The 71,043-nt window shown below is 34.7% G+C and overlaps 8 protein-coding genes and 1 long non-coding RNA gene across 18 annotated transcripts; 3 read left to right on the top strand and 6 right to left on the bottom strand.

The window, feature by feature from the left end:
• Positions 1-10,750: 10,750 nt before the first annotated feature.
• Positions 10,751-12,465, bottom strand: LOC122588056. The gene is made up of 3 exons (XM_043760203.1): positions 11,916-12,465; positions 11,456-11,788; positions 10,751-10,821 (listed from the first exon to the last, which is right to left on the bottom strand). The coding sequence occupies exons 1-3, from the start codon at positions 12,463-12,465 to the stop codon at positions 10,751-10,753; spliced, it is 954 nt and encodes a 317-aa protein (XP_043616138.1).
• Positions 12,466-14,115: 1,650 nt separating this feature from the next.
• LOC122605753 (deSI-like protein At4g17486) lies at positions 14,116-16,340 on the top strand. 2 transcript variants are annotated; one of them, XM_043778718.1, is made up of 4 exons: positions 14,116-14,566; positions 14,860-15,121; positions 15,428-15,495; positions 15,936-16,024. In XM_043778718.1, the coding sequence occupies exons 1-4, from the start codon at positions 14,432-14,434 to the stop codon at positions 15,942-15,944; spliced, it is 474 nt and encodes a 157-aa protein (XP_043634653.1). In that variant the 5' UTR covers positions 14,116-14,431; the 3' UTR covers positions 15,945-16,024. The 2 variants fall into 2 exon arrangements, with proteins under 2 accessions (XP_043634653.1, XP_043634645.1); XM_043778710.1 differs by having other exon boundaries at positions 14,127-14,566; positions 15,931-16,340.
• A 1,326-nt stretch (positions 16,341-17,666) lies between these two features.
• Positions 17,667-20,021, top strand: LOC122588046 (probable polygalacturonase). Its single transcript, XM_043760193.1, has 6 exons — positions 17,667-17,699; positions 17,895-18,224; positions 18,450-18,570; positions 18,674-18,848; positions 18,945-19,015; positions 19,315-20,021. The coding sequence occupies exons 1-6, from the start codon at positions 17,667-17,669 to the stop codon at positions 20,019-20,021; spliced, it is 1,437 nt and encodes a 478-aa protein (XP_043616128.1).
• Positions 20,022-20,797: 776 nt separating this feature from the next.
• On the bottom strand, positions 20,798-22,518 carry LOC122588037 (40S ribosomal protein S10-1-like). Its single transcript, XM_043760185.1, has 3 exons — positions 22,265-22,518; positions 22,001-22,138; positions 20,798-20,951 (listed from the first exon to the last, which is right to left on the bottom strand). Exons 1-3 carry the CDS (start codon positions 22,516-22,518, stop codon positions 20,798-20,800), a joined length of 546 nt encoding a protein of 181 aa, XP_043616120.1.
• A 16,921-nt stretch (positions 22,519-39,439) lies between these two features.
• On the bottom strand, positions 39,440-41,668 carry LOC122588022 (glutaminyl-peptide cyclotransferase-like). The gene is made up of 11 exons (XM_043760170.1): positions 41,513-41,668; positions 41,367-41,423; positions 41,202-41,237; positions 41,042-41,106; positions 40,736-40,799; positions 40,513-40,630; positions 40,293-40,390; positions 40,106-40,176; positions 39,985-40,012; positions 39,829-39,880; positions 39,440-39,558 (listed from the first exon to the last, which is right to left on the bottom strand). The coding sequence occupies exons 1-11, from the start codon at positions 41,666-41,668 to the stop codon at positions 39,440-39,442; spliced, it is 864 nt and encodes a 287-aa protein (XP_043616105.1).
• Positions 41,669-47,830: 6,162 nt separating this feature from the next.
• On the bottom strand, positions 47,831-50,375 carry LOC122584684 (40S ribosomal protein S10-1-like). Its single transcript, XM_043756731.1, has 5 exons — positions 50,276-50,375; positions 50,140-50,188; positions 49,775-50,042; positions 49,538-49,676; positions 47,831-48,038 (listed from the first exon to the last, which is right to left on the bottom strand). Exons 1-5 carry the CDS (start codon positions 50,276-50,278, stop codon positions 47,973-47,975), a joined length of 525 nt encoding a protein of 174 aa, XP_043612666.1. The 5' UTR covers positions 50,279-50,375; the 3' UTR covers positions 47,831-47,972.
• A 552-nt stretch (positions 50,376-50,927) lies between these two features.
• On the bottom strand, positions 50,928-57,193 carry LOC122609973 (uncharacterized protein At3g49140-like). The gene is made up of 11 exons (XM_043782936.1): positions 56,984-57,193; positions 55,689-55,884; positions 54,861-54,963; positions 54,710-54,777; positions 53,927-54,079; positions 53,719-53,835; positions 52,878-53,159; positions 52,139-52,291; positions 51,875-51,970; positions 51,279-51,423; positions 50,928-51,137 (listed from the first exon to the last, which is right to left on the bottom strand). Exons 1-10 carry the CDS (start codon positions 57,088-57,090, stop codon positions 51,319-51,321), a joined length of 1,380 nt encoding a protein of 459 aa, XP_043638871.1. The 5' UTR covers positions 57,091-57,193; the 3' UTR covers positions 50,928-51,137; positions 51,279-51,318.
• Positions 57,194-58,238: 1,045 nt separating this feature from the next.
• LOC122582127 lies at positions 58,239-62,880 on the top strand. 9 transcript variants are annotated; one of them, XR_006321118.1, is made up of 10 exons: positions 58,239-58,301; positions 59,059-59,125; positions 59,240-59,348; positions 59,529-59,623; positions 59,718-59,760; positions 60,414-60,530; positions 60,654-60,734; positions 60,873-61,073; positions 62,366-62,455; positions 62,546-62,880. It is a non-coding gene; the product is annotated as an uncharacterized LOC122582127 (long non-coding RNA). The 9 variants fall into 9 exon arrangements; XR_006321107.1 differs by having other exon boundaries at positions 59,217-59,348; XR_006321103.1 differs by having other exon boundaries at positions 59,205-59,348.
• Positions 62,881-63,928: 1,048 nt separating this feature from the next.
• Positions 63,929-65,738, bottom strand: LOC122585898. Its single transcript, XM_043758016.1, has 2 exons — positions 65,325-65,738; positions 63,929-65,243 (listed from the first exon to the last, which is right to left on the bottom strand). The coding sequence occupies exon 2, from the start codon at positions 64,789-64,791 to the stop codon at positions 63,952-63,954; it is 840 nt and encodes a 279-aa protein (XP_043613951.1). The 5' UTR covers positions 64,792-65,243; positions 65,325-65,738; the 3' UTR covers positions 63,929-63,951.
• Between the last annotated feature and the right edge of the window lie 5,305 nt (positions 65,739-71,043).

Below are 71,043 nucleotides of genomic sequence, written 5' to 3'. Positions count from 1 at the left end.
AAGATAATATCACCATCTTCAAATTTTTTTTTTATCTAAATCTGTCAATATATAATATTATTGAAGAATAACATATCATTATTTATACATGTTTCGTCTTCTGATTCGAAGAAACAAGATATAAAACTAGATTTTAATTTTCCGACGTGATTTTCAATTTTCCGGCCCCTGTCATTTCATTTGACATTTCGTTTTCTGTAAAACCCGACGAATTTGGGTTTGTGTTTGAGTGTGGATGAAAAAGAAGAAATGATCATGGTGAAATGCGAATCTACCCCTCATTTAACGCACCTAATAGACGATTGTTAGTCACGGAGTGAAAAGTGAAAAAATTGACCAACTTCAGAGTAATTCTGTAATTAATTCACTTAAAGACAATAATTAAAAATCCTATTAACTTGAGAGACCAAAAATGTAATTTTTCCTAAGATAAACTTTCACATATATTTATTAATTAATAATTAATCAACTAACTGCATAAATGTTTAATAGTAACATAGAGAACTAAAATATCATATATGACATTATATTATTCGAAGATGTTTGTGTTTTTAGTAAACATCTAATTTTTAATGTTGGATATCTTAGTTCTTAACTTTAAATAATAATAAAAGTATACTTTTCAAAAATAAAAATTATTTAAACAAGGTACATTTTATTATTAATTAAATATTTCAAACATCTGTAAATTTAATAATTAGGAACCTCACGTATGGATAAATAAATATTGCAATCTTCTATTTATTTAAAAAAGTTCTCGATATGCTAATTGCATGATTGGTCTCTATCGTTTTTCTAATTTAGCAATGGGTGTCTCTTTTTTTAGTTCACTAGCAATGGGGGTCCCTCGTGTATTGTATGAAAAGAAGATATTGCCCTTGCACGTGATGGCCACATGAAGGCTTGACAGTATCCGTTAAAGATTTTGTTAAAAGGGGACCAGTCTTGCAAAAAATTCCAAAAATAAAGACCCTCATTGCAACGATACTCGAAAAGGGACACCCACTACTAAAGCATGCAAACTACAGGGATCAGTCTTGCAATTAACTCATACAAAAGTTATAAATTATGTCGTATTATCCTTCATAAGTTTTAATACTTTCTTTAATATGTTTCTCGCGTATTATGTGGGTTCATAATCTAATTTTATTTATAACAGCACTATAGTGTCAACGTTTAACATAAACCGTTTTATTTTCAATTCGCTCTCTCTTTTGACAAGGTAAATTTTTTTACATCAAGAGATTCGATAACATCCTAATCTAAATTAATAATGAAAAACAAAAAACAACATTCTGTTACGAGACACGTGATGATAAACATATATGAGCTAAACTAAATAAAAAATCCAAACGAAACTAAACTAACAAAAACGTGTCTAATTACTTACTAGAGGTTTATGTTAGTTTATACTAACACCGTATCCACACAATGCGACGCTGTTCGTGGTGGTGACGGTATGGTGGTGTGGCAACTGTTGGTGGTGAAGACGGCATTGAGTGGTGCAGATGATTGCTATAAAAGTAATTCATTTAAAGGGTTTATGAAGATATTTTAAAAGATAAACGATTGATAGTGTAATTTAATCATTTATGTTAGAGGTATATGGTATGTGAAAATATTTTAAGAGTGTTAAGTAAAACGAGAGTAAGTACCCGCGCGTTGCGGCAGTGAGATGGTGGGGTGATAGGTCATAGAGTGTGATAAGTCATAAGAGGTGATAGGTTATAAGAGGTGATAGGTCATAAGAGGTGATAGGTCATAAGAGGTGATAGGTCATAGAGTATGATAGCCAAATGTCTTAGCCCGTACGGGCTCCGCCTTGGATTTAAAAATTTGTCGAAAGTATATCGAATGACATCTCTAATGAAAGAGCATGAAATTTTTAAGAAAACCCAAACAATGTTTATGATTTATCGATGTACGGTTTTTGAGATAAAAGATTTTGAATGAATTGGAGGAATAAATGATTTATAAATGAGAGAGAAAAAATGTTTGGTTGAGATTTGAGAAGAGAGAAAATGATAATATAGTTATTTTAGGTAAATATAAAATTGATAGGGGTACATTTGAAGAAAATAAATATTGAAACTTAAAATTATTGTTTATTTTGCAATAATTCCTAAACTATAATTAGGGAAAACCTTATTTTGTGGTTGGTTAATCATGTGTCCACGTATTTGCCATGCTAACCCACAACACATGGAGAATTAGACCTTTATTGCTCAATAAAGTGGTTTGTGATTTAGACTTTTTATATGACATTTATGTTGTTTGAAAATATAATGTACTTTTTACACACTTACATGCACATAATATTTTGCAAGAAATTTGATCATCATATGAATAAGGAAAAGATCAGAACCATAAGCCTTACAAGGATTAAAACCGCAAGCCTCGCAAACTACAACTTGGGATTTTGGAGAATCATAAGCTATAACTTGCAATTTTGCAAAATCACAAGCTATTGGCAGTGAGAATTGTGATTTTGGTGACTTTTTTTATGAAAGCCTACAAAATGACGGTTAAAATGGCAAATCCTTAAGACTTTTTTACTAAAATTGACAATGACAGTGCGATGAAAAGAAAAACTATTCATTGTAGGAGATATGTCTCAATATTGCCTTTCTTACTAAAATTGACAATGACACTAAAAATATTTTTGAGTGGTACGTTTTCAACGTTGAACTTGAGCATGTACAGATGATAAGTTGTAAAAGTAGGTCGTTTCCACCAAGTTGAATTCATTAAAAGTGAAGTTGGATGTAAAATGAAAGAGCAAAAGCAACAAATGCCAGAAAAATATGGATGCACTTAGAAACATAGAATTTATCGAGAATAATTCTCAAATCATAATTAAATTTAAATATGGAAAACAAAAATAAAATTTTTTTAATACTATAATGTTAGTTTGTGTAAATTACCAAAAATTATTTAAAAAAACTTATAAAATTTAATACGAGTTTATAGATAAAATTAAAACTTTTATTAACTTGCGAATACAGTAAAACCTCTATAAACTAATAATGTCGGTACCAGGATTTTTTTATAAATTTATCAAAATATTATTATATCGATAAATTAATAAGTTATTAATTTAAAGATATTCATATATGACCTTCAAAATTTCCCTTTTTAATTTCCATTTTTAATTAATGTTGACACATTAAACTAAATGAACTTATCAAGTGCATTGTTTTGAATTAAAGATAATTCAATGTACATGATTCTAGATTTCTCACTATAAAATGCCCAAGGATAAGTTTTAAAATCACATCAACTATGACTTCTAAACTAAAAGGTGTTTAAAAAAAATCAACCATGAGTCCATGACCAATCAACAACAAAAATTGTTATACAACTATAAGAGAGATCATCAAGGGTCTACCCAACAAAATTTGGTATAGTCGGTTGACAAAACTTTTGATCGAAAAGTTAGTCAAACTACAATATAAAACACTCTCAAAAGATCATTGAACACTTCACAACTTTTTATTACAATACGAGACGATAATGCCTCAATTGTTAAATGCGATGAGAAAATTTAAAGACGACCTTAATTTAGATTACAAGTTCAAAAAAAAAATAAGTGACTATAGATTCATTATTTTATTAGACAATTGGAACCAAACAAATTATTAGTTTTATCGAGGTTATTAATTTATCAAGTATTAAATTATAAAAGTTTTAGTGTGATTATTAAATAAATTAATTATGAAAATTTATCATTTGTCTATTTTAAATTTACATTAATGATGATCCCCACACCGAATGTTGTCTTTTTTTTTTTTTTTTTTTGAATGACACCTTTGAATGTTGTACTCAAAAGGTTCCCAAAGCATTGTACTTTCCGAGTTTCCGCACTAAATGAGGAAGCAGTGCAATGCAAATGGTACAAGTTCATACTATACAAGTAATGACTGAATACTGATTGGAAATGGTTATATTCTTACTTTGTTGCAATGAGGAAAAGTGGATCTTCAATTTTAATAAAGGGGCGAGTGTTGCTGTGTTGGTGTAATGTTTTGGACCGATTGGTGAAATAATTCTACATGTGATAGATGATAACTTTTTTGCATTCGAATCTCAGTAAAAAAAGATAAATATAATAAAGTAAACTGAGATGATTTGATATTAGTGAAACATATGAAATTATATATGAATCTATCTAGAATGGATTGAAATATTGAATGCTACTTTATTATATTTTACGAAACTATATAGCTTTTGTTTTCAGTCGTAAAATTATCTATATATATGTCATGAATCTACTGATCAAGTGGTTCGGTACTAGGGTGTAAACGAGTCGAGCCGAGCTCGAATACTGCCAAGCTCGAGCTCGAACTCGAATTCGTTTTAGAAGCTCGAGCTCGATCGAACCTTATTGTTTATGCTCGAGCTCGGCTCGCAATATTTTAAAAAAGTCAAAAAAAAAAAACTTTACAAGTTCGAGCTCGGGCTCGGTAAGTTAACTAAGCTCGATTATCAAAAGTTCGTGAAAAAAGCTCATTAGTCTAATATGCATATATATTATTATATTATATAGGAAAGCTCATTTAGGCTCGCGATCGAGCTTATTCTAGTTATGTCTTCGAAGTTCGAGCTCGAGCTCGATTAGTAAACGAGTCAACAGTTAAGCTCGAATTCGACTCGAGCTCGTTTAGACTCGGCTCGAAACGAGTTTTTTCCGAATCGAATTCGAATAATTAGCGAGCAGGATTGACTCATTTACACCACAATTCGGTACCTTGTTTTTTTTCCTGTGCGGTGAGAGTTCGAGCTAGTTTTGTTAAGTATAAGTTTTGCTCCCATTAATCCCGAAATTGTTGTAGGGGAGCTGCAGAGTTTTTCTTTTAGCACCGTTGCTCGATTCGTGGTAATGGGGTCTCGTTCAGACAACCGTCTATCCTTCGTCTAATTAGCCATTTGATGACATGAAAATGTTTGAATCTATTTGAAAGTCACCTATAAATATTTTTCTAGATTAGATAATTAACTTGAATTATTTCTCGGATTATGGCTATTTAATAATTAATTAATGGTTCATTCATTATTATTTCAATTCATCATTTGTTTATCTACAATAACGTCTTGCATTAGGGGGTGTTTGTTATTGTGATAACAAAACAAATTTTGCGTTTTGAAAAAATAGATAGTTACATGCTTCTTCAAAACTGCGTTTTTGTAGCAGATAATCACTTTTTCATACAAACACTTTTTTAGATTATTCGCGTTTTACGAACGTAATATCAGATAATCTCTTTAAAACGCACTCCCAAACACCCTTTTAGTTTTGGACGAATTTTCGCAAGTGATTTCTACATTACACTTTGTATTAGAAGTTTAGGAATCTAAGGCATAACATCATCTCTAATAGAAATTAATCATGAAAGGTTATTAAATTTTACAGTTTTGTTATTGTGTGTATCTAATTCTGAACACTATTAAACTCTTATATATTCATGATGATTGATGTATGCAAATTGTAATTTTTTATTGTGTGTATTTAACTCTACTCTCCAGATCATATTCTTTCGTTTTGCTAGTGTATATTTAACGTCATCGCGGGGCATGTCCAAATGAATAGGGCTTCAACCATTGCATTTGTTTATTACGTATAGTACTACGCTTCTTTTAAGATAAATTTAATATATATGTGAAGGTTAAAATTGTTTAGGAGTTACTATTCACTTCTATCAACATTAACGAGCATGGTACTCGCGTAATGCGGCGACGAATCGGCAATGATGCTGGTGTGATGGCGGTGACGGATGGTGACGGTGGTGACGACATCAATTGGTGTAGGTAAATGTATTTGATTTAAAAGGGGTTAGTAGAGATATTTAATAATATAATGAACTAATAGTGTAATTTAATATTAAGTATTGATGGTGATTTAATTCATTAAGAGTATCTTAGTCAATTCTCATGTCCCATTTTTTCTAAACTTTCAACATGGGCTTATAATTTTATATAGTAGTATTGAAGTATAGATAGACAAATAAGAAGTTCCATACCCCGTGATGGGGGGCTCAATAGTCACGTTGATACACTTTTATTATGATATTACAATTGTGTTGAATCAACAACTTTGTCATTGATAGGTTTGCTGAAATAAAAAACTTTGGTGTACGTCCAAAATCAAAAACTAGAATTTTTTAAGTTAGGTGTTTAATTGAAAGAAATCCAAGTTTTGTGTTAGTGTCCAAACGTGAGAACAATGACTTTGATGTTTATAATGAAAAATTTTAAACTTTATTGTAAAATTGTAAAGTTTTGAAAGTTCACTATTCCTTTTTATTTGTCTTGATGTAAAAGATAATGTAATGGAATAGAATTTGTTCGATACTAATAAAGGATGTATTTTATTTTGGAGATAGTATTCATTTATATCAATGTTGATAAACAGTGATAATAGTTTCTCTTAATTAATCAACCTAATAGTGTGTTATATAATAAATGAATTTAAAATATCAATTTTTATTGTATTAATATATCAATTTAAAATATCAATTTTTAATGTATTAAAAGAATTATCAAGTTAAAATTTTAAAGTAAGAATTCTCTTAAGTTGTCTCAACTTAAATTGAGACATAATTTAAATTAAAATTAAAAGTTAAGATTTAAATAATTTAAATCTTGATAATTGATATGGAAAATGATTTGTCCTTGATGAGAACGGTACCCGCGCGTTAAAACGGTGATGGAGGTGATGACGGGGTGGTGAAGTAATGGTGGCGGCGACGGTGATGCAGTGATTTACATGAGTCCTGATGGGATCCGCCATCGAATTTAAAAATCCGTCGAAAGTATATCGAATGACTACTCTAATGAAAGAGCATGAAAGTTTTAGAAGACCCATATAACTTTTATAATTTATCGATTTACAGTTTTTGAGATAAAAGATTTTGAATGAATTTAGAATAATAAAATGATTTATGAAGCAGAGAGAAAAAAAATGATTGGTTGAGATTTGAGGAGAGAGAAAAAGGGTATTATAGTTATTTTGGGTAAATATATAATAGATAGGACGAACATTTTGGGAAGTACTTCAAATCAATATTAGAAATTTAAGTTCAGTGGTGAAAATGTAAAGGAAATCTGCTTTATATTATAGTATAGATATAGATAAACAACTTGGAAAAACGTCACTAATAATTTTATAAAGGGAAATAATTCATACACAACATTTTTTTAGCCATCTACAATACTGTATGGTATAAAGTATAATCATATAATGCATATATTATTGTGTATGTAAGTAAGTAACGCCCAATGTCGTCTTATATGGATTTTGGGTCCCAGTACCTCGACGGTGTATGAGAGAGGTTAAGATGTAGAGAACCTTACCCCTATCACGACGGTGTAGAGATAAAACCCATAATATCTGTCTCCAAAGGAAAGAGTGTTAACCAATAATTATTGTATATGGTAAAGCATTATTTTATAAGGACCACCTTTCTTTTAGAAATATCAATCATTACCTATTGATTTATCTTTTTCCTTTATTAAAACAAGGTGCACGCACAAACGAAGAAAGAATGTGATTTGAAAATATTATTTTAAATAATGTTTGGTAAATATTATAGCAGTTTCCGCCTGGTGGTAGTAGTGTGGTACCTTATAAAAAGTCGGGCGTATACCAAGTTACACAACAAAATACAAAAAGAGTGAATACGTTAATGGGTTAAACTAAATCAGAGATGGGAAAAGAAAGAACTAAAAGTAACTTTTTAACTACTTTTTGGCATTAAGAATTCGAAAGTTTTTGTTTTCCTAAAATATTTTATAACTACACATTTAAAGTAACTTTCCAAGGGAATCAGAATGCCTTTCAAACTTTTAGGTCATGTTTGGTTCGTAAATTCTAGTGGAATTGGAATTGAATTTTATTTCTTAGTTCGTTTGGTTATTTAATGATGAAGGAATATCATTCCATTGGAATGTAAATATTCTCTCATTTGATGGAATTTGCATTCCATGGGAATGACAGAAGGAATTTCATTTATTCCGTCACTTAAATCTTCAAAAATGAAAAACCTTCTGTCAAATTATATTACATCAGATTCCAATTTCTTTAACAGATTTCATTCCTTCCAAAAACATTATGTGAACCAAACGTGCCCTTATTGTATTCTTTTATTTCAGTTTTGTTAATTACAAGGGCTCGGATATTAATCATAAAATTTAAGGTTGATTTTTTAATAAAATAAAATACAACTTTTTTATGTAGGTTAACTACAACTTATAGCCTTTAAACTGTATTTAACATTTTTCTTTTTATAAACTTTTTGCGGGTTGAAACACAGTACTATAGTCTATAGGTGAATAAAAACTCTCTTGTCGAACATAGAACCTCAATTTTTGATCCTTGTGAAACTTGAACTTAGATAGAACTGGTGGAAGTGATGTTGGCTTGGAGACTTTGGATTGAAATCTTGATTCTCCGTGGTTTTGAATATTTACCTCTTAAGCGTATGAGAATACGTGTTATCACTCTTGTTCCACAGGAGTACATGAGTTCCACCTTTTAGCATACTGTTCACCTTAGATGTCACTCACAGGGTTCAAATTATTAACCTTTAACATTCACCGTTCTAAGAAAAAAATCACTTACCTTACCTCAACCACTTAAACCATGATCATTGTTCCTTTTTTTTATAGGTTCAAGTTGAATATCACAACAGACTATGTTGTATTAACCGATGTCACATTAGAGAGCTCTGTTACTAAATACCTAGTAGAAAGAAAACCCTCTAATAGTTCGCCTAAATATAAGACAACATATTAGGTGAAAACCTTGTCTAGTTAGACTCGAACCTAATTCTCCTTTAATCCAAACCTCACAACCTCACATAAACACTCCCTTACCATTGATTATTAACTCGTGGTTAGGATCATTGTTCCTAACACTGATATTTTAAGTTAATAATCAAGAAGCCACCACTCTCTAGTGATAAAAAAAAAAAAAACCAAAAACTTGTGTAGTTCATTCGGTAAAAAAGGTACAGTACACTACAATGTATTGTTATCTTTTGTTATTTAATTCATTAAGATATAAGAAATTTAAATTTTAAATACAAATAATAGTTAAATACGAGTAACCTTTTTTTTTACAAACAAATAATATTATATATGTAGTAGTTGTCTCTCATTGCAACAAACTAAAGAGATAATCTATGCATGGATATATCTTGGGTGGTTCTGTTGGAACCACGTTAGTGTGACCATCACTGATTATGTATCATTCCTGATATGATAATTGACAATAACTGAAATTCCTATGTCTAAGTAAATATTTGATGGGCGTATTTACTCTTAGAGACATAGTATAGGGTTTCCCATTAGGTGATTGTAACTAAGAGTACTAATAGTACACACATTAAACACCAAAAGAGTTGAATGTGTAAATACTAAAGAGGTTGAATGTGTAATTACTCTCATTATAAATAGAGGGTAATTAACCCTAAGTTAAGGTTAATCCCTACACACATAATACCCTAATTTTCGTGTGTGTATTCCTCTCTAATTCGTACATCATGTTCCAGCCGAATTTATCATTCCATTATTACTCAATCACCTTGTTATGGGAATCCGAAATCAATAGCAATTATGCTTTATACTCTTACAAGTTCTACAGGACAATTGAGGATGTTTTATCACTCGAATCGAATCATGTTTATTCTAACATGTTCTTCTTTAGAATGCATTTTCTTTCCCAAAATATTGTTTAAGTTAGTGGTTTGACCATTCTATCTTTTGTATAATTAAAAAAAAAGAGCAGGAAACTTTTTTGGCATAATAAATCTAATTTGAGCCAAGTTCAAGCGACATCCCGTTTTGCTGATTAGAGTATTTGCATCAATCAAAACCATTCTTAAACTACAAACAATAGTCTCTAAAAACACATCCTCAATATTGCACACTTTTAATTTGTTTCCGCGTCTTTGTATCATAATGTTCTTCAACTTGTTTTTTTAGGCTGAGCGGAGTGGGTGCAACTCCCTCCGACTCTCGCCCCTTATTGCCAACCGTCGCCCCCCACACCACCCCCGGAGCCCGACTCGCCTCTCGCCCGACCCCCTCTTCTCGCCTTCCTCTCCATTGACTTACACGTTGACCGAGGAATTTAACACCCCCTCCGGCTAGTTTGACTAAAATAAAAAATAAAAAATTCCCCCTATTTTTACCTCTTTCTATTCCTTTTCCTTTTTACATTTCACATACAACATTTCTTCATCCATCCATCTTGTTCATCATTTTTTTTCTAAAATGTTTCCCAACAACAATTTCAACAACAATGCTTTTAACCCGAATAATCGTATTCAACGTTCAAATAACCCAAATCAATAACCCGATATAATAAAATTAGTTATGTTTAAAATATATATATATATATATATATATTAGTTTTTAATTATAACAAAGATAAAAAAAGCAAAAATAAAATAAAATTAATCATTACCATTGCCACATGATACAAGTCGCCCCCTACTAAAAACTCACCCATTTCCACCTTTTTTGAGGGGCAACTCTTTTTACCCCACATGGCACAAGTCGCCCCCTCCTCCCCTTCTTCCCACTCCTCTTAGTCTTATTGCAGCTATTTTTGCGCTACGACTCGTTTGACCAGGCCCGTTACCCAACAAGTTTGACTCGCTACCACTTGAGTTCCCACCTTTGCCTTCCATTTTCCATCAAATACTTGTTTCTAGCAAAGGGCACAGCCAAAGGACGTCCACATACCAAATTACCATGCATTTTCTCCTTGGCCTGTTTCACTTCCTACATGAGTATATGGGTGATCTTCTACAGGTCTGCCTGCCAATCATTTAGCAATTAAGCAAACATCAATCCTTATTATTATTAGGGTGGGGGGAGAGCTTCCCCACTCCTCCCCTCCCCTCCCCTCCCCTTTTGCTAGGAGCACCTCGCCACCCCTCCCCTCCCCACCTTTTTCTATTTAATTTCAATTCTATTTAGTTTTAAAACTAAAACATTTTATTTAATAATTTAAAACTACTACAATATTAAAAATAAAATAAACAACAAAATAAAACATCAAACTACAATATTAAACGAAACGACAACACAATACATAAATAAACTAGCGATCGAGGCCCGGGATGAATGTGCGATGAATATGGTCAATGAGATCCATCTTAAGATCTTCGTGAACGCTTAAGTCATATATCCCTGCCAGTCGATTATCCGATGGCTGTGGCGCAACCGGGGGATCTGGAATGTAATCAGGACTTATAGCGTGATCCTCATCTTTTAAAATCATGTTGTGAAGAATACAACACGCATACATGATCTTACGGATGGGGGTTTCTTCCATTTGTCGTGCCGGTTCTCTAAGTATTTTCCATTTTTTTTTTATAATACCAAAAGCTCGCTCCACATCCTTCCTTGCAGCCTCCTGTGCCTTAGCATATCGAATCCTTTTTCTCACCGATTGGATGAGAAATCGTTTTCACAAACATCGCATATCTTAGATAGATCCCATCCACGAGAAAATACGGGTACTTATATTCGGTTCCATTTACAGTGAAAGGAACCAGCGGGGCTGTGCCGTCTTCAAAGGGATTGAACAAAGGAGATTGGTTCAATACATTAATGTCGTTGTTTGAACCGGCAACACCAAAGTATGCGTGCCAAATCCAACTATCCTGTGACGCCACTGCTTCAAGCGATATCGTTGGCCCGTTATGATCACCCCGTGTGTACTGGCCACACCAAGCCACTGGACAATTATCCCAAGTCCAGTGTGTACAATCAAGACTCCCTATAAACACATTTATTAAACCGAAACTATTAATTAAACTACATAATATATATATACACACACATTATTAACTAAACTACGTAATATATATATACATTATTAACTAAACTACGTAATATATATATACCTAACATGCCGGGGAAACCATGATAAGACGCATGATAATCAAAAATGCGTTGCGTATCAGTACGCATTGGCCTACGCAAATATTCATGCCGGTATAATCGAATGACTCCATCACAAAAAGCATTAAGGGTGTCACGTGACGATCTTTCCGACATATTTAAGTAACCATCTAAACTGTCGGGATTACTACCGTATCCTAATTGGCGAACTGCAGATGTGCATCTCTGTAAAGCCGAAAACCCCCATTTACCACGAACGTCGATCCTCCTTTGAAAAAATGGAAAATTGTTTTCCAAATCTGAAGCTATCTTCACAAACAACCGTCTACTCATCCGAAACCGTTGTCTAAAAAAACCCTCATCAAATTTCGGTTCCTCGGCAAAGTAATCTCGAAATAGACGGTTGTGCGAGTCAATACGATCGTCTCTGTGTGTATACTTTCTTGAAGAGGAGGCAGTATCACGGACATCTTGTTCAATTGCATAATGCGCCATTGTGAAAAGATTAATATACCGTTCCGTCTCGTCGGATGAACTTGATTCCGATGGCATTTTTGGGGGTGTTGGGCCGTGTTTTGAAAATATAGGATTGTTGAAGAAAGGGTTCATGGTTGTTTAGATGGTGTGTGTGATATATGTGGGTATATGATATATGTGTGTGTGATTGGTGTGTGTTCAAAGAAAAATAAAAGAAACAGAGAGTGCAACAACAAAAGAAAGAAGAAAGAAAGAAAAGAAAGAAGGAAGAGAGAGAGAGAGAGCCGTTTGATCTGGGCCCACGCTTTTTTTTTTGTAACGATCGACTACATAGGCAGAGAATCCGGCACCACGCTCCCCACTTCGCTCCCCTCCCCACCGGTACTGGGGGGTCGGCACGGTGTGCCATCCAGTACCGGTCCTCTCCCCATACGACTCCGTCTACCCTTAGAGTATTATTTGAGTATAAAATGCTAAATACTGTTTCCCAAAAATTCATTTATATATATCATCAAATATGATATTAATTTAATCCACATAAATCTCATAATAATAAGAATTGTCAAAGGAAATAATGTCCAGTAAACATGATCGAAATTGATTAATTTACCTTAGAACTAAGGTTGATCTTTCAACTTTCATCTGTTTACTGGATGGGCCAATACAACTCAAAGCCCAAATGTCGATATTTGCCATAATGGGTTTTATGTTCCATAAGACCAGTCCTTATCCGTTTTCCTTTTTTAGACAACAAATTTATAAGCGATATGGGCTTTTTATATACTCGGTTTAAATCTTAGATGACTCATGTTTAAGAAATTCAGATCTTGAAATAAATAGATAAATAAATAGAAAGTAAAGTAAAGTCACCCTCGATGCCGCCTTCCATGAATTTTGGGTTCAAATACCATATTCGATGGTGTACAAGAGAGGTTGAAATATAGATAACGTTACCTCGACCAATAGCAGATAAATTGTTTTCAGGTTCTACCAAAGATATAAAAAGATCTACAGCCTTACTAGAACTGACGATTAAACCTTGACCTCTGCTACTTTATCCAACCTAGTTGGTTTAAATATATCTATATCTATTCTACATTATAAAAAATCTAATTCCTTATATTTTTTTTCAACTAAGTTATTAACCAAACAATGCCCCTCCCTGTTTATTCATTATTTTAAAGATTTCCAGTTTTCCACTCGTATACCTATACTATCCATTTGAAACACCGATTATACCCTTAAATGAATATATTTTACAAAATCTATCATTAACTCTTAAATAACTACATTATCCCTATTACAATCATTAATTTCTTACTTTTACATTAATAATCACATTGCTATCGCTATTCGCCGCCACTCTTCACTTCCAACACCTTTGTCTTATCGCGCGAGCATATGGCTTTGAAAGCTTCTATAAGTCTTTTAGAGACTCCACCTATTGTGATCCAAACCGCTGCCTATACATTTAAGCTTTTTAGCCCGGGCAAGTCTTCTTATCACCTATCGCGCTAGCATATGGCTTAGTAGATAAATAAATAGATACATTTTAATATGAAAAAATGATCCGTACTGCAGACTTTACTTAACCTTTCTCTTTACCATGCTAAGTTGAAAGAACCAAAAGAGTTTACGCCAACCATACATCTGGTTATACGTACACAAAGTAAAAAAAAAAAAAAAAAATTTAAATAAAGGAATAGAGAAATGGGAATGGAAGCCCATATCACATACACGCCAGACCGACATCGAAAAGAAGACCCACTCCACCTGACGGAGACATTCATTCATCACACACACATACACACAAAAAAAAAAAAAAACAATTACTCACATTATTTCACACACTTCTATTTTATAGGATATAGTCATATAATATAATAATAATAATAATATAAATTCTGTTATGGATATCCCTAGATTGAAACAATTTGATCTGAAAATTTGAAACTGACTGAAAAAAGAGTTATAGGGTTTGAGAGGGGCGGATCAAAAAAATTATTATATATAGAAAAAACGAAAGAAGAGAAAGGGGTGGATGACGTCAGTGGTGGTGCATATATATGATGTAACAAATAGTGATTCAGAAAAAACAAACAATACAATTCTTCAGATCAATAAGTTGTTCAAAGATGGTATTGGTCTTGGTGGTATCTTCCACAGCGCTGTTCAGGTATATTTACATACACCTATTTACATATATATATATATATATATATAATTTTATGTATGTGTGACTCCTTTTCGTTACGTTTTTAATTTGTTTAAATTGATGGTGTAAAATTGTATTCACCTAAGTGTTAATTTTAATGATCTAAACCTTGTATGCGGCTTTTAAGGTTTGATGTTGTCGGTACTAGTGCCTGTATAAGTGTCTAGCCCGGGATGATTTCCGATTTAGAACAAATTCCAAGTTCATAACGCATTTGGGTTTTGTTTATGATAAATGTATGGTATAAATGGCAGGTTTACGGAGAGGATGAATGGTCATTTGGGTTTTGTGAAGAGGGAAGTGGAGTTTTTAATTGCCCTTCTGGGAAAAATCCCATGTACACGTACCGAGAATGCATTATTCTTGGGGAAACAGACCTTACTAAGACGAAAGTCAATCAGATCCTCGGGGAACTTAGTACAGAATGGCCAGGGGACTGTTATGATCTGCTGTCAAAGAACTGCAATCACTTCTGTGATGAGTTCTGTGAGAGACTTGGTGTGCCTAAACTTCCAGGTGACTCCCATTTTATTTTTGAGTTGGGCATGAAATTTTAGTTCCAAGTTATTATATGTTTGAACATCCGTTGCATATTTCTGTGAATGAACTTCTGCCATCAAACTATGGTTCACATTAGACCTATTTTATTAGATTTTGTATCTTTGTATTATGTTTGCCATCTCCATCTGTACTCCATTGTTATAAACAGCACCTATGGAAATGGGTATAATTAAATAGATAGAGCCATTTTATCATGACATATGGGGTTGCTGAACATGTATTTTTTTCACTTGTTAAGGTTGTATGCTACATGTGTTGCAGGTTGGGTGAACAGATTTGCTAATGCAGGCGACACTGCTGTGGAAATAGCCGGAAACACTGCTTACAGGGTGAGCAGTTTATCCATTTATTTTTTGTCTCCACACATTTGCAGCCACAACATACACAACTGATTGATTTTGTTTACCATTATGTTCATCTGTAAAGGGTTTCAATTTTGGCCCTTGGGTGAATCTTAATGGGTCAATCCAAGAATTTAGTTAAACAGAAACGAGTCAAAAGTTGCCTAAAGTGTACCAAGATTATACAACCTAAATCTGTTAATTAAAATATGCAAGTTATTATTGTAATAATGTGGTTTTTATTCAATTTTAATACTTATGTATGTTTACAAATGTATTCTACAAAGTTTCCATGGTCGACTGATATCAACCAGTCCGAACTGAAAACATGATTTGACTTGTTACATTGCTCAGTTTATCATCCGCTCATTTACTAAGATATATTATTGAATTTTCTTTTGTTTCCTTTTGACACGAGTGTAGTTCAGACAAGCTAAAACAGAGATTGTGACGGCTAGCAGGGTGGCGTACCAATTTCTTGCTGGCATTGCTTCACCCACCTGCTCAACAGATTCCCTCAATGATTCAAGTGAAGATACATCCACCCCTAGGTTCCAACAACCTGCTTGGTTTAAAAACCTTGTTGCTGCTGGTGCAAAACCCTCAACTAGTACTACTCTTGAAAATGGGGAGGAAAACATAGTGCACAACTTGTCATCCGATATACAACGATGAGGAAAGATGAACACCACTGGCATGCTAAGACGAGTTGTATAATGTTTGTTGTTACACCTGTGTAGTACCTTTATATACCTTTACTAGATGGTAAAGACATCGTCATTGTGTGACACTGACATTATACTCTTGAAGTAAATGGAGTTGTTTACACACCACAGCTGTCTTCCAAATTGATAAATTCCTTACTTTGGATTCATTTGGTTTATATATTTTGGCAAACGTATTACAAAACGATTGCTTAACTCATTAACCATCTAATAGAGCCGCTAATCAACATGAAATATTCCATTAAAAATGAACATAATCTTTCAACGTTGAAAAGGCATGCGTTGTATTGGCTTTAGGGTTTGGTTTTAACATGACAAAGCAAATTATTAATTCTGAACACGAAAATTAAATCGACATAGCCACATAGAGGCCATGGCATGACTTGGCTCAGGAAGGGGGAAAAAAATACATTCTATGCATATATATATATATATATATTAAGTGTAGGTGCTGATCAAGTTTTATCTTCTCAGGGTCCCATTGAAAAACATAGCCATTCACATCTTCATCATTTTAATGAAGTCAATTTCTTTGGTTAATAATTTTCTGAACTTAATCTTTATAAAAGTGACTCAACTCAAAACTTATATGTGTGATGATTTATCTGACTTTCCAAATGATAATAATGTTCAGTGACATTTATTTAAATAAAGATTTTACTTATAGAGTACTTTTTTTAATAGCTAAAGGTTACCGTAAGTTGACCCAATTCAGCCGTATAGAGCCCAAGCCCAGTTCCACCAATTTCAAGAAAAACCATGTAGAGCCGTAGAGGCTAAGCTAGGGATCAAGACATTGGTAAAACCTGGATGCCTCACCACGCGGACCATGGATCATTGACAAATTACAATTTTCAATGATATACGTGATTTGAAAACAATTAATCAATTATGAATTAATTGTAAGAAAGATATTGATGAAAAAATTGGTTTATATATAGAAAAAGTAAATGTTTGTCATTAATTCACTTTTTTTTTTTTGAAAGGTGTATTTCGACTCAGACGTGGTTGGAGACAATTTTAACCAACAATCGTTGGACCTCACGAGATGCTGAACATACGCTGCAGTCTCTCAACCCCCCTCCTTGTGAAAAATTCCTATAGATGGAAAACCCAATGATTGTGTCAACCGAAACTTGAACCCACAACCTTGAGAGAAACCCACTGGAACCCACATAGTGGAGATTGGAAATACCTTGGCCACTTGAACTAACTCTAATTCACATAATAACAAGAAGACCATATATTGGATTCACATAATATAGTCTTTCACATTTCATGAGGTAACTGCAATATTGGATATATATATATATATATATATAACAAATTTGATTTGATTCCCATGGATTACCAAAATCTTTTGCATTAATCACCATCATTACTTTGCCTATAAATCCCTTACCTTTCTAACTGCTTTGATCATGATAACCAACCATGGTGTTGTATCAACCATCCACATTTACAACTGTATGTCTCTCCATATTTCTGTTTTTCGTTTTTCCTTACATTTTTTGTTTGTTTTTAAAATAGAAGGCAAACGGGTTACAAACTGTGCATGTATAGAAAAATCATGACGTTTGAAAACCACATTCATAGATCTTGGTGTTATAACATTAACTTTTTGTTCTAACTTTTCCTAATGCATTAAATTTTGATTTATAGAATTTGGTTTCGAGTTTGCTGTTGCTTGGGTTGATGCAGTTATGTGTGATTGAATGTCGAAGACATGTATTGTCAGGGTCAGAAGTAACGTACCCTGCAATTAACTGCCGAAAACATACTGCATTTTTGACAGATTTTGGAGGTAAAGGTGACGGTGTAACATCAAACACAGCAGTTTTCCAAAATGCTGTTAAGAATCTTAGTCAGTATGGAGATGACGGCGGTGCACAACTTATTGTACCACCCGGAAAATGGCTTACTGGTAGCTTCAATCTCACTAGCCATTTCACTTTGTTCATCCAATTCGGTGCAGTTATTCTTGCTTCCCAGGTACAGTACACATGCATTTTGTTTGTTTAAAATACCCCCCCAACCCAATATTGTCAAACTTATCAATTTAAGATATATCTACATTTATTGCAAGATTTTTAGTTAAAATTTACTTCATCCTTTAAGCATTCAAAACCGATTGACTTGAAACACTCGCAGCATTTGATGAGTATGAGTACAATTTAGGACAAATTGTCTGTACGCTAATAGTTATTTTGGGCGCAGGATGAAGGTGATTATCCGTTAGTTGAACCATTGCCTTCGTATGGTCAAGGAAGAGATGGACCGGGAGGAAGGTTTAGCAGTCTCATAGGTGGATCACACCTTACTGATGTTGTTATCACAGGTATATCTTTATAATCACAAAAAATGTATCACACATGAAGTAATCATATAATAAATCTTCATTTCGCAACACATTTAGTATGATATGAAAATCCTTGTTGAAGGTGATAATGGCACGATTGATGGGCAAGGTTCGATATGGTGGACAAAGTTTCATGAAAAGAAATTAAAGAACACAAGGCCATACCTTATTGAGTTAACATACTCAACGCAAATCCAAATATCCAACCTCACTCTAATTGACTCGCCATCATGGTTTGTTCATCCAGTGTATAGCAGGTAATTAGTCCATGAAACAGGAGATGTTAATCGTGGTATCTTTTTCTTTAGAACTTTTAACACGATAACTAATACAACTTTCGATTGTATCTGCAGTGATATTATAATTCAAGGTTTAACTATTACTGCGCCCATAGATTCTCCTAATACAGATGGTATCGATCCAGGTTTGATTCTGTAAACCCTTTTGAGATCTAACAAGTGTTTAAGAGTTGTATTAAGCACAATATAGTTAGAGGTGATTATCATTACCCATTCATCTATCAATGAGGCTATAGGGGTTATCTTTTATCACTAAAGGATAATTATTTATACACAATCCAACATTGGAGAAGAAGTATATCGAGTCAGTTTGACATGTTTGTAATAAGTAACACGTTTTGACCAAAATATATTATGACCCATTACCCAACGCGTTCATTTTACCAATTCTAAGAAGATGGGCTTTTTATGTTTGTGTGTGCAGACTCTTGTAAAAATGTCAAAATCCAGGATGTGTATGTGGTGTCCGGAGATGACTGTATAGCCGTGAAAAGTGGATGGGATGAATATGGCATTAAATTTGGGATGCCAACAGAACAGATGATCATAAGAAGGCTAACTTGCATTTCACCTGATAGTGCAGTGATTGCACTTGGAAGTGAAATGTCAGGTGGCATAAAAGACATTAGAGCTGAAGATATTAGCGCTATCAATTCTGAGTCTGGGATCAGAATTAAAACTGCTCCCGGAAGAGGAGCCTACATTACAGACATCTTTGTGGACGGAATGAATCTGCAAACAATGAAGTACGTTTTTTGGACCACTGGGGCCTACGGTCAGCACCCTGATCCTGGTTATGACCCAGAGGCACTCCCAAAAGTTGATAGGATTAATTATAGAAATGTGGTTGCTAAAAATGTGACAATGGCTGGAAATATGGGTGGGATTGAGGGTGATCCGTTCACTGGGTTTTGTCTTTCAAATGTTACTATTGGGTTGAGTGAGAAGCCAAAGAAATTGCAATGGAACTGTACAGATATATCTGGTGTGTCAAGTAACGTGACACCTCAAATATGTGAGTTTTTGCCTGATAATGGATCGACTAAGTGCGATTATCCATCTGAGCCAGTCCCTATCGATACAGTTCAGTTGCAGACTTGTTCATTTAGTACTAAAAGTCAAATTATGTAACTTTATATCTAGAAATACAATCTAAAATTTCTTCGCATTAACAACCTTATCCATGGTTACTCTTCATCAAAGTCTTTCTGCTTGTTTGTTAAGGGATTGAAGTTTACTTGCTATATATAAATAACAAGTGTTGAGCACAAAAGTTACTTTTAGTTATTATCTAGGATGCACGATCGAATAACTTGATTAGTTGGATTGTAAACTGAATGAGACTATTTACTGCCATATATGATCCACTGACGCTTATTTAGTCTGAACGTTGAAAAATAAAAGTTAGAAATAAATGTACCGGAATGTATCCAGCCTTTATTATGTGTATCCAACTTTTAAACAGGCTATCGTGTATCAGATCACCTCTTCACCATGTAACTGGTATTTTCGCTAGCATGATAGCCATACAAATTGCCATGCCATCAAAACTAGTGCCACAACAACCTTTTACTAGTTATAAGAAGTCAGATACATTAAACATGAAAAGTTAGAAGATGGACAGATGGTATTCATGATAGACGGGTTGAGAATTAGATACACACAATAGTCGAATGTGACAAGTAGTTTTGGGGTTTACATAACCACCTTTTTTTGGTCCGCGACCTGCTTGTTATACATCAGAACCATTTTTTTATGTTCAAATAACTAAAATCTTCCTAAACGGAATTTAAAAGACTGATTTAACAGCTATCCTAAATTCCTAATGTATAGCCACACAAATATCATATGCATCAAAACAAGAAGCAAAAAGAGAACAAGTAACAAAAGAAACAACATCTATCATATTAAAAAGAACTTATCCTGTTAAAAGCAGGCTGGTAATCAGCCAGAGCACCGCGCTTTTCGCCACCAAATTCACCGGGAGGTCCTCTCAGCCCACCTCTATATCCATCCCTATCACCAAACCTCGGCCTATCTCCATCAAATCTCGGTGGGCCACTAAAATGACAAACCACACCAATTAAACCCTCAATATCATTAAACCTTAACCATATGTGTATATCTAGGTGAAATAAGTGTTCAGAAATTAGATTTTTGTAACTTGTGTCTTTGTTTTTCTGTTAGAGCATAGTTCTTAACAATATGTGTATATCTAGTCAAAGATGCTAGCCTTATCACAAGGTAATCACAGCTATTTGATTTTTAATTTCTCCAGGTTGTAACATTTTAACTAAATTTGTCTTCTAACAATTACAATCCTTGCCTTAATCAGATACTACACAACACCCAAAAAGTGTAGATCTAAAAGTTATAGGAGGATCAAAGTTAGTTATTGTCCAGATGCACAAAAACAAAAAAAATTATGTGCCTTAATCAGATACTACACAATCTCCACTTTTGTTGAGTTCCGCGTAGTATTCTATTAAGCAATTATTGCAATGATAACAAAATGTTGTTTTTATAGAATACACAACTTTAGCTGTTAGAACAGATGCAATAGCTCAAAAAAAGTGACGGCATGGCAATGTTGCTATATTTTTGTAACTTTATTTGAAGTTAGCAAATAAGGTTTCATTTCAAAGTTGCCTTGCCGAAAAATTTTACCTTCTTAAGAGGTTATAATTATTCAGCAAGGAAAACAAATCTCAGAAAATAATCATAAACATTGTAAGCCTCTGTAGTGCACCAAACTATCCAAGGTTGAAAGAATGCACAAAACATTGCTTTGTATCAGATGCATTTTCATTTAAAAGCAGGTATCTATTATGCCAACAAAAAATCTTAAACATAGCATTAACACTGAAGAACTTCAAAAAAATAAGGCACTCTACATACATTACAAACAAATTCAATCAATAAAACGTGAATATGTTCAAACAATTAAAATCTTCCTAAACAACCTTTAAAAGATGGGTTTACCACTTATCCTAAATTCCAAATCTATAACTATAAGTGTCTGCTACACAAATATCATATGCATCAATACAAGAAGCAAAAACAGAACAACTAACAAATGAAAAAATATCTATCACATTAAAAAAACTTACCCTGTGAAAGCAGGCTGGTAATCAGCAGGAGCACCACCCTTTTCGCCATCAAATTCACCGGGAGGCCCTCTCGTCCCACCTCTATATCCATCCCTATTACCAAACCTCGGCCTATCTCCATCAAATCTCGGCGAGCCACTACAATGACAAACCACACCAATTAAACCCTCAAACATCATTAAATCTTAACCAAATTTTAAACTAAAGAAAAAACATTTTCAACAATTACCGAGGGGCATTGGGGGGGGGGGGGGGGGGGGGGACCGGAGGGGCTTAGCAGACTTCTTAAGAGTAGCAGAGACAATGTCAGAAGGAAGGTTCAAATAAGTTCTCAAAAGCTCAATGCCATCATTAGTAAGAAACCAATAGTAATGCATCCATGCAAATGTTTCTTTGACATATTCCTTTGACTTAAAGCTTTGCATGAGCTTAATTAATTGCAAATTTGGGACATCTATTTCTGGGTGTTTTGCCAAGTTGTAATTTTTTTTTGTAAAACATACCCCCTCTATAAACATATATTAAAAAACAATATTACTATTACAAAAGAACACACATACGCTTGACAATACACAAAAACCACAAACAAAGACTAAACAAATGTATCAAAGAGAATAGAGAATTGATTTAGGCTCCAGGTATAGACATTTGCAAACAACAATGAAGAACGATGGCCAATAAAGTCTAGTAACACATATTATACTAACAAAACTTAAAAAAAAAAAATCCTCTCATTCTCTCTAGAGGCAGCACTGCCGGTACTCCTTAAGATTTCTAGGCATCCACACAAAGACGAAAACAAACACGGCGAACATGGAAATTGAGGTGAGTTTCAACGCGGGATACGGAGCAAAAAGCATCAAAAATATGACACAGGGCCCCCACATGTTTGAAAAGGTGTATAGCTTCACTACGACAGGGTGTTTGTGTGGATTGACAGAAAGTATCCATGGTCCCCACCAGAAGATCAACAGAGCGATGCACACCAGATAGTAAACGATAGCTTCCCACCTGTTCACGTTGCCCAACCGACTAATATCCGATCTTATGTTTAACATGGTCGCCTCGAGGGTCGAAACCCCGGCGGAGAGGCCAAAGAAGAAAGAAATAGTTTCCATGTTTCTGTCATTAACATAAACTAATTTATTACTAAAAAGTAAAATAATGGTTGGAAATACAGTATAATAACATACATAATTCATTTAGAAAATTACAATACGAAAAAAAATATGAAACAATAAAACGAAGAACAGAATGAAAGAACTAAATAAAAGAAGCAAACTGAAAAAGTTCCTGCAAGACAAAATAAACGTGATAACAATAAAGAAGAACCAGACTTATGTTTGACACAATTCCTTTAAACAGATTCGTCGTCTGTTCCCAGGGTACACCGGTCAGAGCAGCGTACTGCCGGACGTTGATCACTTGCCTGAAAGAAGAACAGAACACAGGGATGGATGTTGCTACAAGAACGAATATGCAAAGATAGAACAGTGTGTATGTGCTACGAAATGGTGTGTTGTGTGATTCTTTCAAGACCTGATAGGTCCTTATATACACACAAATGTAACTCATATAATTAATCAGAATTAATGGTGATTGAAATTAATTGTCATTAATTTCAGGAGTTACAAGACTAATATTGATTGACATTAATGTCATCAGTTTCAGGAGTTACAAAATACCAAAAGCTTATTCTAGATCCTTCTTAAACGGGTCAAAAACCGGGTCGGTTTTTCTGATGGGTCGCAGCAAAAAGGAGCCCCGCGCGGCCCCCAATTTTCCGAGCTGCATTCGTGTCCGCAGGTCGCGCGTACACGCATTGGTTCAGAGAATTTTGACCCAGAAACCCGTTTTCAGCACCCCCCCTGCGCGGGTAGGAGCCAGAGTAAAACACAATCAAGATCTTGACATAGCTTAGAAACTTCCACTTATAAACAATTGAAAGTTTAGTTCCAACACCAATGTGGGACAAGTGGTTTTGAACTCCAACTTTATGCACCAAACACACTACTTTGAGACTCGATATCTCATTCATCTTTAATCCAATTTGGACGCATCTTAGTTCGTTGTGTAGCCTTAGCCAGAGACTACAAAACCCACTAAACGGTTTTCGATATATGTCACTTGACCAGATATTTATTTATGTCCAAAGTGGTGGAAAAATGCACTTTTTCCCAACAATCCCCCACATGAATGGAGGTCGATCTCAGAAATAACAGTGTCCCATTCAATTTTCAACAGTTGAATCTTGGATACGAAGGTAGGTGTTACCCTTTGAACCTTCGCTCATGAAACACATTTAGTCTACTGGCTCTGAGTAGACGGTGATGTCTTTGAACTCGTCTGCCATTTATGTAGGCGACAATACGCTTCACACAAGACTCTCCCTGACAAAGTCAAGTCCTCCTAGTTATGTCCATTATGGTCCTAGACATGCGCCTGGTTCTGCGAGAGCTGTTAAGTATTGTGCCCCGATCAATACCCTAAGAAGCGACCCCATTTCTCTCTCACATAGGTGATTCACCACGTAGGCTGCCCGAATCATTAAAAGCCATAGGCTTAACCTCGTACCTTGTCACTTTTAGGAATGGACTAGGAAGAATATTATGCCATATAATAGACTCCCTTGTAAAGGCGTGGGGTTTTATCAAATCCCCCCACAGTGACCTCGCCAGCTCATACAATTAGGTTGTCCTATTTGTAACACCCCAACAAGGCGGAATCATGGGGTATCACAAGAAAAGCACAGCACGACATGGAAATTATGTAGAGTAAGTCTATATGCATAAAAAGGATCAAGTAATTCATACGAACCATTCAATAATGCAAGTATCCGGATCACACATAAGCATAACCCCTAATTCGGGAAATGAATCACGGATCCAAGAAGTCCAAGTCCAAAGCATGATCAAGCAATCAACCATCCAATACGTCTATGAGCTAACCTGTTCACCTGAAAAGTGTACTAACACGCGTCAACATAAAGTTGGTGAGTTCGTAAGGGCAAGTAATAGAAAACAAGTGTGCCGGGATAACAACCGTTAACGATATACGAGGATTAGAATACTTAATCACGTTCCAAGGAAACCCTAAAAGGTTTCACGTTATCACAAATCAATACAAGTCAACGTTTACGTTCAATTATAGTTATAATGGCACGACTTACATATATTTCAAATGCATAAACTACGTTCCAGGCACGACTTACATATATTTCAAATGCGTAAACTACGTTCCAGGCACGACTTACATATATTTCAAATGCGTAAAATACGTTCCAGGCACGACTTACATATATTTCAAATGCGTAATATCATGACACGACTTACATATATTTCAAATGCGTAATATCAACATTACGTTACAACTAAGCATTCATATTCAATATACATGTTAAACAATATCGTTAACAACAAAGTTATGCCACAAATCGTGGGCTTATCGTTATGCCATCAACATGGACTTAATCGTTATCACCATCACAAATCTATAATATGTTAAGGGGGAAAATGTTATCATGCGAGATCCTATGTCCCGATCATTATCAAAACGTTTTCCATCAATCAACAACACAATGCACATACACTTCTTACGATTCTAATTTCAAGGAATCATTAATGCTTATATATAGGGTCACCCGCAGCCTTCCCACCATATCTCCTATTCATTGAAAGTATAACCGTCTTCCATGTATGTACAACTACCCAAACCACAACAAGTATTCATAAATGGAAGCATAATTAACCGAGCAACAAGTCAATACGTTAATCAAACAATCAATCAATCGATTAAACAACAATAACAAGCACGTACATTTTTCAGCCCGAATCTCAATTGAGTAGGGAGGGTTTACGAAACTCACCTTTGTCGGCAAAAACAAGTTAAGAATGATCACAAGCGCACTATATTCGTCACACGATCCCATCCTATAGTTATACATATATGCATATCAATACACGTTCATACTTTCATTATTCGTGACTCGTTTGATCATAAGAATCAAAACGATGTTTTTTGGATTGATACGAGGTTAAAAGGATGTTAAGAATCGACTTGACAAGGATTAAACGAGTTAAAGACATAAAGGAAGGAAGCAAGCAACAACATGGGTAAGAATGGTTTGTCTAAAAAGTCAAAACTGACCAAGAACATCCAAACCCTAATTCGACACTTAAATTCCAATTTTTGTGAGGTTCAAGACTCAATTTGACATATAATCAACATGATTGAATCATAACAAACATAACCCCTTTCATAATTTCATTCCATAACATCACTTTAACTCAATATTCGATCTTGACCCATTTTGACCTCACAAAACCCTAATTCGACCTAGACCTCGATTTAAAGAATGTCAAGACATATTTTGAGCATAATTTGACATAAGTAATGTGTATGAGACTAACCCATACTTTAAAAGTCCTTCCATAACTTCAATTAAGCCTCAAATCCGATTTTGACCTAAATTATCTAAGTTGCCAACCCTAAAATTGACCCATTAAGCTTTTGAACCAAAATTTGACTAAGGGTTGTTTAGGTTAGACTTGAAACATGATTATAAACATAAAATGGTAGATTTGAGATGAGTTTTACTTACCAAAATTACCTTCAAAGAGTGAAACCCGAATTTGAGCAAGATGGAAGGATTTCTTGCACTTTGACTTTCAAAATTTTGATATGATATAGTAATGATGATAATAATGTTGATTCTTTCACTAATCTAGCTTCAATAACATTAAGTGATGATGATTTTCTAGAGAGAGAGGGGGAGATGCAAGAGTGTGTGTTCTTGTATAAAGTAGAGAGAGAAAGAAAGATAAGAAAAATGGATGGGAGGAGGTTAAGTCTAAGATAAAGGGGGGTGTGGGTGCCAGTTTTTAATTTCAGCACCTTTAGACTAATACTCTAAGATTTAGTCTATTTTTCGGATTCCAGCACTTTTAGACTATTACTCTGAGAATTAGTCTATTTTCTGATTTCGCCACATTTAGTCTACTAGAAACACGAGTTATATACATGAAAGATGAATCCAAAAAGAAAAGGCAAATGTTACCTGCATAATTAACGAAAGTCAACGGGTCCATTACCACGAGTGTTACAATTAATCACATTGTCAAATAGGTCAAAATTCGCGAATGTTACACTATTGAACTTAGATCTTGGGATCTCCAGTCAGCTGAGTTAGGTTTTCCTTCATATAAACGTAGCCTTTCATGGGATTCAGTCCCATTCCCATCGACGACTTCTGAACTAACTCTCTGCTTAAGCCTTTTGTTAGCGGATCCGCGATATTATCCTTTGACTTCACATAGTCAACAGTGATAACTCCTGTAGAGATTAGTTGTCGTACTGTATTATGTCTACGTCTGATATGTCTATTCTTACCATTGTACATTGTGCTATGAGCTTTGCCAATTGCCGATTGGCTATCACAATGTATACATATGGTCGACACCGGCTTAGGCCATCTTGGTATATCCTCAATAAACTGACGTAGCCATTCTGCATCTTCATCCGCTTTATCTAAAGCGATGAACTCTGATTCCATCGTGGATCTAGCAATAACTGTTTGCTTAGATGATTTCCACGATATAGCTGCACCTCCAAGTGTGAATACATATCCACTTGTTGCTCTGGAATCATTCGTGTCAGATATCCAATTTGCATCACAATGTCCTTCAATCACTGTTGGATATCTGCCATAATGCAAGCCATAATCACGAGTGTACCTTAAATACCGAAGTAACCTGGTCATACAATTCCAATGACTTGAACTTGGGTTACTTGTATATCTACTTAGCTTGCTAACAGCATATGCCAAGTCTGGTCTTGTACAACTCATCAGATACATTAGGCTGCCAATAATTCTTGAGTACTGTAATTGTTCAACTGGCTCTCCTTTGTTCTTCGCAAGATGTTGACTCGTATCAATAGGAGTCCTTGCTACATTAGAGTCATTTGCATTGAACTTCTCAAGAATTTTGTCCACATAGTGGGACTGACTTAAAACAAGTCCATCATGGGTTCGCGTGATTTGAACCCCTAAAATCACATCTGCTAAACCCATGTCTTTCATGTCAAACCTTGCCTTTAAGAGATCTTTTGTAGACTTTATCATTTTGTCATTACTTCCAGCAATGAGCATATCATCTACATATAGGCACAAGATAACATATCCATCTGGTGTGTCTTTCACGTACACACACTTGTCACATTCATTGATCTTGAACCCAGACTCAAGCATGACATTATCAAATTTTTCATGCCATTGTTTGGGAGCTTGTTTTAATCCATACAAAGACTTAACAAGCTTACACACTTTCTTTTCTTGCCCAGGAGCTATAAATCCCTCAGGTTGCTCCATGTAAATCTCTTCCTCAAAATTCCATTCAAGAAAGCGGTTTTCACATCCATTTGGTGAACTTCCAAATTTCTAATGGCGGCAATGGCAAGTACCAACCTGATCGAGGTTATTCGAGTTACTGGAGAATATGTATCAAAATAATCAAAGTCCTTTTGCTGTTTGTAACCCTTGATCACCAATCTTACCTTATATTTGTCAATGGAGCCATCTGACTTCAATTTCCTCTTGAAGATCCATCGATAACCTAGTGGATTACATCCCGGAGGAAGATCCACTAGCTCCCAAGTATGGTTTGTAAAATAGAATCTATTTCACTTTTGATGGCTTCCCTCCATTGAGGCCCTTCTGAGGAAGTTACCGCTTCACGGCAAGTTTGAGGTTCACTTTCCACCACATAAGTGTAGAAATCAGGACCGAAAGACTTTTCTGTCCTAGCTCTTTTGCTTCGTCTAGGCTCAATTTCTTCTTCCTCAGGTTGTTACAGTTCCTCTTGAACTGGCTCATTAGGTGTCTCATCTTGGACACTTTCATTGACTACCCTAGACGAATTTCCAGATTCTTTTGCAACACATGGAAATATATTTTCAAAGAATGAGGCATTCCTTGATTCCATTATCGATCCTTTGTGTATATCTGGAATCTTGGATTCATGCACAAGGAAACGGTATGCACTACTCTGATCAGCATATCCAATAAAAATGTAATCAACAGTTTTAGGTCCTATCTTTTGGGCCTTAGGTAGTGGAACAGCTACCTTGGTTAGGCACCCCCACACTTTTAGATATTCATAGGATGGTTTTCTCTTCCACCATAACTCATATGGGGTCACATCTTGTTTCTTGTGAGGTATCTTATTCAAAAGATAATTTGCTGATAGAATGGCATCCCCCCACATGTTCTGGTTGACACCAGATTTCACCAACATGGCATTCACCATTTCTTTCAAGGTTCGATTCTTTCGTTCAGCCATTCTATTTGATTGAGGTGAATAAGGTGCAGTGAACTCATGTCGTATTCCATTTTGTGAACAGAATTCAGCAAAAGGTGAGACATATTCACCACCTCTATCACTTCGTACAACCTTGATTTTCCTTTCAAGTTGATTCTCAACTTCATTCTTGTAGGCAATAAAAGTCTCAATTGCCTCATCCTTACTTTTCAGTAAGTAAACATAACAATACTTCGTGTTATCATCGATAAACATAATGAAGTACTTAAATCCATGTCTCGTGGGAATGGATTTTAGATCACACACATCTGTGTGTATCATATCAAGCGGTTCGGTAGCTCTTTCAACCAATTTAAAGGGCGCCCTTGTTAATTTGGCTTCAACACAAGTTTCACATTTGTGATTTGAGTCAATATGAAAGTTTGGTATGCTATTCAATTTAATCAAACGACGAATGGAATTAAAATTGACATGACCAAGTCGACCATGCCACACATTATAAGACTCAAGCAAGTAAGCAGAACTAGTACCGGTCTTATTCATTCCATTGATAGCAATTACATTCATTTTGAACATACCATTGAGGGCATAGCCCTTACCAACATACAAACCATTTTTGGTCAACATGACCTTATCAGACTTAAACACAATTTTGAAACCAAACTTATTCAACTGATAACCAGACACAAGATTCTTGCGAATTTCTGGAACATACAACACATTCTGCAGAGTGAGTTCTTTTCCAGAAGTCATCTTCAAGATCACATTACCCTCTCCTTTCACATCAGCAGTGGCGGAGTTTCCCATAAAGAGCTTTTCACCATTAGTGACCTCCTTGAAGGTATTGAACAGATTCTTGTCAGAGCAGATGTGGTGGGTGGCACCGGTATCAACCCACCATTCCTTGGTATTAGAACCAACCAAGTTAACTTCAGAGATCATCATAGTGAGATCAGAGACCATAGCTACCAGATTATCCACATCAACCATGTTAGCTTGGCGAGTAGTCTCTCTTTTAGGCTGCCTGCATTCATTTGCCCTATGACCTGGCTTATCACAATTGTAGCAGGTACCTTGGAATTTCTTTTTCACAATTCTACCTTTGGCTCCAAGATTTGGACCTTTTCCTTTGCCTTTCTTCTCAACCTGTCCCTTGCCTTTGTTACCTCGTGAAGATTGACCACTTTCAACAACATTAGCCTTTGCTGGGACATAGCTTTGCTTTTGAGCAACTTTGTTGTCTTCTTCGATACGAAGACGAACAACGAGATCTTCAATGGTCATCTCCTTTCTCTTATGCTTGAGATAATTCTTGAAATCAATCCAACTTGGTGGCAGTTTCTCTATCATGCAAGCAACTTGGAATGTTTCACTCAGTGTCATTCCTTTAGCATGAATTTCATGTAGCATAATCTGCAAATCTTGAATTTGGCTCATGACAGTCCTTGAATCAACCATCTTGAAATCCAAGAATTTAGCCACCACAAATTTCTTGGTGTCAGCATCCTCAGTTTTATACTTGCGCTCTAATGACTCCCATAATTCTTTGGCAGTCTTTACTTTGCAATAAACATTATATAGCGAGTCAACCAAGCCATTCAAGACATAGTTGCGGCACAAAATTCAGAATGATTCCAAGCTTGAATCGCGCTCACAGTTTGAGCATCCATCTCCCCTTCAGAGACTTGGGGAGCGGTTTCAGTCAGGAACCTCGCAAGGTTCAACATTGTCAAGTAAAAGAACATCTTTAGTTGCCAAGGTTTAAAGTTCCCACCATCAAACTTCTCAGGTTTTTCAGCCTGAGTTGCCACCGCAGTAGGCAATGGTGGAACTAGCATGGAGGTAACAGAGACAACAGATGTCATAATCACAGACATAGCAGGAGCTGCAGAGACACCAGAAGTGGGAACACCATAAGTGGGAACACCAGAAGTGGGAGCACCCAAAGTGGGAATAGCAGAAAACATGGGTTGAGATTCCATTCTGAAAGAAGAACACGGAACAAGTTAATAACAAATCGTGTTATTAAACCAATCTGTTTAAGTTTGTTGGAAATACAGTATAATAATATACGTAATTCCTTTAGAAAATTACAATACGAACGAAAATATGAAACAATAAAACGAAGAACAGAATGGAAGAACTAAATAAAAGAAGCTAACTGAAAAAGTTCCTGCAAGACAAAAGAAACGTGATAACAATAAAGAAGAACCGGGCTTATGTTTAACATAATTCCCTTAAACAGATTCGTCGTCTGTTCCCAGGGTACACTGGTCAAAGCAGCATACTGCCGGACGTTGATCACTTGCCTGAAAGAAGAGCAGAACACAGGGATGGATGTTGCTACGAGAACGAATATGCAAAGATAGAACAGTGTGTATGTGCTACGAAATGGTGTGTTGTGTGATTCTTTCAAGACCTAATAGGTCCTTATATACACACAAATGTAACTCATATAATTAATCAGAATTAATGGTGATTGAAATTAATTGTCATTAATTTCAGGAGTTACAAGACTGATATTGATTGACATTAATGTCATCAGTTTCAGGAGTTACAAAATACCAAAAGCTTATTCTAGATCCTTCTTAAACGGGTCAAAAACCGGGTCGGTTTTTCTGATGGATCGCAGGCAGCAAAAAGGAGCCCCGCGCGGCCCCCAATTTTTTGAGCTGCATACGTGTCCGCAGGTCGCGCGTACACGCCTTGGTTCAGAGAATTTTGACCCAGAAACCCATTTTCAGCACCCCCCCCCCTGTGCGCGGGTAGGAGCCAGAGTAAAATACAATCATGATCTTGACATAGCTTATAAACTTCCACTTATAAACAATCGAAAGTTTAGTTCCCACACCAATGTGGGACAAGTGGTTTTGAACTCCAACTTTATGCATCAAACACACTACTTTGAGACTTGATATCTCATTCATCTTTAATCCAATTTGGACGCATCTTAGTTCTTTGTGTAGCCTTGGCCAGAGACCACAAAACCCACTAAACGGTTTTCGATATATGTCACTTAACCATATATTTATTTATGTCCAAAGTGGTGGAAAAATGCACTTTTTCCCAACAATAATAACATATATAAAAATAATTCCTGTAATTAACATAATTATTAGTGTAGCATAATAAATAAATAAAAAATGCCTTCAAAACAATAACACTTATATGTATATATATATATATATATATAGATATATTAAAAACAACAAGGGTAGATAACGTATGGTTTTCGTCTTTTTGAGGCTTGGATTGAGGTTTTCTTAGCCTTGGGAGCAAAACGAGACAATGACTTCCGCGCCGGTAGAGACTCTGGCGGCGGTGATATCACAATAATCTCTATCTTGTGACATCATCGCCAGAGTCTCCACCGGCGCGGAAGCCATTGTCTCGTTTTGCTCTCAAGGCTAAGAAAAACCCAATCCAAGCCTCAAAAAGACGAAAACCGTACGTTACTTATCCTTGTTGTTTTTAGTATATATATATATGTAAGTGTTATTGTTTGGAAGTCATTTTTTATTTATTTATTATGTTACAGTAATAATTATGTTAAGAGTAAACGGTTGAAATCGTCCTTGTAGTTAACCCTAATAATCAAGTTTCATCCTTAACTATTCGAAATGACACTGACGGTCCTTTTAGGGAGGATAAGGATCACATCTCGTCCTTTTTATAAACGGACGTTTTCTTCAATCCATTATCTCCCTCACGTGCTTTTCACGTGAGGGTATCTATGTCTTTTTTACTTTAAAGGACCAATATTGATAACATTATATATCAAAACTCAGATCATCAAATATTCATATTCATATCTCTCTCTCTCACACACACACAGAGATACATAATCATCATCATCAATCAAGTTCCTTTAAAACTCATCTCAAATCCCAGTAAATCATAAAACTCATAAGTTAGTTTATTGATAAAGCATTTAGTCAATATGGTACCAAATAGCATGTCGTTCATAAATATGCATGATTAACCAAAAAAACAATATAAATGAAAATGCCCCCTGAATCTGAAAGGCGGGGAACATCAAAGGGTTTCCGGGTCTAGGGAATACCGGCAAAAAGAAAGGGTTGATAAACCCCCAGAAAAAACCACCACCGCCGCAGCCACCACTGATCTTTACCCTCTCTTTGTGTTTCCGCCTTTCCGGCCACTACCACCAATATATGGCCACCACCACCATCAAGATCCGACCACCACTACCAAGATCCAGCCACACCGCCAACATCTGTGGCAGGAACAAACCGGCCACAACTACACGTCCAGATCTGGCCAAAATTTCTTTTTCTTCTTTGTTACTTGGATATAGATCCGGCCAAATATGGTGTTTTGGTGGTCAAAGTTTTGTTGGGATGAAGATGGTTTGGTTTTACGGTGGATATAGATCCACGTGTTGAAGTCACTCGTGTAAGGAAACGAGATGAACCGTGTGGGAACAAAAAAGTATCCATCAATTGATGAACTCCATTCTTTTTTTTAATAATATCATGAGATTCACGTATGCTTTCTACTCCCAATTGATGAGAAATTTTGACTTTATGGAAAAAAGGAAAATTTTTTTCCAAATTGGGAATTCTTTAGTTTAAAGAGTTGTACAGGTTGTGTTGTAATAACATTTAGTTGAGTTTGTACGTATTGTTTTATTTAAATATAGTAAGCAATTCATGTGTGTATATCATTGATGATAAATATTGGGTTTTGTTTTAACTATATGAATACATGTATTCATGTATAACTACTGTTGTATTTTGTTTACAGATTTGGATATGTGTGTATTTATGTATAACTTTTAGGATCGAAGGTGATTGAAGAAGAAAAGAAGAAATAAGTATCAAATTTAGTCATTTAGAATTAAAAATGACTATAATAGCCTCATATGGATGGCACGTGAAAAAGAAAATAGATAAGAGATAACGTCCGTTTGCATAAAGGACGGGATTTGATCCTTATCCTCCTTAAAAGGACTGTCAGTGTCATTTTGAATTGTTAAGGATGAAACTTGATTATCAGGGTAAACCACAAGGACGATTTCGGCAGTTTACTCTTATGTTAATTACACGAATTATTTCTATATATGTTATTTTTTTACATTTTAATAATTAATTAGTTTATGTTAATCACAGGAACATGAAAACTATTACCTTCTTTTTCGGCATCTTCATCGGGGTTTCAACCCTCGAGGCGACCATGTTAAACATGAGATCGAATGTCAATCAGTTGGGCTACGCCAATAGGTGGGAAGCTGTCGTTTACGCTCTCGTGTGCATCGCTCTGTTGATCTCCTGGTGGGGAGTGTGGATACTTTCCCTCAATCCAGACAAGCACCCTATCATAGTCAAGCTGTACACGTTTTCCAACTTGTGGGCCCCGGGGTCTTGTTTTTTATGCTCTTTGCTCCATATCCAGAGCTGCAACTACCTTGATTTCCCTGTTCACCATATTTGTTTTCGCCTTTTCGTGGATGCTTAGGAACTTTAAGTGGTACCAGTAGTGCTGCCTGTAGAGACTAGAGAGAGAGTGAGAGGATTGTGTTTTTTTTTTAACTTTTGTTAGTATAGTATGTGTTATCGGACTTTATTGGCCATCGTTCATCATTGTTCTTTGCTAACGTTTGTACCTTAAGCTCAAATCTAAAATATCTCTATTCTCTTTGATACATTTGTTTAGTCTTTGTTTGTGGTTTTTGTGCATTGTTAAGTGTATGTGTGTTCTTTTAACTTTGATAATTCAACAAAGTGCATTAGAAACAAGCTTATAAGTATAAAATGATGAATTTGGAATAAATTTAGCTTACAATATCTTCCACCAAAGTGTTAAACCCGAATTTGACCCGCAAAGAGTGATTTCTTGCACTTCAAGACCCAAGCTTTTGATATGGTGTTCAAATGATGATGAAGATGAAGATTCTTACAAAAATCTTTTTTCAAACATTAAATTTGATGCATTTAATTTATAAATAGAGAGAGATGTAGGTGAGTGTGTGTGTTCTTGCAATAAAGAGAGAGAGAGATATGGATAGAATGAATTGATTGGATGAGAGGGGTGTAAGACTTGGGTTGAGATAAGGTTAGGTAGATGGGGCATGGGCCATGGGTTTGGGTTGACCCATGGGTAGTCCAATTTCACAGTTCTAGTGTATTTTATACCTCGAATAGCATCGAACATTCAACTAAAATGATCATTAAATCATATATGCATCTCGAACACAGTTTAAATCACAAATAAACTCGATCATACATTATTAATCGAATTAATTTAATCAAGTCATAGACGTAAACAACAGGTCAACTTAAGTCAAAATTCACGAATGTTGCACCATAAAACTTAATAAATTACTAATAGACTTTTATAAAATTTGTTAACTTATATAACACAAGTTTATGTTAAATTTTTTTTTTATATACACATTATTCAAAATTAATAAATTTCTATATAAGATATCCAATCCGATTTTTTTCTGATCAGAGTTTTAAAGAATTATGACTCTCTCCCTCGCCGATCTGATCCCGATTCTCGAGTTCCGCATGACAATTACACCGCTGCATTGCGCGGACATATGACTCGTACAAACTAAAAAGAATGCATTATATATAGTTATGAGTAAAAATCTTATAGACTTTGAACTGAAATTCCATACATTTTATTTAGTCCTTTTTCTATTAGTTTAATCAAGCACTTGTGATTCCATAATTGATCCGACTGAGATTGTCGTTGGCTTCTAGATGATAGAATTGATGTGGACTCTATGAAATTGTAATGACAACAATGGAAGCAAAATCGGTAGTAGTGAATAATTGGGGTTGATAAATTGAAAGAAGAAACTAAAGAGTCGGGTTATAAAAAGCTGAGATAATTAGATTATTTTTAATAGAGAAAAAGTACAAAATAAAAGGGTAGAAAATGTAATGTATGAAAAGGGTATAATAGTCTTATCTAAAAAAATGTTGTAGATAACAAATATATGTTGTGAATATATTATCCTTAGAATATTTGTTGTAATATATTATAAATAATTTTGTTGTAAAAAAAACAACAACCAAACAAATGCAAGATGTACCTTAGATTTTACACTCGTAATACATGAATTTATTACCCACGACTAACACGATACCCACGACTAACACATGAATTTATTACCCACGACAAACACATGAATTTATTACCCACGACTAACACGATACCTGCGTAATGCGACAGCGACGGATGGTAATGGTGGTGATGACGTCAAATGGTATAGGTAATTGATGTAAATGCGTTTGATTTAATTACAGGGGTCGTGGAGATATTTCATAGTAGAAATGACTGATGGTGTAATTTAATATTAAAGGTTATGGTGATTTAATTCATTAAAGGTAGTTTGGTGAATTTGCGTGTCTTACTTTTCTTAATTTTCAACATGAGACTTTAACTTTTGTATGGTAGTATTGAGAGCAAATTCCAAGAATATGCCTGTTTCTGAAAAGTTAGTAAATTATATGCTTCTTTCATATATGTTTTCCAAAACTATGCTTATTTATTAAAGAGAAAATTACATTTTTGGTCCCCTAAATTGGCAGGATTTTCATTTATTGCTCTTAAGTGAATTAATTACAAAAGAAACCCTAAAGTTAGTCAAATTTTTCACTTTTCACTCTATGACTAACAGCCGTCTATTAGCTCCATTAAGTGAAGGACAAATTCGTCAATTCAACATGATCTCTTCTTCTTATTCTTCCAAACTCAAACACAAACCCAAATTTTGAAAATTACGACGGCCGGAAAACGAAATGTTAACTGAAAAACACACACCGAGCACACATAGACAAACATACACTTGACACATACACACACATCAGAGATCGGAAACAAGGGTTTATGGATTCAGAATTGTTTGGATCGAGATCGGTTTTGGCTAGATTTGGTTGGATTCGAAGTGCAATTGCTTTGTTTTGTCTTTCTTTTCGATTCAAACAAGTTTTTCCGGCGAGTCAAGTTTTTCTGGCTAAGTCTAGATCAGATTTATTTTGGGTAACGTTCATTCGCGATTGATTTCTGAGTCCATTGCAACATGTTCGTGTTCTGGTTCGGAGCTAACAAAAGATAAATCTAGATTTTATTTTTTCGATCGTGATTTTTAAATTTCCGTCCGTCGTGATTTCAGTTGACATTTCGTTTTTAGCAAAACCTGACGAATCTGGTTTGTGTTAGAGTGTGAGAAGAAGGGATCATGGTGAAATAACGAATCTGCCATTTACTTAACGGACCTAATAGACGGTTGTTAGTCACAGAGTTAAAAGTGAAAATTTGACCAACTTCAGGGTTTTTTTCTGTAATTAATTCACTTAAGGGCAATAAATGAAAATCATGCCAACTTAAGGGACCAAAAATGTAATTTTCTCTTTATTAAAATAATAATAAAACTCATTTGGTTCAAATATTAGAGCAGATGATCATAAGAAGGCTAACTTGAATTTCACCTGATAGTGAAGTGATTGCACTTGGAAGTGAAATGTCAGGTGGCATAAAAGACATTAGAGCTGAAGATATCAGCGCTATCAATTCTGAATCTGGGATCAGAATTAAAACTGCTCCCGGAAGAGAAGCCTACATTACAGACATCTTTGTGGACGGAATGAATCTGCAAACAATGAAGTACATTTTCTGGACCACTGGGGCCTACGGTCAGCACCCTGATCCTGGTTATGACCCGAAGGCACTCCCAAAATGTTACAATGGCTGGAAATATGGGTGGGATTGAGGGTGATCAGTTCACTGGGTTTTGTCTTTCAAATGTTACTATTGGGTTGAGTGAGAAGCCGAAGAAATTGCAATGGAATTGTACAGATATATCCAGTGTGTCAAGTAACGTGACACCTCAAATATGTGAGTTTTTGCCGGATAATGGATCAACTAAGTGCGATTATCCATCTGAGCCAGTCCCTATCGTTACAGTTCAGTTGCAGGCTTGTTCTTTTAGTACTAAAAGCCAAATTATGTAACTTTATATCTGAAATTACAATCTAAATTTCTCTGCTTTAATAACCTTACCCATGGTTGCTGTTCATCAAAGTCTTTCTGCTTGTTTGTTAAAGGATTGAAGCTTACTTGCTATAAATAAAATATGAATATAAATAACAAGTTTTCAATACGAAAGTTAATTTTGGTTATTATCTAGGATGCGCGATCGAATACTAGATTAGTTGGATTGCAAGCTGAATGAGACTATTTACTGCCAAATATGATCCACTGATGCTTATTTTGTCTTAACGTTGAAAGATAGAAGTTAGGAATAAGTGCACCGAAATGTATCCAGCCTTTATTATGTATATCCAACTTTCAAACAGGCTATCGACCTATCATGTATCAAACTTATATAATTCATTGCCATAGTATATATCAGATTACCTCTTCATCATGTAACTGGTATTTTCGTAATCATGACAGCCATATAAATTGCCATTATATCAAAACTGGTGCGACATCAACAGTTTACTATATATAAGAAATCTGATACATTAGACGTGAAAAGTTAGAAGATTGGTACCAACATTAGATGGATTGAAAATTAGATACACACAATAGTCAAATGTGACAAGTAGTTTTGGGACATAACCAACTTTTTTTGTTCTGCGACCTGTTTGTTATACATCAGACAGCTAAAGAGGGTCACCATACTTTTATATTCTTCAGCCATTACGGGTGCCAACATGACACATGATTTGTCATGAGAGTAGAAAGAAAACAGCTGTAATATAAATGATCATACATTCATATGCTAGTCCTCAATCGAACTGGGGACGACAACAACTAATCCTCTTGAATGACAATCAACAGGAGTGTTTTGTTACTAGCTTGGCCGGGTACTACAAAGGTCAGAACTTTAACCATGCTATGTGTGTCTCTATTTCGAGAGAATTGAACTATTGTGTATGAGATTATTTTGTGATGGCTATCTGCATGAGGCATGTACAATATGCATCACTGCAGAAGGGCAAATGTCAACAATATGGGTCGGTTTAACAGTATTAATTTGGGTGACTTATGGTTTAAGAGAACTAGAACAGGGTTTTACCACACCTTTTGGGTGACTTATGATCCTCATGACATACTAAGCTTTTCATCTATAAATTATATTTTACTCCCTAGCAGGATCGGCTGGACCTCGCAAGCATAGTTTTTCAATGGAAGAAGTCAAAGGTTTCCTACGAGGATGCAGCTTAATCTCATATAGCTTTGGCCAGAGTTTTCCGGTCACTGCATCAGATCACAAATGATATTAGTAGTTCATATCATATAGATACATTTAACTTTGCAGACAGAAAAAAGTAAAACGCTTGGATTCAATCATCTTGTACTGTAAATGAGAACTGATCCTGATTTGTAAAGCCAAAATCAGAAACAGTGGGGTTGGTGTAAAAAATTTCATTTGGGAGTAACAGTAGATAACTTATGGTACCACACTACTACACATCTACTTCTAAAGGATATTGGCGGCACCTGAGATGTTAAATGAAAGAAACTAACCAAATATTCTTGTGTTATCTGCATCCCAAGCTATTCCGTTCAAGACATCTATCTGAAACTCGGTATATTGAGTGAATAAATACAAACCGAAAAAAAAATAGTAAGTAAAGCATACTTAGTGGTGGAATGAGAACCAGTTAAAGTACATATACTTACATTATAACCAGCATCCATCAATCCCTTGCTAAGTTCAGAAAAATTAATGTAAATGTTTGATTAGTTCAACTGAGTAATGAAGAACCCTGCAGAGAGGAGGTGGCGGTTAATAGAAAATTACCTTAATTTCTGAAGGAGAATCCATCCTGTCACATTTCCATCTGTTGGTAAGATTCTAGCTATGCAGTCACTCTGTGAAGTCATAATATTTGAACTTAAAATGTATTTAAGGATGGTAACACAGTCTCAGACTAAATGGACAAAAAGGCTCAAAGGTAAATGGAATAAGTTATAAACAACATATTTACTTCCCAAATGTTTGCCCAAACTTCATTGTTTATGTACTCTAGTTCATTGAGATTATATACTTCATGGTCTTTATATTTGATAACCTTCTCTGCAATAACTGCACAAACAGATCGGGAGGTATCATCTTAACTAATCGAATGACTAAAATAATCAAAATATTTGAGTACAAAATGGAAAGAGTCTAAGAAACCATAAAGAGTCTAATAGAATAATGTAAACCTTCCATTGTTTGAGGGTTAATTTGATATAAAGAGGAGGATCCATCACTTCCAAACAACACTTTCCCATCAGTTGCAAGTCCCCAGCTGTCTTTCATATGATGACTAAACATCTCAAACTGCGAAAATTGTTTACAAGTATTATAACTTGAAGTACACAGTGAATTATTACTGAACTAACATTAAAAAAATCATAAGTTGTTTGTCGAATAAGATGAACATACTTTGCTTAAGTTATGTCGATCGTATATGAAACCTGTATTACTCAACCAAGTTAGTTGATACAACCTACGGAAACACATTGATTTGATCTTACATTAGCAATACAGAGCCATGATCATGAAAATGTGAAATGTAAGAAAAACAGAGAAAATGGAACAGCATCGAAACAGTTAGGGAAATATTTGCATAGGAAGATACTGAAAAATATATGGTTTAGATAAGATGCTCGAACAATGTGAAAAACATACGATTGGTGCATAGAATAAAAAGCAGGTTTAAATTGCAAAAACAGATTGTTGTTAACTGACCTCTCACCCAAAAGAGTTAAACCCTCCCCAAAATAAGTATCATCCATTTCATGCAGGGCTTCAATCTGGGGAGTTCGAAGAAATAATAGTTTCAAAATTCGAGTGATATTAACAACTAAAGAAACATACAAAGTAAAAGAAATCATAGAGCCCATAGAACCTTTGCTGTCTGCAGATTCACTTTCCGAACTGATGACTTTAAACAAAAATGAAGGCGTCAATCAACCATTTACTACGAATTAAAATATGAAATTATCTAACAGACAGGCTTAGTTATTGAAAAAAGAAAAAAAACCCCAAAAACTCGAGAAATCTGCAAACTGACATGTCCATTAAGTCCCGTTGACTCGAATAGAGTATCGTTGCCAGCATATAAAAGTCCCTGATCATAGGAAAGCAGGAGTTATATATAAAAGATACAGGTTACCTTCATGCTAATTAACATTCATCTATAAATTTATGCTAATATACCTCAGTGAAAGCAGCCGGATCATGATGGAACTCATTGACAACGTTTATGGAGTAAATTGGAACATCATCTGATCCAAGAGTGTTACACGCAAAAGCAACGACAGAAATCAGTGTCAAAACTGAAAACGGATTCTTTGGAGTTCCTACATTTCTCATAGTTAATTCTGCTCGATAATTAATGTGACGATCAGAATTGAAAGTGACTGGAGAATGCCATAAAAAGATCAAAACTGGGACACGGAGTGCTTGCAGCTAAACAGCAAATATTCAGAGACGGGCAGTTTGCGTGTTTGAATGAATGAATATTACATTGCCTTTGTATATCATTGCTTTCACATTTTTCCTATTTTTTGAATTCAAAAACTCAAAAGACTACTCATTTTGTAAGTTTTTAACAAAGTTAAAGAATGAGATGTAATCATTTGAAAATCAAAATTGGTGTTGAAATCAGAAAACTGGCTAAACATACCTTAATCAAAATTGTGATACGGTACGGGCGAAACCCTTAATCGAATGGTCGCGCCGTTCAAGGGGGCTTTGCGCATCTCGGTCGCCGGCCTCGAGGAATTTATAAAGAGGTTGGAAGCCGGACGTATAAGGGAATGGTGTGGATTTGATGGGCGGTGGTTCAAGAGATAGTGTGGTGGTTTGATACGGTATGGATGTTGCCCTTACTGTCTGCCATGGCGTCGCCGGAGATGATGCTAGTGGTGGTGGTGGTGGTGGTTGTGCATATATAAACATATTGTGTTAAGTTTCAAATCACATTATCTTTGGCCAATATTCTATTTTTCACACAAATTTTAGTTTCAAATAAAAATTTTACTATATTAACACTAATATATATATATATATATATATATAGGTAGAGATCCAGAGAGAAGGTTCTTAAGGAGAGAAGGGAAAGAAGGTTCGTTTTCTATTTTTTTTTAGCTTGTTTATTAACTTTTATTATTTTTTTCACTTTTCTTATTCTTTTTTTAATTAATTCAATCCATAAAAAAATTTTAAAAAATAAATAAAAATAAAAAATTTCTAACCCGAGTTAGTGAGTTATACATGTAAGGATACGGTACAGGCTTCGCCCTTAAGGATATTCATAAGGAGTAGCTAGTAGGAGTGATAGGTCATAGAGGGTGATAGGTCATAGGGGGTGATCGGTGATGGGGTGATCTACCTAATAGGCTTAGCCCTTAGCAATTATGGCTCCGCCATAAGCCGAAAGGCTTCGCCTATAGCTTACGGGCTACGCCCTTGAAAAAAAAATATTTTTAAAATTTTTATATAAAATAAGTTAATTAAAGAGAGAATGAAAAAAGTGGAAAAAAGGAAAAAAGTTTTTAAAACAAATTAAAAAAAATCAAAAACGAACCTTCTCACCCTTCTCTCCTTAAGGTACTTTCTCATTTGATTTCTATCATATATATATATAATCTCTAACTCAATCCAAATAGTATTAGACAATCATTTCTTTTTTATGAAGATATCACTTTATTTCCTTACTAGTACTCAGGCTCATTCAATGGACGGATAGTTTCAAAATATATTAATCAAAGCTTACTAATTCTTGATGGGTAAGTTCCTGTTTCATAAATTTATATATATATATATATATATATATATATATATATATATAGTAAATTGATCTTGATGACAGCTTTTGATGTTCTTTTAGTCAAAGCTAATTCAAGAGTGCTAATTCTTTGATGTTCTTTTTTCGGGGTGTTCCATTATGAAACAGTCCATACATGAACAATACGGAGTCGTAGATGATGGTTATCATGTGTTGGCTTAAGATCTTCAAGGTGAGTTAATGTGGTCTTATTTTTTTATAAGATTTTTTTATTAAAGGTCGGCCATTTATTAAATAAATATTAAAAAAATAAAGGATTAAAAAAGAGATTAGGGGTGCCAAGTGTACCCCAACTTTCTCTTTTAGTTATATTATAAATTCCTTACGTAATCAAAATTGGTTTCAACCACCATCGTATGCAAAAAAATTTTGACATCTGCTTTTAGATCGGGTTGGCATCCACGTTAATCTAGGGATGGGCATGCGATCATCCGAGTCTTGGTACCGGTTCCAAAATTACTTACCGCGGTGTTTTTGAAGTTTTCTCAGTACCATACTGATATCGATCTTGATAACCATCAAAATTCGATACTAGTGAAATTAGTTTGTTTAAAAGTAAAAAATAAATAGTAACCATTATTGTCTATGAGGAGATTCAGATGTAAATAGTACTCCTACCTTACTATGTTAGAGAAGTTGCTTTGGATATCCACCTAAGCTAAAAAAGACCCTCAGTTTTACAAAGAGTAAGGATTGAACCCGATATTAAGTGCTTATATATTAGTTTGTTTATATACTAGTCCATATATAACGTATTTATCTATATATTTGATGGATTTTTACACCCCCTTCCTCACTTAAATAATGTAGAATCTAATTTTAACACTTTTGCCAATCCCTTAATAGAAGGATTGACCTCAGAGTATTTTAATAGTTATTTTTAGAATTTTAGCCAATGGTTATTTTTATGTATAAACTTTTTCTTCGTCTAAACCATGTTTAGTTTTGAAAAATCCTTATATTAGAAGTAACATGTACATATATGGTTAATGAATTGAACAGCATATGAAATACAAAAAGAACAATGTGCAAGTTATAACGAGGTCGGCACATCATCATTCTAGCAATGAATAAAGAATATTATATTTAGCAACTGATATGATATGCACTCATCACTCATATGCCCCAGTGAACTATAATGAACAAATAATCCATCAACTAATCAAATTTATTTGAGTACACACGGGGATGGTGAACCCCTACTCAAGCGACATTGTTATCACAAAGCACAAAACGCTTCCAGTTTCTAATCAACACATAATTATAGCTGCAATTCTGGCGCCACTTTTTCAACATTATAGTTTCATTGTACACTTTTAGGGTTGGACCAACCAATTGAACCTCAATCTCTTCTCCATTATCAAGCATTAGTTTCTCATCACTCTTCAAGAATTCTTGAGTCTGTAGTTGCTTTATCGGCATGTTTAACCTGTTCAAGCTTGGTTTCAAATCACTTTCATATAAACTTTTTTGAATCACCAACTTCATGTCCAAACCATTCATGTCACTAGAGACGAACCTCTCCAACCTCTCAATTGCCTCGTTCCTGATCACTACCAACCCATGCTTAACCTTTTTTGGTGTCTTCCTTTTCTTTGTCTTCCGTTGTAGTTAAACCTACTTCTTGATAGGCTAAATTCTCCATTAACTTATTTAAATATAATTCTTGAACCTTTCCAGAATAGTAAGTCTCCTCTTCCTGAGATCATATAAAGAATCATCATCATTAATTTATTGAGAGCTAATTAATTAATTAAGTTAACCATTCAAGCTTACTAATAAAAATAGCTAGCTTCTTGATTATAATCAATAATATATTACAGCATATCTATAAATATATACTCATAGCAACAAACAACAATTATATACCTAATTTAGACGTACGTACGTACACATATTTATATATGAGATGGGTACCCGCGCAATGCGGCGGTGGCGGCAACGGGCGGTGCTAGTGGCGGTGGTGTTAATGATGTGATTATCAATCTTAAAGTAATAGATGTAAATGGTAATGTAGTTATTTTATGGTTAAGAGATGTATATTTTGTAAATAACTTTATTAAAAATATAATAGAGATATTAGGTGGAAATATTTAAATTAATTAATAAATGAGATAGATAGTTTGGAAAAATATGGGTGTAAAATATTTTAAGAATATATTGGATAGATTTAGTGGGTGAGTTAGGAATGTGTTAAAAATTAAGGTTAGTTTGTTTATTAATATAGTATAGATATAGATATAGGAATAAAGGGTTTGGTGGTAGTGTAAATTAAAAGGGTAAATAGGGATTTTAAAGGTAGAGTGTTTAATTTGGGAAGGGGTAGTTTGTTTATATATGGAATATAGAAGAAAACCAAGTCCAAGGAAGTCGTCTGTGTTTAAAAATCACTCTTTTGTATGTAATACGTTAACCCGTAAATTTGTGTATAATCTTAATAAATTGCTATTCAAAAAAAAAAAGTTCGTCATTGTTACATATATTACCTTTTCTTGAATGGCAAGTCACGATCATCAAAACTGGAGAACAAATTAGAAGATGTGGTGGCCGAAGCGTAAAAGTTAAGAGGAAGAACATCCATTATTGTTACTTTGAAGCAGTCGATCGAATATAATTTCTAAAAAGCAATGACAACAATATATATGTAATTCGAACCCTAATCAACGAGTAGCTAGCATACGTAGCATACAGGAAACAATTTGTTACTAGTTGCACACGTATTAAATTAGTAAATAAATTTAATAAAATGATTAAGGAGATATATGAGTAACTCGTATTGATAAGGAAAGTATACGTACCGTACCCGATTTTTTTCAATATTTTTGGCCGTCATAAATATATGTTTGATTTTACTAGCATTGTATCCGCGCGATGCGGAGGTAGTCGTGACGGCGACGGTGTGGTGGTGGAGGCGAGTGTTGGTGGTGGATGCGACGTCGAGTGCCGTAAATAATTAATATAAAAGTATTTGATTTAAAAGGTTAATGGAGATATTTTAGAAAAAATAAAAGATTGATAGTGTAATTTAATTATTAATGTTAAGAGAATAGTGTATGTGAAAATATTTTAAACGGTTGTAGCCTTGTAGGTGTAAATATTACATAGGAGGGCATTTTAGACATTTCCCTCCATGTAACTTTTAACATGGGGAGTATTTTCTTTAATATAGAGTATAGATACGTTTTACTCCATCAAGTTAACTTATTAATTAAGGGGTTTTAATCATTTGAAAACTAAAATTTTCATGAAACTAAAAAACTGTCAAACACAATGTGATCTGAATTTAACACAGTGTATTTTTAATATGTTTTTCAAAAACACATTGTGTTAAGTTCATATCACAGTGTGTTTGAACAATTTTCTGATTTACAACGTTATCAAAAACATACTGTGATTTAAACTTAACACAACGTATTTTAGATTACACAATAAAAACACATTGTGTTAAATTCAGATCACAATGTATTTTGACTAATTTTCTAGTTTTCACATAAAATTTAGTTTTTAAATAAATATTTCACTAAGTACTCACAGTAGTTAATTAATGGTTAAAAAGGATTAATTTGTAAATTTGTCACTCACTTTTCATTAAGAGTTTATTTGACACTCAATTTAATGTATATGTGCGATATTGCCATTTTCTCGGAGAGGTGTCTTGTTTTTTAAGCCCGGTTTTTAACAATTGTGAACCCGGCGTTACTCTATTGCCGGCCTTTTTCCGGTTCAGTTTTGTTTTGTTTTTGAACTATTCTTTTAGTAATATTTATGATCGTGTTTATACTTTCATGTTATTTTCAGTTTTGTGAACTTTCAAATTTATATGTTCTTTTATCATAGCTATTTGATATTTTACATGTTCTTTTATTATAGTTATTTGATATTATCTTTTTAGTATATTGTAAATGTATTTTGGTCTTTTCTTTAAAGTTTGTAATAAGTATAATAACGATTTTATAAAATATTTTTTAAGTAACTATTAAAAATACCTAACCGGTTCCTCCGGTCTAACAGTACTCGAAAACGTTTATAGGACACATGGGTTTTTAAGCATTTTAAGATCTACATTATCTTGAATGCAGAGAGATATGGCCAATACCATAAATGACCAGCAAGTTTAACTAGAGATGAAAAGTCACGGGAATAAGTGAAGCATCCTCAGGACTTCTTCACTGTTAAGTCAGTATCACACCATTCAGAATTCTCCTCAGGACTCTCCATGCCTATAAGAAAAGCTTCCTAGAACTTCTTCGCCACATCATCAATTATTTTATAACTTATCTCACACACACAAATATACATACATATACACTACACATATAAAAAAAATAAAATAAAATAAAGAAAAAAACTGTAGCCGATCCACATGCTACCCCACAATGGAGCGTCTGCAAGAGTCCACATGAGGACTAATTCAGAGGACACAGGGCAAAGAATGCTCTATGCCAATAATGTCGATCGTCCTTGGTGATTGGGATGCATGGGGATGACCTTATAAGCAAGGACCCAAGGCTTAAAAGTTAAAACAGATATCCATAAATTGACAAAATTGTAGAATTAAACTATAACGGCCAAAAGTCATAAAACTGCCTTCACTAATTAAACTATAAAGGCCAGAAGTCATAACAGGAAAAACAATATAGTTTACCACACGGAGATCAAAAATTAGAACTTAAAAGATTATCACATGGGAAAATGGAATCCATAAATTGTCAAAATTGTAAAATTATAACACTCGGTGCAATTACAATAGAAAGTTATAACGACATTAAAAAAAAACTAATTTATAGTTTTAAGTTCGGCTAAAATCTGCAAAAACTGCAAGAATATTTAAGAGCTTGAGCTGGGGGGTGCACCACCTCCTCCACGGCCAAAACTGGGTCTTCCACCAGCACCCTGCAAATTTTTGAAAACCATAGGTTAAAGATGCAAAAACTCTCATATCGATACAGAAAACCATAGGTTTAAAAATTAGCGACTCTCAAAGCAAATTTCACTACAAACATAGTTTACGCTCCTCTAATAAAGATTCATCTCATTTGAATTATTGAATAGAAATTTTATTATTATCCAGGCATTTAAAGATGACATTCCATGCAAAGACAATTTACTTTCAATTTTGAGGCTTTCAAAACAAAGGAAGATCTTCATGGTATCCTACGAAATCTCTTTTATTGCTAGTAAAGTGAAATATGTTGTTAACAATATGTGTATATCTAGTCAAAGATGCTAGCCTTATCACAAGTAATTGCAGATTCACAGCTATTTCATTGTTAATTTCTTCAGGTTGTAACATTTTAACTAAATTTGTCTTGTAACAATTACAATCCTTGCCTTAATCAGATAATACACAACACCCAAAAAATGTAGGTCCAAAAGTTATAGGAGGATCAAAGTTAGTTATTGTCTAGATGCCAAAAACAAAAAATTATGTGCCCACAACCACTTGAGCTGAATCAATAACAAATAACAATCTCCACTTTTGTTGAGCTCCACATAGTATTCTATTGCGATTATTGCAATGATTACAACATGGTGTTTTTATATAATACACAACTTTATCTGTTAGAACAGATGCAATAGCTCAAAAAAAGTGACGGCATGGCAATGTTGCTATATTTTTGTAACTTTATTTGAAGTTAGCAAACAAGGTTTCATTAAGAGGTTATAACTATTCAGCAAGGAAAACAAATCTCAGAAAATAATCATAAACATTGTAAGCCTTGCACCAAACTATCCAAGGTTGAAAATGTCCAATGCACAAAACATTGCTTTGTATCAAATGCTTTTTTAATAAGCAGACATCTTTAAAGCCAAACCAACCTTAAACATAGCATCAACACTATGAAGTTTCTTAAGAAAATGAAGGCACTGTATATACATTACAAACAAACTCAATCAAAAAAATTTGAATATGTTCAAACAACTAAAATCTTCCTAAGCCGCCTTTTTCAGTTTATACCAGTGTTGCAAATATCGGCCATATCGGCCGATATATCGGTGATATATCGGGCCTTCAACTGATACGAAATATAGGTTATCGGGTGAACTTCTCGTTTTGGTCAAATGTCGGTCAATATCGGCACTTATCGGTCAATATCGGCCATTTCGGTCAATATCAGTAAAAAAAAAATTGACAAAACCAAAAATAGGGTATCCGATATATCCCCGACATATCCGATATATCGCATATCGGGGGTCGGCCGATACGATACCGAAAGCAATATTTACAACCTTGGTTTAAACTAAAATCTTCCTAAACCGCCTTTTTGAAGTATCCTAAATTCTTATTCTAAAAGCGTCTTCCACACAAATATCATATGCATCAAATCAAGAAGCAAAAACAGAACAAGTAACACATGAAACAATATCTATCATATTAAAAAAAAACTTACCCTGTTAAAAGCAGGCTGGTAATCAGCAGGAGCACCACCCTTTTCGCCACCAAATTCACCGGGAGGCCCTCTCGGCCCACCTCTATATCCATCCCTATCACCAAACCTCGGCCTATCTCCATCAAATCTCGGCGGACCGCTAAAATCACAAACCAGTGAACCACACCAATTAAACCCTCAAACATCATTAAACCTTAACCAAATTATATACTAAAAAAAAACATTTTCAATTATTACCGAGGGGGGGCACCGGAGGGGCGACCAAGGGGCTTAGCAGACTTCTTAAGAGTAGCAGGGACAATGTCGGAAGGAAGGTTCAAATAAGTTCTCAAAAACTCAATGCCATCATTAGTAAGAAACCAATAGTAATGCATCCATGCAAATGTTTCTTTGACATATTCCTTTGACTTAAAGCTTTGCATGAGCTTAATTACTTGCAAATTTGGGACATCTATTTCTGGGTGTTTTGCCAAGTTGTAGTCTTTCTTTGCAAAACATACACCCTCTACACTCATACATCAATAAACAAGATTATTGTATTTTTTATAAATAATAAAGATAGATACATACATATATGTATAGATAGATAGATAGATAGATACCTTGAAAGAGGTACTTGGAAATGGCCTTGCGATTTTTGTCAGGGATGATCTGAAAAATATATATGCATAGAATGTAAGTAAAATGGAAGAAAAATGAATGTGGGTTAGAATAGAAATGAGTGGAGATTAATCTTACCATGGTTGGTGGTGGTGGTGGCAAACGGCGGAGGAGGAATATCGGTTATGGGTCAGCAACAGAGTATTTCAAACCCTACAAAAACCGTATTGTTGATTTTGGGTTGCGAAAGAGGAAGCCCATTTTTAGATTGGGCTTTCTTATGATTTGGTATTATTGGGCTTTTCGTTTACATTGAAATAATTTGTTTGTTTATCCATAAGTTTTGATACCAACACATACACACTCAAATACTCAATAAGCTCGTCCAGCTCATTCCGAGCTTCTGAGGAAGCTGAATATTAATTTTAAGCAAGGCTAATGAAACTAATCAAGCACTAATTTGTTGTTGGAGCTTGACTCGAACTCAAACAACTATCATGCTCAAACTTGACTTCAACGAGCGCAAGCACAAATTGCTTTTGAAAGCGTGACTCTTTTACTTATTCTTGCTCGAACAAGATGGCCTGCGTTTTAGGATGAGGTTTTTCTTATTCGGGAAGGGCGGGTTTTTTTATACTTAAATGTATGCGGCCAAACCAGGGTATCCCGCATCCATCTCCAAACCCTCCCGTAGCCACCACCAAGGTCTCGTGTAAAGATGTCAGGATGATGATTACCAGACCCTGTGTATGGTAGATGAAGAAAATATTTAACTAAGATGCACCCCAGCTACCACAAAATAATTAAGATACATTACCATTATAAATGATATATATTTTTACATAAGTTATTACAAATATTCTTTTAAGGTATCCTTGAGGCAGGGTGTACTCGTTCATTCTCCAACTTGTTCCTTTCAAAATCAGCTATGTATAGTTCTCTTTGTTACGTTCTCACGCCGACGTCAAAGTTACAAAACTTGGATATATCAAGACTTACTCTGCAAGACAGTGGATCATTATATTCACAAGATACGTGCAATATAGTGCAATCGGACTGAACAAAGGTGATTTGGTCTGCGTAGTTGCAGCTATGTTATATACTGGTATTAGAACAAAGTACTAACTATAGTAAAACTTACACATAGGTGGCCAGCAAGTTTAATTAATTTCCCCATGTTATCAATACTCGGATTGGTGAACAACTTCTTTCTTCAGCTGCTGGCCCAGGGTTGTAGGGAAGAGTAAGCAATTCAACTGGCTTTCCACACCATACTCTGATGTGGCCTGCAATTTCACAAAAGTGTTAGTAGCTATATACTTGTGCACAATTTCAAGTAGAGATAAGAAAAAGGGAACTGTGTTGGCTGGATAACTGATCAACTAATTCGGGTCAAAGTGGGTATTTTTGGTACTGTTTGGTTTGCGTCAATTCTTCTTTATTCAATGTTTTCATCAATAAATTATGTTAAGGTATTACTGATATGATAATCTACTCAGCTTATCTAATCTAATACACATTATAAAACAAGTTAGTGCATTGTATAAACAAGAATATTAAATTGAAGAGAAGTTATTAAAGAATATTATTGAAATGTGTTTTTTTGGAATACTTCGAAGTCTAGGTCTTGAAAGTTTCACTTGAGTCGTGATCTTAAAATCAATATCAGTTCGCCTGGCCAATTTACAATAAAGAACTTATACAGTTACTTGTAGTCATGAGAAGTTATTAATTTACCCGATTTTGAAATGCAAACCGCAATGTTTGAACTTGTCTACCAGAACACGTTCTCAAGTCAAATCCAAGACTGTCCACACCAATTAGAGCCACCTCCTGTCATTAGTTGTAACAAGTCTTATTTGCCAACTCAAAGTAGCAACAAGAATATTGAATTCAGAAATCCTACAAATTTCGGTCATGTATAAAGCACGGTTTTCATTTGAAATCAAGACATTTGTAAAATAATTAAAGACAATTCCAGAGAAAATGAGTAAACATTACCTCCACCTGAATCCCCTTGCATCTCCAACATAATGATTTAAGAGCTTGTGTCATCTTATCTCCACCAGATTTAACCCGAGATATGATTTTGGCAGCTGAATGTGCAACAGAATCAGGTTGAGACCTGCTAAAATCATCCACTTCAACGGACGTCTGTAGAGAAATTAAAAGATCATACAAAGTTTTTGTGGAAAAAAATTCTATGAAAAGTGAAGGTACTCACAGATGAACTACAACCTCTAAAACTTCCTCCAAGACACAAAACAAAGGATATGTTGCAAATAAAGGGGGCACTTTTAATCCATTTAATTATGAAAGGGTCGATTTAGGTTATGTTTTATCGCTAGATGGTCAAATTTGGCCAAATCCCAAAAGAAGGGGTCAAATGGGTGGAACATAGCCAATAGCCTATTATTTTACACTTGCAACCTCAAAAATCGGTTTATGCGGAGCATTAACGGTTTATGCAGAGCATTTATGTTAATATCGTTAGATTATGGCTGTTGTAATCATATTTAACCTGCTAATTATTTATAGAAACTTTCAATATACATAAAGACTCAAGGTTCAACTAAAAATTGTGCCCATTTCAACCCCTACAAATATTCTTTTTGACCCTTCACCCAACCCACTAAATCAACGTACCCATTTTACCACCTCTACTGCATATCATAAAAGAAAAAGTAATAATAAATAACCTTATGATCTATATTAAATCGACAGTCGAGATCCAATATACCTGATTGCCATGTGCTGAAATTAATTGCATTTTGATCATCTCTAGCTTATAGTATGAATTCCCATTTCCAGAGCTCTGATCCTTATGCAATACTTCCAAGTTTTGAACATCTTTTGAGGATCCTTTAGCACTCTGTTTTGCTTTTTCATCATGGGATTGATGGTTAAACATATGGCTGTTGACAACGGGATTCTCTTCAACAAATGCAGGTCTCACAAGGCCATGAATTGCAAGACCAGAAGGAGGCCTGTCCATGCAGTCTATAGGAACATCTGATACAAACTGAAGAACCACGAAAAGCATGCCACAGGTAAATGCATTAGTGACTTAAGATAGACAAAGCATGAGTGGATGAAGTATAAAACTTCCCAAGAAACATGAACAGATAACCACTGAAGATGACCCTAGCAAGAGTTACAATTCATAATTTCATATTGCTCAGAGAAATCTAGAGCAGGAAAATTCAACTTATCAACTACTCAATGGGTTGACTTGCATTTTGGAGATGAGTGGTCCAAAAACTTAGTTAAAAGAGGAAAGCATTGGAAATCATCCAAAGTCTATTCATAATAATAAAAAACCTCATAAATCCTTTTTTCAGTTGCATTTCTTATATATATTTGCTGTGATAATTTTGTTATTGTAGTCATCAGTAATACTTTAGTTATTGATAAAAAAAAATATAAAAAAAAAGATGTGCAAGAAAATGTTTGTGAGTCAACCCGATCCACTCGTTCTGACCTGTACTAGCATATACCTGTTTTAGCCTGGACCCATTTTGAACAGTTACCCGAGCCAGGTAATTCTATGTTATATAACACCCTGTGGATAAAATTCTTACATCTGCCAGCTGATTAGCAAAATCCATTGGATGGGAAGAACGCATGGTCTCCAATTTTGCCCAGTCACCAGCAGATCCATCAGAGTCATCATCATCTTCAAGAACTGAAACCCAATCCTGCAACAAACTAAGCTTGATATGAAAAATGTACAACTAGACAATGTTCAACCGACAGAAGACATATTTTAAAAAAAAAAGAAGCAATCACCTTTACATAGTTTCCATCTACATCGTCATCATCATCTTCTTCATCATCGTCAACATCACTATCTTCATTCTCAAAATCAGAATCATCATCTGATAGTCTTAATGATTCCATTTCGCTGACCATTTGTGTGGTATCTAAGCCTATTATGACTTGCTGCATTGAGTTAAGTGGTTAACAAGATTGAACATATAGAAGGAATATTCAATAGGTGATACCACTTCACTAAGTCATTTATTTTTCCTTAAAACATCTCACTTCAATTATCTTCTGAGCTAATATTGGTTAGAGTCACTCTAGACTACAATAAGCATCATGAAAAAACAAATCTGGCTTTGACTAGATGACTATCTAAATACATTTATTTGAGTTTTATTGTAAGTTTCTAACTGGTCAAATAGGTGAAAAACAGAAGGAAAAAAAAAAGTAGCCAAGATGGAATAATACAGATGGGTCAAAAGTCACAAGCATATCTCTAATGCATACAACCTTGTATTTTACTTTATTAAAAGACTATGATATGATCTCACATCGGCCAAGTATGGGATTGGTTGGTGGTTTATAAGCCTAGGTGTCCCCTCCTCCTTTGAGCTAGCTTTTGGGAGTGAGTTCTACACCTCTTATGACATGATGCGAGCCTATTATGGGATGGGTTCGTATCAATTGGTATTAGAGCCGATGCGAGATCATATCAGACTAGATTCTTTATGTATACCCAAACACCACCTAGATGTGATACAATAAAACGGAAACAAACTTTGATAGTGAGATGACAATGTGACATACCACAACATTATCCCCAGAAGCAAGAGTCTGCAAAATATCTTCATCTTTTTTCACTTGGAAATATATATCTGCGAAGGTGGTAGAACCAATGATGAGCTTCTATTTACAAAATAAAAAGTATGACAATTGAAAATTTGACTTAGCAACTTACTTCCATTTTCACCCTTGACATAAGACAATTCGGGCAAGAAGATGTTCTCGTAGACTCTGTCATTGACCAGACCTGAGAACATAAGCAATCCGTTGCTGTTTGCCTGAAAAAAGCATCTTATGATCAATATATGAGGGGCCTTCTTCACCAAATAACACAAAAAATTACATTTCTAACGGTTTTATGCAACTGGGGAGCTAGTATCATTATAAAATTTGATCACAGAAGGCATCCCAAAAGACTCTCACCTGATTAGCAAGCATTGATGATCTGGAGATTGGAGAACATATGATTTTAAAGGAGTTCTATAGAACATAATGAAACTTAAAGGATACAATAAGTGGGATATAATTGTTGTTTTGAAACTCCAAGTAGTGCATTTAGTTCCTTCATTTTGGGACAAAGCTAAAGCTCAGAAGATTCAATTCTATTTCGTGGCAGAGATAGTTCCCAAGAGGTAAAAAATCAAAACACATCAAAAAGAAGGCGTCGTCGGCAATTTGTATAATAACTTCAAAAGTTTTGCCAAATGTTTTGCCATAATTATACTATGAAGTACACATATAACATTGCCAGTTAAGTTGCTATACAATATGAATTGCATCAATCTATTTCATAAAGTTGCGGAGAAACTGCACATTAAAAGAACATACTCAGTAAACTTCTCTAAGGACCTATTTCATAATGAACACACTAAGACTAAACACTTACTAGTTAACCTGATGCCCTAATCCCTTGGTTTATTATAAACTTATAGCACAGGCCTCTATACATTGACTAAAACTAGGTTTTTTTACACACACAAACCTAAAAAATTTGTAAAAATACCTCAATAATTGTCCTACTAGTTTCAGCAGGTCTAAGAATGGCATCCCCATTTTCATCTGATTCTTCACAATCCGAAATGTCTTCAGACGGATGATATAGCTGATGTGGATTTGCCAGTTTCATGGTACCTGACAGCTCCCCTGCACAAGCTTTAATCCTGTTGTTCTTCACATTTTTGCATCTTGTATACTTGTTCCTGCAAAAAAAAAAAACGATTGTATATCAAAATGTGCGAAAAAATTCTCCAAAAACCACCCACAATCTGGTATTTAAAAAAGTTAAGGAGGAAGAATTGAAAATAAAAAGTGTCTAGCTTGATTGATGTTCAGGGTCTCAACATAATGGGGATTCAAGGGTCCTCTAGAAAAATTTTAGTTGACCCAAATTATGAAAGTATCCGTATTCTTAACTTCTCTATAACAGTTCAACATCAAAATGGGTAAACCGAAAGGGACCACTGTTCAGTCTATCCTGGAAAGGTCGAGCTCTTGGCTCTGATGTACGCAGCCTAACTGTTATTTTAGTGGTCATTTCCTAGGCTTTTTCCCTGGCCAACCTAAGACGTTTATCCTACGAGGCTGGAATCCAGGTCTCTGCTGGACCTTCGAGATTGGAAACCTTACCACTAGGCCTTTTTTTTTTTTTGAACGACATTTTATTCTACTTCTACTCCTAAATTACATATATGCCTGGAAACTAGGACTCCCGAAAAACCGCCTGTTAATCCATCCCAACAAATGTGAGAAGTGGGACTCGAACCAAAAGATGGAATCTCCCAAGGTCAAAGACCTTACCAATGGGCCACCAACCCCGTTGGCACTAGGCCTAACAGTTCAACATACATTATTAATATTATCTAATACGGAATAATGAACTAACCACCTTAGGGATAGGATTATAGTAAAAAAAAAACCTCCTTACGAAGAAATTTGGTAGAAAGGATTCTAGTGCTAACATGTGTTTGATGCACAGTATTTTATCCTTGATGAAAAAGTTTACAAAAACATTTTCCATCCGCAAACACATCATCACCCAAGTGCATCTTGCCGCATCGCGCGGGTACAAAACTAGTTATTATATTATGGATATATGGATTTGGGTCAAACGTAGTAAAATGTTGTACATAAAGATAATCGCCTTGAAATATAATTATCTGACCGTTATTTACAACACTTGGGGCAACAGTCAGCAACATTCTATTTTTAGATACAACATATTATCTTTTATTTAATGTTTTATCAGCTAAAAAATGAAATTACTAGTAGTAGTGGGTAAGTAAGTGGAGGCAATGGTACCTGGGATTGAAGAAAAAGAAGGAGGTAGGGTGAGAAATGAGATGGCATTGCCGTGAAAAGTGACCGGCGGGTGTACGGACGGCGGTTGCCGGTTGGATTACTACCATATCTCTCTGGGCTTGCTGGCTCAGTGCTTTATCCGATTACTTTACTGTCACTGAATTCGCTTGCAGTTAGTTTGTGTGGAAAATTTTGTTATAACTAATTTATTAATGAAAAAAAATATAATCTCTCTATTTATCCTTCAACTAAAAAAAAGGTTAGGTACATTTGTCAAACTTTTTTTAAGCTTAAAGGTATCTCTTAATTATTTATTGGAAAATGATAAATATGTATAATATGTTATTACATGCATCAAAAGTTGTACAATAAATATCAATCCGTAAATATAGGAGGTAGTTATATTCAATGTACAAATCATATATGCATGTAATAACATGTTAAACATAGCCCCGGGGGCTGTGTTTATCATTTTCCTTATTTATTACTCTATCATAAAAAAAATTTATCAAAACAAAACTTTTTAAATTTTAAAGATATATAATACCTTTAATATTTTCTGAATAAATTATTATATATAAAACCTAATACTGTTTTATTATTGATGTTGATAGAAATGGAATAAAAATTTATATAAGAAGACTTATTTGACCTTATCAATTTTATCAGTTATAACATAATAATAAGGGTTTTATGTAATTTTAAGTTTATTTTAATATAAAACGAGAAATTAGTCTAACCAAACACAAACATACACTTAAATAAATATGAAACATATATAGATACGTACCTGTGTAATGCAGTGGGGAAATGGCAATAGAGATGTTGTTGTGGAAACGGCAACTGTAAAAATAATTAATGTAAATAAAATAGTATATGCGTTTTAATGGTACTTAATAAATATATGAGCATAATGGGTATTTTTAATATTGAAAAGGTATAAGTTTTTAGTTATAGATTACTAGAAATAATTTATATAAGTTTGTAAGTTAAAAAGCAATACAATACATATGATATAGGTATTGAATTTCTAAGTAACATAATGGCTAGTGGAACCTTTGAGGAAATTCAATCCATTTTGCTTAATCTTACTAATCTATTAAAGGAGATTCTAGCATGACTTAAGCCATAGTACTTGTCAAGCTGAGAGGTAGTCCACGTTAGTGTTTTTGGGTTAAAGTTATTTTTTAGTGACATAATGTTGATATAAGCCTCTTAGTTAAGATGTTAGTTAAGTTTTAACTATGTTTCAAAACTTAGTTTGTTTGTTGCAGGATGAATTTGCAGCAGGATTGTCTTACCAAGGACGAATTTGCAGGTACCTTTTATACTTTTCTCATGCACAAAAAACTTTTTAGCCGAATTAGTCTCCTCCAAATTTTGAAAATTACATTTATTTTACTTAAATCAATACATAATCTTTTCTTATGAGTGTACTAACCTGATAAAGATACCCTATCAAATCATAAGGTCAAACAAGAAAGCTTAAATCTGGTGGTTTCCAACACCAATCTTGAGAAACAAGATTTTCAAATTAAGCTTTGTTGGTTCCCTATAAAAAACGAAATTCCATACTATCTTCTTCAACAATTCAAATACAATTTTCTTTTCTCATTCCTCAAATACTCTTCTCGATCTGCTTTTAATCCAACAACCAGGTAAGTTTCATTCCAAAAAAATATTCATTGTTTTTTATATTTATTCATATCTTTTAGAAAAAGTTTGACAAAGTTATTGTTTTTTTGTTAATTTTGATCTATACAAATGCATGAATAGAATATCTTTTGTAAGTTTTTCTATTGGTTTCTTCATCTCCATCTTTTTTCAGTCATCCAATTTCATCAATTGGTTTTTAGGTTAATATTGATGTTGCTTTGTTTATATGTATATATAATGTAAGGTGTCTAAGTTTCCGAAAAGTGGGACGCAAATTAGTCTTATCCCAAAGTTCAATCAAACATAATTGATACTTTGTATTTATTAGAGAATTTAATTTTTAGTTGTGTGTATTAATTTATTGTATTGATTTCATTTGAAGTCGTTAAACTAAAGGTGATTTGTTTTGTAATATTTAGTGATGGTACAAGAGTCGTTCTAAGAATCATATGAAGAATCGTCTCCTGGTCGAGCACAAACTAGCAGGTATTGTTCATTCTTCCATCAGTGTCATTTTGCAAGGTGGGTTGTTCATCACTCATCAGTGACTTAACACTTTGAATAGTTGCTTAAGTAGTGGCTTTCCGGGTTTTATTGAAGTTGAATGTCATACTGCAAGCTTGGTCAGTGCACAGTTCCTAAAGAGATGGAATTATGGTCACCTGGCCAATAAAATGGGTTATGGGTATCTGGCAAAAAAATGTCGCAGGTATACAATTTGTTTTTCTGAGGATTTTCTTATGTGACATATAGTATATATTCGATATCCGATTAGTAATCATTAGTATAAGGTGAAAGGAATATTAAGGGCTACAAGAGTGGGTGCTATTGAATTCTGACTTTTGTTACGGTCTTTAAGCGTGTACTTATGGTTTTTAATCGGTTGTAGTTCATTGAAAGTAGAGGTAAAGAAGGATTGAAAGAGCTTTGGAGGGAAAGACTTATTAAGTGTGGTTGGAAAGATGACATGAAATCTCTTTGCAGGTTCCTAATAGTTTATGATTGAGTACTAGCGTTAATATATACTACTGGGTCAGAATAAAGTCTGAAAATAAGAGTGGTTAAATTTGTTCCACAGCTGGTAGACAAGAGACAAGGAGTTAAAGGAACACGTAGATAAGGTGAAATGTGCATTTCCATTCTCATGCTTAAAATTTTTTGATATGGGCTCTGTTATCAGTCTACAAAGTAAGTGAGCATATACAAGTCTATCTACAAAGGCCTACATAATACATGTAGATATGCTTAAAATATAGTAGTAACTCTATGGTTTATGGTCTTATGCTTAAGGGAGGTTTTGTGTTAAATAAAGGTAATGTTTGTGTGTCAAAACAGTAGGTCGAGTAATTGTCAAGTGGGTTTGGCTCAACAAGTCCAAAGTATAAATCTCTTATAAAACATGCAGTTAGTACAACACTTTTGTAAGTTTAGAAGATAGGGGAAAGATCAAAGGAAGTTAATACCTTTGGAGCGACTTATAACCTCTTTCAAAGAAATCTATTTGAATTTTATTTTTCAACTTCCATTATTTTTCTTACTTTTTTGGGGTCAAAGAGTGATAGTTTTTTATTTGTGCCAAGTAAAAACTACATAATCATATGATATTTTTTTTAATCAATACATGATTATGCTAGGTAGATTATATCCTGCCAATTTAAATTACTTCGTTTTGAACATAATTGTAGATAATTATGTCATACAATATACTACTTAATTACCTATACCATTATTTATGACATGTAGCTTATCCTGATCTACTAATATGCAATTTCAGATTTCTTAAGCATACCACCATCAAATTGTCATGCTCAAGCAAAAGTACAATGGTTTCACATGTTCTTAGAAACCTCGATATAGTAGCACTAAATGTCATTTCTCCAGGAACTTAAAGGTACATACTTTATTGATAGCTTTAAAGATGATTATTTGAAATTGAATTGGGAATGTCAGAAAGATGTGAACATGAATGTGAATGTGATTTGTTGTTGAAACTGACAATTTTAAAAATTAATAGGTGATCACAGCTACCCCGAGACAAATTGCAAGTCTGATACGGCTGAGCAAGGCCCATGATCGGATTCAATTCTCGGAATAGGTTGAGAAAAAAAGACATTATAGATGCTCAATTCCTACATTCGAATTGAAAGCTTTGAGAAAAAAAAAAGCGTGTTCTTATTTTTTCATTAGTATCCATTTCTTGACTCTAAAATGAGGAGGATTCTTTTTGGTGTAGAAAAAAAAGAGACTCTGAAGGTTATCTTGGGTGTGAGCTCAAAGATGGGCGATGAAGCACAACCCCTCTCTCGTTAGATGCGGAGGAGCAGATTACATCTCCTTAACATTAAATAATCTCCCTCACAATAAAATTATCCCAATGACAGATACGTATCCTGCTTATAAAGAAGAACGAAAACTGGACAAATTGAAATATAATGTAAGGATCAATATCTCTATCTTATATAAAGTAGAATTCCAACTTCAGATACTTTAATCTCGCTTGAAATGTGATAGGTAGTATGATTATAAGGGGTTGTACAAGGTACCACATATAGTTTTCTATGCATCAGCAAATGACCAAAATCGAATTTTCAAACTTTTTTTAAGGTGTTTCTTATTTCTGTATGAGCTGAAATTGTGATGTCCGGTCGAGTGACCCGAAACCTTTTCTGTTAAAAAGTTTTCATCAGTTAACGTGATTATAACTTCATTACCAGCCTTATGCACTTGCATCCACTTCTCATGATGCTAAGATTTTTTCTATATTTCGGAGAAAGTAAGGTTAATTTTATGGCTTAAACAAGTCTTGCATTTTTGATGAAAAGTGTAGAACAGGGTTTATAGATATTTTTGATGTGAATGGGTTGGTTTTGTGGGCATTTTAACTGTATATCTTGAAGCTTGCAGATTTACATATAAATATTCTAGATGGAAGGTAAAAAGTGCGTCTACCCACTTAACCAGTCCTACCTGAACCACCCGATCTGCCCATTTGCTACGTCTAGGTAAAACATGAACATTCCTCGGCTGAAAGCTCATAGCGGTCAGTAATTAGTCCATCCTGAGTCAAGCGCAAGCCTTCCTGGCTCAGAGTTTGGTTTGTAATTAGTTGATAGGCTTAGGTTTCTCTCATTCTTGTCAAGCTCAGAATACTATTGGCAGGGTCCGACAAGCTAAATTTTTAAACCTGGCTCATATAGACTTGGTGGTTATGAACTTTTATTGGCTCAGATAAGCCTGCTCTGTCATGCTTTGGCTGTGTCGGCATAAATTTGCATACAGATAAAAAATTACTTCTTAGGAAAATATTGGATGCCAACCCTCTTTTCAAGAATTACAATTAGTATATCTCCTTGCAAGCTAAAATTTGTAGGTTAGAAATATAAAGAAAACAATGAGTGGTTGTGGCTCATATAAAGTTGGCATATTCGGGTCATCTAAGCTTGGCTCATTTAGGCTCACTGAGCCGCACTAGGCTTAACCTTGGACCTTGCGTTAGATTAGGTTTTTGATCACCCGGATTATCCACCCCAAAAACTTCAAAATCCAGACTTAATATGGTCTGCATCTGACTTTTGCATATCTGTTTGATTTTATTTATTATCAGCTTGCAGTTAATTTCATATTCTGAAATAAAAACTTTTCTTAGATTTTTAATGTTTGTGGATATAGTGTGTGTGCCTAGACAGGGATGATTTATGACCAGGATGTTTATTCCCCTTTTTCCAGGGTTATGATATTAGTTTTCTTATCACTGATTACCATTGTGAGGAGATGCAGAAGCATAAGCTTATCGACTTCATTGTGCAATTCATGGAAGTAAGATTTCAATTATATTTATGGGGCCCTTTATAGTGGTTTCGTTATGAAAAGTCATAATCTAATATGATTCCGTTACTTGATTTGCAGGATATTGATAAATTGATAAAGAGATTAGTGAACTGAAATTGTCTATGAATACACGAGGAAGATTAGTGGCAACTGAATTTCTGAAGCAATTATGAGATGTGTAAATGCAAAGATGGTGGTCTAAATCTAAGTGTTCATTTGTTTGGAGGAATTTTTATATTGGGCCAACATTGGATAAATTGGATCCCATGGAATGTATTTAGCATAAGAGGTTGGGCCGTTGGGAATGGGCTGAAACTTGGAAATAGACAAGATTACAGTCTTGATGTTTTTATGTCAATTGCATGTAATTGGTAATATGGTGTGAATGGTTAGCAGAATATGATTTTAGTCAATGGCATGTGGTATTGTGGTTTTGGTTAAGAATTACTACAAAATTTATAATACATATAAACATTGATAGATATACTCTAGCACTCGATGTAGATAAAAAGGTTAAATGTTACAAAACATATTTACTATATATGTTTAGGATTTAGGATTAGGTTATAGTTAAACTTTTACAATTTGATTATTTTTGTTACATTTTAAATTATAAGTTACCTTATCATTTCTTAAGTTATAACCAATACATGTAACTAATGAAATTTTTTTTATACGTCGTTAGATAAATATGTAACGTCAACAAAATTTTATTACAATGGCTATCAATTGACCGTGTTTCTACATGGGTTTAAAACTAGTTTTGTATAAATGTTAACACACATGGATCAAGTGTCAGAGCCTGTTTTGCATCCCTTACATGAGATGAATGGGTTGAGTTCAATGTCTCTACTTTATATTGTAATTATATCATGTCGTCGTATGTTTTCTAGTCTTTTATCGGGCCCTTAAATCTATATATAAAATGATTACAGTTTAAGAAAAAGGTTGGAGCCTTCAAAGCAATGTTTTCAAAACCAGACCAAATATTATACAGATCTAAGTGGGAGGTTCAAGGTTTTATAGATTTTACATGGGAATGGCTATCCACACCAATTTTTTTTAATATAGACACCAATATTTTAATATAAGTCTTAATAATAAGGTAATCATGATGTTTTTCTTCTTTTTATTTTACTTTCCTTTTTACTTTTGCTATAAAAAAATGTAATAATCATGATATGCTAATCATGATGTCTTGTTATTTTTTTATTTTTAGTTTACTTTTTTCATATGATTTTTGATATGATAATCATGTTGTCTTATTACTTTTTTCTTTATATATATATATATGTGTGTATTTATTCTATTTCATTAATTTTATTTATAATATCATACATTTTACTTTTTATTGCAATTGAAAGACTAAAAATATAATAAATCATTAACATGCACCTTATATAATTATACATAATAGTAGAAGATACATAATAGTAGAAGATATAAATAATACTCATAGATAATAAAATATTTTAATCATTTTCTTAATCAATATTAATACAAGTTCTCACACCTACTGAATTACGTCTAGAAAATTTAATCTGGTTGTACACATTTTGTCTATCCAAAAAAGGATTTTCCCATGCCCGATCAAATGCATGACTAGACCATTGTGGATGCGTAGGAGGTACCAGAAAATCTCCTTGTAACACCAGTCTCACGAAATGATTACGATTGACTCGTCCAATTACAAAAATATCATGTGGTTGTGAACTTGGTAAACTAGTAAAAAGCGGAAAGCACGTTGTCTCTCCATCTTTGCTCAAAAAAACAACCACCACATTATACCTTGAAGCAATGAGTAACCCAGTCTCTGGCATAGTCATCCAATATGGTGGATCTGCAAATCCTTCTTCAAAGTGATTCAGCATGTACTGAAGTGATTGTACGCCTTCTTTGTTAAAAATTACAGTGTATCTTGCATTATGCACAAATAACTCATCCAATAAATCCATACGAATTTGACGCCAATCATCTTGATGACGACCAATGCAAATAGCCGTCGCTCTAAATCCACAGTTTCCATCTCCTAGTACATTCTGAACCTGTATGATATACGGAAGAAAATCTTCGAATCCCTGATCAATTAAATAATCTTTATCGTTCATATTTGGATCTGGATTTTGGGTTTCGGGTGTATACATATATGGATCTGGATTGTGGTACATATATGGATTTGGATTGTGGGCTTCGGTTATATACACATATGGATCCGGATAGTATGCATTCTGGTGTTGACTTTGGCTCATAAAAGGATCTTGAAAGAATGGTTGGCTTGAATGAAAGACTTCCGAAATATCATCCATTAAAGTTGAACCACTCATGGGTGGGCCTTCGTCAAATTCGAAACAGCTGTCAGCTGGGACCTCATTTAGGTCAAATTCGAAACACCTATCAGTTGGGACCTCATTTAGGTCAAATTTGAAACAACTATGTCTGGCCGGCTCATTACTCGAATTGACATAATCGGGAATGGTTGAAAAACTATATCTTGTTGAGGAAAACTCGACACGTTTTTTTTGTTGCGATTTCTTTGGTCGTCCACAGGTATTTTTTTGAACTCGCAGTTCCCGAATGTCGGTTGTACTTGGACTGAATATATTCTTCAACTTTCTTAACCAGCTCTTTCTTCCATCTTTGGACTGCTTGTTGTAGTTTTCTTTAAAATGTTCCAGTATACTCCCACAACTAACATCATCATCTTCCACAGATGTTGCCGGTGAAAAATCTAACTTTCTCCAAAAGATGTCAATCGAATCCAATGAAATACATTGACCTACATTAAAAAATAAGTAAGTATTGTATATACAACTTTTAAAGAAATGTTATAAAAATAAATCTATCGTATTATACTTACCTGAATTTATATACTTCGAAAGTTCACAAGAACATGGTAACCCACAACTATTGCGAAGTCAGCAATCACAATCTGAAGGGTCTACTTGATGATAATTCGTAAGAATTATATTGAGAGCTTCATTGGAAACAAAACCATGCAACAGTTTGAAACATCGTAGATTGTGCTTCTGATAACGGATAATTCTGCTTTTTTCGAAGCTTGCTTTGATCGCCGTATGTTGAGACTGAACCAGACGATTAATACAGCCCACAAGTTCATGCAAAGTGCATCTTTTAGATTTCAAATATTTCTTTAGGACCGCATGTTGACTTTCTACTCTATTGGTGTTGTTGTTTCCAAAATTGAGATGTCGATCAATCCACACAGACACAAACATTTCTTTGTATTTTTCCAACCAAGTTTCATTCAAATACTTAAGAACACCTGAATGGTAACATAAAGTTGTATGAGAAATATAAAAAGAAAAAAAAATATACGTTGGGAGATTAAAAAAAAATGTTAAATGCGAATATAGAAACCATACGTGGATATTTTGTCAAAAATTAGGGGGAATTTGTTAGGTCCAGTTTTAACTAAACTGGAGCTCTCCAGTGATATCTGGAGAGCATGAGGAATTGTCCGAAATATTAGAAGTCCAGTTGCATTGTACAGGTTTAGCAACTGATGACTTCCTCCAGTTGAGATCAGACGACTAGAATCTGAAGACCTTCCAGTTGAAGTCAAAGACAACAAATGGAAGATAGAGATTGACAATGGCAGCGAAGCCCAGTTGACAATCTACCAGATCAATCAACTGGAGAATCCTCCAGTATAAATGCTCTTACAAAGCTTTACACTGATTACGAGGAGGACCTTTTTACTCTACATCCTTTTAACCGGACAATGATATTGTCTTTGGATAAAGATACAAAGATGTAGAGTGGTTGAATAAAGTAACCTTTTGTCTTACTTTATTTAAACACACAAAGGATTATTTAAACAATACTTTTGTGTGCTGTCAACCATATTTGTACATCGAAGTTGAGATCCCCATGCTCATCTTCGACTATAAATAGAGGTCCTTGCACAAGCTGTTTCAATAACTTTGCAAATACATATATTCTGCAATATTGGTGAACTTGTGCAATATTCTCTCAATCGCAAAAAGAAACATTTCACAACTCTAAGTGTTTCGATTGTTTAGGAGAATTTCCAAGTTTAGATCAATTGTAATTCATGGGTTGTTAGGATATTTACATTCTTGTATTATCTTGGTTCCGCAACAACCTTGTATTTTATTTAAACAAGTAATAAATAAAATACACTTGAAAATTACATATTGTCTCACCAGTTTATATGCTCGTCATTTATATTATTGCTTGTGTTAATATTCTGTCACTTTAATACTTAATTCCAGTTAACCTGGTACACGATCAAACTAAACTGGTCACATCCAGATTAATTGATCGTGTTGCAAAGTTCACTCACCATCGACATAGAGGTATCTTCAGCACCCATCTAGTGATAGTTGGGACTAAAAAGTGGTATCAGAGCAGGCAGGTTGAATTGTTTCAATTCTATAACCTAGGTCTGCTTCGATGGCTGCTGAAGGTGAGAATGGTTCTGGTCCAAATGAATCTAATCCTAATATTGCTACTCCTTTAAATACTAACCCTCCTCCTCCTCCTCCTACTCCTGGAGCTAACCACGTTCATGTACATTACTCCAACTCTCCTGTTCCCAAATTCGATGGGAATGGTGAGACATTTGGTACATGGAAGGCTAGAATGCTCTTGCATTTTGTGGGATAGAGAGGTATATGTTGAAAATCCTTAAGGATGGCCCATATACACCCATGTCCAGTGGTGTTAGCCCTCTTCTCGACCCCACTGGGAGAAGAGGCACCAGGGAAAAATCTGAGGAACATTGGTCAGATGAGGATCGCAGATTGGTTGATCTTGATACCAAACTGAAAAACATGATTCTTTCTGCTATACCTGAGGAACTAATTCCTACTCTTGTGCTATTTCCAAGTGCAAAATCTATGTGGGATGAATTAGTTCTCCAGTTTGAAGGAGGAAATGACACCATTGTCACTAGAAAGGTTGCTCTCAACAAGAAGTATGAATCCTTCTTTGCTCTTCCCAATGAAAGTTTAACTGGTACTTATACCAGATTTACTGGCCTAATTAATCAACTTAGAGGCTTGGGAGTGGAGAAGGATAAGGATATTCTTCTTGAAAAATTCTGTGATGTTTTGCCATCCAAATGGGCACACATGGTTCTTGTCTTAAGACAAGGAAAGACCTTGCATAGCCATACTCTTGCCTCTCTTTATGGAGCCTTCAGATTTACTGAAGATAATGATGCTGCAAGATTACTCGCTGAACAAGATGCTTTAAACCATGCTCAGAGTTCCAAGGCTGCCAACTTTTCTGGGCAACCTTGTGCTGCTTTAATATCTACTGAGAATGTCCAGTCACATTCTATGAAGGAAATGTTAAACAACTTTTTGAACTCTGGTCTAACCACTAATCTCAGTGATGGTTGTGAGGAAACTGACGATGATGATCTGGTTGCCATGATTGCTAAAACCTTTAATAGGTTTAAGCATAAATCTAATCGATTTAATGGGTCCAATAATGCTTCCAATTCAATCTCAATGGATAAGGCTAATCTTACCTGCTATAAATGTGGTAAGAAAGGCCATTTCATGAAGGAATGCAGATCTAGTCAGATGAACTACCAAACTGGTCCTATTGTCCCAAACTTTGTTAAAACTGATGATTATAAGGCCAAATACAAGAAACTTAAGGCCCAGATTGCTCTCATGTCTCTTGAACAAAATAATGAGAAAGAAAAGAACAAGTGCATGATGGCTCAAACTGAAGGAAATGGGAACTCTCTGATGATTCATCTGATGATGAAGAAGAGATTAGAGATATGTGTTTCATGGCATTGGAGAGTCAACAACCAGTGGTGAAGGATGATGTTGTATCTGGAAGATGGGTTGATATCATTTTAAAGAAGGTAAGGGATTATGATATCGAAATTGATTCAGAACTGAAATTGGATATTGCTGAATCATTGAATGATGACTTGTTATTTGTTGAAACCATGAGAACTGACTGTGAAAGATATTTAGAAACAGTTTTGGTTGAATTAAACAACATGAAAAGTCAAGTAATGATTTGCAAAGTGTCCAGTTGGCTCTTAAAGAGTCAGATTTGAAAAACGAGGCATTGGAAAGAGATAACCAAAAACTGAAATTTGATCTTGAAAAAGAACATATGGTTATTAATTCTTGGGTTCAAGCATCTGGTAAAAATTATGACGCTTTTTCTAAAACCATTGATGCTCAAAAAACTGCCTGGAAATCTGGTGATCTTCAGATGGCAGCTGTTTTACCCACAATTCACCAATTGCCAGAATCTGTTAAAATTGAAACACCTTATGATTCCTCTGGCACAATCAAATCTGAATCCACTAAGACCAACCCTGTTGGGTCAAAACTGGAGCCAAGAAGGCTAAAGCTCCAGTTAAAAAGGAATATGGTGACAATCCTTTACCTCATAAGTCAAGTGAGTCCTCAACTCTAAAGACTAAAACCCCCGCTGAGCCAAAGTCCAAAGGCCAGCAGCCTGAAGAAAAAAACATTTTGGTAAGAATGGAAAATCAAATCCAAAATTTGTCAAGGCAGGTACAAAGTTGTACTGCCAGAATTAGAATTGGAAGGAGGTGCATCCTCTTCTGTTGAAAAACAAATTGTCAAAACTCCTCCTCAAAACAAAAGATAAAACAATCTGCTCAGAAAGGAGCATACATCGAAAAGAAAAAGGGTCAATGTTCCACTGAAACCAATTGTTTTTATTCCAGAAACTGGAGAGAACCCTCCAGTTTCCTCATCCAGTTCAACACCTAGTCAAGCACATGGGACTTCTCAAAGAAGTCCAGTGGACCCATCAAGAAAAGATGGGTTCACAAAAATAACTGATCACTAACTTGGGTGTGCAGGGCGATCGAAACAAAATATTTGGTATCTGGACAGCGCAGCTGGCCGGACTATGACCGGATGTAAGCCCCTGCTGGAAGAGTTCACTGCATGTGATGGACCTGCAGTGACATTTGGTAATGATGGAAGTGGGAAAACTGAAGGATATGGTGTTGTTGACAATGGGCAGATTCAATTCACTAAGGTTGCATTTGTAAATGGTTTGAAATATAACCTGATAAGTGTCAGTCAACTTTGTGATGATGGATATAGGGTACTGTTCGACATTGCTCAAGGCACTGTTTTTAACAAGGATTGGAAGGTAGTAATGATTGCACCAAGAAAAGGGAATGTGTACATCATGAACATGGAGCCTACTCCAAAAGAGCATTGTTTCTATGTCAAGGCTGATGAGAACACCAACTGGCTGTGGCATAAACGGTTATCCCATCTTAACTTCAAAAATATTAACAAGTTGTCAAGAAAGCAACTAGTTGATGGGATACCTTTGTTTTCCTTTAAAAGGGAGAAGCCATGTCCAGGGTGTGAAATGGGCAAAAAGAAAAGAGCCAGTTTCAAGACCAAACAGAATTTCAGCATCACTGAACCTCTTCACATGCTTCATATGGACCTTTTTGGTCCAGTGAATGTTCAAACTAAAGCTGGTAAAGGTACACTTTGGTTGTGGTCGATGAATACACCAGATTTTGTTGGGTGATATTTATCAGATCAAAGAGTGATGCATCTGGTGAAATTATCTCTCTCATCAAGCGAATTGAGCTCAAGTTTACCAAGAAAGTTTGTCAGTTGCGAAGTGATAACGGTACAGAATTCATGAATAAAGAATTGGAGACATTTTGCACTGACACTGGCGTTTCTCAAAACTTCTCGTCAGCTCGTTCTCCAGAACAAAATGGTGTGGTTGAAAGGAAGAATCGCACATTGATTGAAGCTGCCAGAAGTATGTTATCTGAATCTGGTCTTCCCACCTGTTTTTGGGCTGAAGCTGTAGCAACTGCGTGTCACACCCAAAACCGGTCAGTTTATGTCAAGAGACATAGGAAGACTGCCTATGAAGTCCTCAGGAATCGTAAGCCAAATGTTGGATATTTCCATGTATTTGGCTGTCCAGTTTACATTTTAAACGATTCCAGTCAGTTGGGAAAATTTGATGCAAAAGCTGACGAAGGTGTCTTTGTGGGGTATTCAAATATTAGAAAAGCCTATAGAGTTTATAATTATAGACTCCAAAAGGTACATGAGACAATTCATGTCACGTTCGATGAATCAAATGAAGCAATCAACAAAAGACCAACCCTTGATTTATCTTCAGTTGTCCCAGTTGATTTTGGTGTATCTGATCAGGTTCATCAATCAGTTAGTACACCAGAAAATGTTTCCAAACACCAAGTCTTGGAACCAGTTAAGGTAAAGAAGAACTTCTGTGACACCTCATTCTATCCTTCTATCAGTTTTAACCTACCTGAAAAACTGGTAATTGGATCTGATGTGCGTGCCACAACAACATCAGAACCAGTCTCAAGCTTCTCCAGTTCTTCAAGAGATACCTTTGTTTGAAGATAATCATGTTAACTCTTCAGTTGACAATAATGATGAAGTTGAAGTAGTTTGGACTGATTCTCCTCCTGTTGCTGCAACAGTTGGAGATCGTCAGGTGTCTTGCACTGATGTTGTATTATACCAACCTAGTCAATACACTAAATGGACTGCTGCTCATCCCATTGA

This window comes from Erigeron canadensis, chromosome 1 (assembly GCF_010389155.1).
Source record: "Erigeron canadensis isolate Cc75 chromosome 1, C_canadensis_v1, whole genome shotgun sequence".
Lineage (NCBI taxonomy): Eukaryota > Viridiplantae > Streptophyta > Magnoliopsida > Asterales > Asteraceae > Erigeron > Erigeron canadensis.
This window is presented reverse-complemented; position numbering and strand designations above follow the sequence as displayed.

Excerpts from the sequence above, each read along its gene's own strand:
- LOC122588056 (XM_043760203.1), bottom strand. The coding sequence starts at position 12,465 with ATGCCATCGGAATCAAGTTCATCCGACGAGACGGAACGGTATATTAAT. Across the intron at positions 11,789-11,915 it reads TGGTTTCCCCGGCATGTTAG|GGAGTCTTGATTGTACACAC; the intron begins GTATATATATAT and ends ATGTGTTTATAG. Across the intron at positions 10,822-11,455 it reads AACGATTTCTCATCCAATCG|GCAGACCTGTAGAAGATCAC; the intron begins GTGAGAAAAAGG and ends AATGATTGGCAG.
- LOC122605753 (XM_043778710.1), top strand. The coding sequence starts at position 14,432 with ATGACGTCAGTGGTGGTGCATATATATGATGTAACAAATAGTGATTCA. Across the intron at positions 14,567-14,859 it reads TCTTCCACAGCGCTGTTCAG|GTTTACGGAGAGGATGAATG; the intron begins GTATATTTACAT and ends TATAAATGGCAG. Across the intron at positions 15,496-15,930 it reads CCGGAAACACTGCTTACAGG|TTCAGACAAGCTAAAACAGA; the intron begins GTGAGCAGTTTA and ends ACACGAGTGTAG.
- LOC122588046 (XM_043760193.1), top strand. The coding sequence starts at position 17,667 with ATGGTGTTGTATCAACCATCCACATTTACAACT. Across the intron at positions 17,700-17,894 it reads AACCATCCACATTTACAACT|AATTTGGTTTCGAGTTTGCT; the intron begins GTATGTCTCTCC and ends TTTGATTTATAG. Across the intron at positions 18,225-18,449 it reads CAGTTATTCTTGCTTCCCAG|GATGAAGGTGATTATCCGTT; the intron begins GTACAGTACACA and ends TTTTGGGCGCAG.
- LOC122588037 (XM_043760185.1), bottom strand. The coding sequence starts at position 22,518 with ATGTTTATAGAGGGGGTATGTTTTACAAAAAAAAATTACAACTTGGCA. Across the intron at positions 22,139-22,264 it reads AAGTCTGCTAAGCCCCTCCG|TGGCTCGCCGAGATTTGATG; the intron begins GTCCCCCCCCCC and ends TTGTCATTGTAG. Across the intron at positions 20,952-22,000 it reads TACCAGCCTGCTTTCACAGG|TGGCCCACCGAGATTTGATG; the intron begins GTAAGTTTTTTT and ends TTGTCATTTTAG.
- LOC122588022 (XM_043760170.1), bottom strand. The coding sequence starts at position 41,668 with ATGAGAAATGTAGGAACTCCAAAGAATCCGTTTTCAGTTTTGACACTG. Across the intron at positions 41,424-41,512 it reads ATCCGGCTGCTTTCACTGAG|GGACTTTTATATGCTGGCAA; the intron begins GTATATTAGCAT and ends TCCTATGATCAG. Across the intron at positions 40,013-40,105 it reads ATTCTCCTTCAGAAATTAAG|CAAGGGATTGATGGATGCTG; the intron begins GTAATTTTCTAT and ends TTCTGAACTTAG.
- LOC122584684 (XM_043756731.1), bottom strand. Across the intron at positions 50,043-50,139 it reads TTCCAAGTACCTCTTTCAAG|AGGGTGTATGTTTTGCAAAG; the intron begins GTATCTATCTAT and ends GTATGAGTGTAG. Across the intron at positions 48,039-49,537 it reads ACCAGCCTGCTTTTAACAGG|GGTGCTGGTGGAAGACCCAG; the intron begins GTAAGTTTTTTT and ends AAAAATTTGCAG.
- LOC122609973 (XM_043782936.1), bottom strand. The coding sequence starts at position 57,090 with ATGGTAGTAATCCAACCGGCAACCGCCGTCCGTACACCCGCCGGTCAC. Across the intron at positions 54,964-55,688 it reads CTAGTAGGACAATTATTGAG|GCAAACAGCAACGGATTGCT; the intron begins GTATTTTTACAA and ends TGCTTTTTTCAG. Across the intron at positions 54,080-54,709 it reads CTTCTGGGGATAATGTTGTG|CAAGTCATAATAGGCTTAGA; the intron begins GTATGTCACATT and ends AACTCAATGCAG.
- LOC122585898 (XM_043758016.1), bottom strand. The coding sequence starts at position 64,791 with ATGAGTGGTTCAACTTTAATGGATGATATTTCGGAAGTCTTTCATTCA.